This window comes from Passer domesticus, chromosome 4 (genome assembly GCF_036417665.1).
Source record: "Passer domesticus isolate bPasDom1 chromosome 4, bPasDom1.hap1, whole genome shotgun sequence".
In the NCBI taxonomy this organism is placed as follows: domain Eukaryota; kingdom Metazoa; phylum Chordata; class Aves; order Passeriformes; family Passeridae; genus Passer; species Passer domesticus.
The window spans coordinates 1,602,457-1,663,404 of record NC_087477.1 but is presented as its reverse complement, the minus strand read 5'-3'; the positions used below and the strand labels follow the sequence as shown (position 1 = coordinate 1,663,404).

The 60,948-nt window shown below is 50.4% G+C and overlaps 2 protein-coding genes and 1 long non-coding RNA gene across 6 annotated transcripts; 2 read left to right on the top strand and 1 right to left on the bottom strand.

Annotated features, from left to right (window-relative positions):
• Nucleotides 1–718: 718 nt before the first annotated feature.
• LOC135298409 (uncharacterized) lies at nt 719–1,640 on the bottom strand. The gene is made up of 2 exons (XR_010360391.1): nt 1,237–1,640; nt 719–974 (listed from the first exon to the last, which is right to left on the bottom strand). It is a non-coding gene; the product is annotated as an uncharacterized LOC135298409 (long non-coding RNA).
• Nucleotides 1,641–19,418: 17,778 nt separating this feature from the next.
• Nucleotides 19,419–33,975, top strand: LOC135298382 (hydrocephalus-inducing protein-like). Of its 4 annotated transcripts, none has more exons than XM_064415959.1 (6): nt 19,419–19,528; nt 26,418–26,534; nt 28,048–28,167; nt 30,172–30,291; nt 32,055–32,188; nt 33,781–33,975. In XM_064415959.1, the coding sequence occupies exons 2-6, from the start codon at nt 26,463–26,465 to the stop codon at nt 33,824–33,826; spliced, it is 492 nt and encodes a 163-aa protein (XP_064272029.1). In that variant the 5' UTR covers nt 19,419–19,528; nt 26,418–26,462; the 3' UTR covers nt 33,827–33,975. The 4 variants fall into 4 exon arrangements, with proteins under 4 accessions (XP_064272029.1, XP_064272030.1, XP_064272027.1 ...); XM_064415960.1 differs by lacking the exon at nt 19,419–19,528 and adding an exon at nt 19,598–19,691; XM_064415957.1 differs by lacking the exon at nt 19,419–19,528 and adding an exon at nt 24,546–24,748.
• A 7,605-nt stretch (nt 33,976–41,580) lies between these two features.
• LOC135298369 (neurofilament heavy polypeptide-like) lies at nt 41,581–55,142 on the top strand. Its single transcript, XM_064415929.1, has 9 exons — nt 41,581–41,648; nt 45,780–46,012; nt 46,810–46,910; nt 48,156–48,291; nt 48,738–48,902; nt 49,780–49,871; nt 50,385–50,547; nt 51,841–52,067; nt 53,930–55,142. Exons 2-9 carry the CDS (start codon nt 45,848–45,850, stop codon nt 54,954–54,956), a joined length of 2,076 nt encoding a protein of 691 aa, XP_064271999.1. The 5' UTR covers nt 41,581–41,648; nt 45,780–45,847; the 3' UTR covers nt 54,957–55,142.
• Nucleotides 55,143–60,948: the final 5,806 nt, after the last annotated feature.

Genomic DNA, 60,948 nt, shown 5'->3' with positions numbered 1-60,948 from the left:
CAAACGCTGCCTGTGCCTCTTGGGTTTTCTTTGGTTGAGGGGATTTCGAGGTACGTTAGAAGTCTCTTTTTCTCTAACTTAGCTGTCGAAGGAAGAGTTGAGAAGTATGTGCTTCACTCTCTTAAGGTTGATTTTTATATTTTGTCTAAAACATTTTTTTGCTGGCCTGCTGAGGTTTGTTCAGCAGGTCAGCTTAAGGTACTCTTTTTGCCTCTTGGGTTGGTGTTATCTTTTATATTAAAACCTGCCTATACTATGTTTACAAGAATGTTTTAATACCTATTACTTAAGTTAGATAGTGACTTTCTACTTGAAACCAATATGTGAATGGTAATATCGTCTTTCATATGGATGCTAGCGAGAAGAAAGAGGAAGGACTGGGTACACCCAAATTTTTCTATCTATGTAGATAATACCAAACTCTTTCGTACAAGGTTCAAAACCTCTGTGTACAGTGCTCTAAATGTTTTCCGTTCACTTTGTGATTACTATTACTAGACTATCTAAATTGTTGTGACTTTTAATTCTTGACATAAAGGTGGTAACATGCTTTATGGGTTAAATTCAAAGGCCCAGGGGTCTTTGGCTACATGCCAGGGTCTCTGAACCCCCTGCCAGGGATTTAAAGCCCCCTGGCTGGGGCTGGAATAATTTAGGATGGTCAGGGGGAGGTCCGGGCTTCTGACAGTGCCCAAAGGAATGAGAAAGAGAAGTGAAGTTTTATAAAGAATCATTATTTATTTGCTGAACATCGGCAAACACGAGGATTTACAGAACACATTTCATTACAACAATCCTCATAACAACAACAACAACAATCTACTGCACATATTTCCATGGGATCCTATGGAGTAACAATCTTCAAAACATATTTACAAAGAACTACTAACCTAAGAACATATTTACAAAAATATCCTAACTTTTCAAACATATATACACCGCCGTAATATCTACAGCCATCATCTGCATCAGTCCTGGAAGGAAGAAAGAAGCAAAGCTGGAGTCAGCTGCCAGCACTGGGCCCAGCTGGGCCCCAGGAGCTGGGACAGGGCTGGCAGGGCTGCTGTGGCCCCAGGCAAGTGCAGGGCAGGCCAGGGCTGGTGCTTGTGGCAGCACAATCCAGGCCCCCTGCGGGCAGCGTGTCCCTGAGCGGGGCCATCCAGCCCAGCCCCAGCCTGGCGCCAGGGCAGCCACTGTGTCTGTGGGCAGGGCATGGGGAGCATCTGCCTGTCTTACTTGTGGGGCTCCATCTTCATCCGAGGACCATGGGCTCCTCCTCATCCTTCTCATCCACTTCCATCGCCTCGATGTCATCCTCCTCATCAACTTCCATCTCCTCAACCTGGTCTTCCACGTCCACCTCCATCATCTCTTCCTCATTCAGCACCATGTCCACTTCCATCGCCACCACAGTGTCTCTGTTAGTCTGCAAGAGACAGCACAATGTCACAGTGGGGTTCCTGTCCCACACCATCCATTCCCACATGGCTGCAGCCTGCTCAAACAGGCTGCCTCCTCCCTGGAATGGCACAGTACCTCCACTGGCGCAGCAGTGCTCATCCTGCTGGGGTTGGTGCTCCAGAGCAGGCAGCAGGAAAAGGCCAGGCAGCAGCAGCAACAGCTGAGTGCTGACGGGCAGAGCGCAGAGCGAGCGCCAACTGAGCGCTGGCAGCAGGCAGAGTGTCTGCTGTGGTGGTTTCCAGGTGCTGGACGTTCCACCTGGAACGCTGTGGGAGCTGTGATGTCACAGAAGTTTCAGGGCCGCTCCACACTGGGAGATGGGCATGGTGGAATGATGAAATCCTTGAATTGTTTGGCCTGGAAGGGACCCTAAGGATCATCTGGTTCCAAGCTGAGCAGCCTCCCAGCACAGCAGGTTGCTGCGGCCCCTGTCCAAGCTGGCCTTGGATGTTGGTGGGCATGGGGTATGCACAGGCTCTCTGCGCTGGTCCCTGTGTCAGGGACAAGCACCCTGACAGGAAAGAACTTCTTGCCATCATGGAATGGATTCCAGCTCTTGCAGTTTCATCCCATTCCCCCTTGTTCTGTCACTTCAGTTGCTGACAAAGAGTCCTCTCCCACTTCCCGGTGGGTCAGGCTGTTCCTGCAGTGTCACACATGTGGCTGAAGCTGCAGCCAGGAGAGAGAGAAGCCAAGCTGGCAGAGAGAGGAAATGGGGAAAGTGACATGAGAGATGAGAGGAGAAGGAAAAAGTAGAGACATGCAAGGCATTGGGTTGGGTGATTTGTGGCATTCATGCCTTTTATTAGAGGCCAGGTTCTCTGGTGCACTCAATGACTGTGTGATTGCGGCGTGTCCACAGTGAGCCCGTGTGAGCGAGCTGCACTCCCAGAGGCCGGAGCACACTTGCTTCAAGTGCTGATGAATGAGGCCAGAGATGGGTCTTTGTGTGGAACTCCAAACGCTGTGCATTGCCATGAAGAGGGTCCAGGGCCAGAGAGAAAATGAGGCTGGGGTCTGAGGGTTTCATTCGGGGGGGAGAAGGGGTGAAGCCAGGACCAGCAGGGGAGAAGAGAGAGGAGAACATTCTCTGGAGAGTAGATATAAGGAAAAAATGGCAGTTGAAGTGGGTGATAGCAACAAAACCTGCGGATTGCAAGAGGCTGCAAGTGGCCATGGGTGAGAGCCTTGCATTCAGAGGGGTTTCTCTGTTTCACCTTGGTCCCCTTTGCCCTAAGGTATCACAGTTGCAATGAGAGGCCCCTGGGCCTCCACAAGTGCCCCCTTTTTGTTTTCAAGAATGAAGGCTTCTGCCATGGACTTTTGCAAGCGTTGAGCAAAACTGGATAGAATAACCAAGACAATGAATACAAGAAACAAAGCCCACAAAACAGTCTTGACTAAATCACAGAATCACAGAATCATGAGTTTGGAAGAGACCCCTAAGATCATCAAGTCCAACCTATGCCCTAACATCTCAACTAGACTATAGCACCAAGTGGCATGTCCAGTCTTTTTTTAAACACATCCAGTGATGGTGATTCCACCACCTCCCTGGGAAGACAGTTCCAGTGCTTTATTATTCTTTCAGTGAAAATTTTTTTCCTAATATCTAACCTATACCTTCCCTGACGTAGCTTGAGACTGTGTCCCCTTGTTCTGTCAGTTGCTGCCCGGTGGAAGAGACCGACCCCCACCTGTCTACAACCTCCCTTCAGGAAGTTGTAGAGAGCAATAAGGTCACCTCTAAGCCTCCTCTTCTCCAGGCTAAACAACCCCAGCTCCCTCAAATGTTCCTCGTAGGGCTTGTTTTCCAAGCCCCTCACCAGCCTCGTTGCTCTCCTCTGGACACGCTCAAGTATCTCAATATCCTTCCTAAATTGAGGGGCCCAGAACTGGACACAGTACTCAAGATGTGGCCTCACCAGTGCCGAGTACAGGGGGAGAATGACCTCCCTGCTCCTGCTGCTCACACAAGTCCTAATGCAGGCCAGGATGCCGTTGGCCTTCTTGGCCACCAAGGCACATTGCTGGCTCATATCCAATCGGCTGTCAACCAGCACCCCCAGGTCCCTTTCTGCCTGAACACTATCCAGCCACACCGTCCCCAGCCTGTAACGCTGTAGGGGATTTTTGTGGCCAAAATGCAGAACACGGCACTTAGACTTATTAGACTTCATATTGTTGGACGTAAAGATGAAAGCCAGCCTTTCATGCCCCAGTCTTTCAACAGTCCAGTGAGCCAGTCGTTGTTGCCTTTTGTCTGGATCTTATTGATTTGATCTGTGAGCAGCTGGCCGCTCTGGTATACTGAGTCCCTATGTGAGAAGAGGTTGACATGCGTGGCCATGGGCAAGAAATTGTGGCTTGGCTGTGGAACCACCCATGCGAAGGCATGCGGCATAGTTAGGAGCATCCAGCTTCCTGCTGCAGTGGCAACAAAGGACAGCATCCTTTGACTTTAGCTAATTTAGTAGTGGGTGGAGGCTTGGGTGGCCTGAAAGTAAAGAGATAGGGAGATTGCAATGTGAACCTTAAATTCTGGTCCCACTAAACTTTCTCTTCTGTAAGGCAAGTTTTTGAAGTCAGCTTATTAGAAGAATCAAATATCAAGGCTAGAATACAGTTTTTCCAATTGTTAAGCGGGATATCGCAGTTAGTGGTGTCTGAGCTCTCTTGGTGTTGGTGTGTGTGGTCCACACTGCTTAGGAGATCTTCTTCTGTCCTTCTTCTTCTTTTGCAGGCTGCTGCTGTCTCTCTTAGGCTTTTGTTCTGTTTTTCTGATGGTGGCTGTGGTGTTTGCCTGGCCATTGGCAGAAGAGTTTTATGTTTTTTGCTGGGATGCGTCTTGGGCCTGCTGCTGTAGAGACACAAGCATATCCTCCCTCCCAAGTAATGAATGGGAAAGGGCCCATAATTTCTTTGGATTCAGGGTCTTTGATCAACACAGGTGGCTTTTCTTTTTATTGGGCTGCCAATTAAATATAAAATGCCTGATGACTGGGGGAGTTGTTCAAAAAGTTGAGCACATCAAGGGCCTTGGCCAGGCTCTCAATGGGAGATACTATGTGGACTCCCTGTCTCTGTTGATCAAGGATCCTTTGGATGGAAGAGTGGGCCCTCTGGACGATGGACTGTCCTGTGGCAGAGTGTGGTATGGCTGTGACATGTTTTGTAGCCCACTGGTCAGAAAATGGTTGGAATCAGTGGGAGGTATTAGCAGGACCATGATCAGTTTTAATTTCCTGTGGAACAGGGAAGGTGGAAAAGGCTAAAAAGGAACGTTTTATAGCATCTTTTGATTTTTCAGCAGCATGGGCAGGGGCAGAAAGCGCAGCGTTGTCGGTGTGGATTGAGACGGGGATGTATTTTAGTCTCCCAAAAGGGGCTTGGTGTGTGATGTGTGATTGCCCGATCTGGAGAGTCTTTAGTCCTCTTGGATTGAGTACAGCTCTGACAGAAGCAAAGGCATGTTGCTGACAATTTGGGCAGGTGTTTGCCATGGATCTTGCCTGATCTTGGGTAATTTTAAAGATGCTGAGCGGTGCAGGAATGTTTTGATGGTAGAAGTGGTGGCGGATCCTAGCCTGGTCAGAAACATTCCGTGGGGAGGTTTGGTGAAGCATTGCTGAGGCATCTGCTCTAGCATTGCCTACTATAAATGCAGGAAGGGTGGTATAAGACCTTGTGTGCATGATATAGCGTGGGTGTTGTCTGTGGGACAAAAGAGAAATGAAAGGGGAAAGCAAATGCTCTAGTAGGGGTTAGAAATGTCTTTGAAAATGGAATTTTCGGCCCGCTGCACTAGGTCATAGACATCTGCCGAATCAGTGATCAAATGAAGAGGTTCTTTGAAAGTGGAGAAGGTCCTAAGGACTGCAGTCAATTCAGCAATTTGGGCAGGGTGAGGATGCCCTGGCTTGGCTTTTGTCTCTTGAGTAATGCGGAGCCAGGGCAGTGCAGAGCAGGGTGGGAAGCAGAGCCCGGAGCCTTTGGAGGCTGCAAGCCTTAAACATCAGCCCCTGCAGCAGCCCAGATGCAGGTGCCACAGTTGCCAAGGCTGTCAAGGCCTTGAGAGCGGGCAGGTGGATTTTGCATCCCTGTGGGCTGATGGCGGCTCTGGAGCCAGGAGTGGCTGTGGCTGCAGCAGGAAGGGTGGCTGAAAGTTTCCTGCCTTGCTTTGGTGGCATGGCTGCAGGGGCCAGTGCAGCGAGAGCCCCCTCTGTGCTGGTGACAGCTCAGCTCTTGGGGACGCGGCTGTGCCCCAGCCCAGGAGCAGCAGCAGTGGCCAGCGGCAGCAGTGGTGTCAGTGGGACCCCCTGTGCACAGGGAGCCCCAGCCGCGGGGTGGCCGTGGCAGCAGCCCCAGGGAGCTCCAGCCCCGGGATCCCGGAACAAGTGGAAATCCCAACTGTGCAAACGCTGCCTGTGCCTCTTGGGTTTTCTTTGGTTGAGGGGATTTCGAGGTACGTTAGAAGTCTCTTTTTCTCTAACTTAGCTGTCGAAGGAAGAGTTGAGAAGTATGTGCTTCACTCTCTTAAGGTTGATTTTTATATTTTGTCTAAAACATTTTTTTGCTGGCCTGCTGAGGTTTGTTCAGCAGGTCAGCTTAAGGTACTCTTTTTGCCTCTTGGGTTGGTGTTATCTTTTATATTAAAACCTGCCTATACTATGTTTACAAGAATGTTTTAATACCTATTACTTAAGTTAGATAGTGACTTTCTACTTGAAACCAATATGTGAATGGTAATATCGTCTTTCATATGGATGCTAGCGAGAAGAAAGAGGAAGGACTGGGTACACCCAAATTTTTCTATCTATGTAGATAATACCAAACTCTTTCGTACAAGGTTCAAAACCTCTGTGTACAGTGCTCTAAATGTTTTCCGTTCACTTTGTGATTACTATTACTAGACTATCTAAATTGTTGTGACATTTAATTCTTGACATAAAGGTGGTAACATGCTTTATGGGTTAAATTCAAAGGCCCAGGGGTCTTTGGCTACATGCCAGGGTCTCTGAACCCCCTGCCAGGGATTTAAAGCCCCCTGGCTGGGGCTGGAATCATTTAGGATGGTCAGGGGGAGGTCCGGGGTTCTGACAGTGCCCAAAGGAATGAGAAAGAGAAGTGAAGTTTTATAAAGAATCATTATTTATTTGCTGAACATCGGCAAACACGAGGATTTACAGAACACATTTCATTACAACAATCCTCATAACAACAACAACAACAATCTACTGCACATATTTCCATGGGATCCTATGGAGTAACAATCTTCAAAACATATTTACAAAGAACTACTAACCTAAGAACATATTTACAAAAATATCCTAACTTTTCAAACATATCTACACCACCGTAATATCTACAGCCATCATCTGCATCAGTCCTGGAAGGAAGAAAGAAGCAAAGCTGGAGTCAGCTGCCAGCACTGGGCCCAGCTGGGCCCCAAGAGCTGGGACAGGGCTGGCAGGGCTGGTGTGGCCCCAGGCAAGTGCAGGGCAGGCCAGGGCTGGTGCTTGTGGCAGCACAATCCAGGCCCCCTGCGGGCAGCGTGTCCCTGAGCGGGGCCATCCAGCCCAGCCCCAGCCTGGCGCCAGGGCAGCCACTGTGTCTGTGGGCAGGGCATGGGGAGCATCTGCCTGTCTTACTTGTGGGGCTCCATCTTCATCCTAGGACCATGGGCTCCTCCTCATCCTTCTCATCCACTTCCATCGCCTCGATGTCATCCTCCTCATCAACTTCCATCTCCTCAACCTGGTCTTCCACGTCCACCTCCATCATCTCTTCCTCATTCAGCACCATGTCCACTTCCATCGCCACCACAGTGTCTCTGTTAGTCTGCAAGAGACAGCACAATGTCACAGTGGGGTTCCTGTCCCACACCATCCATTCCCACATGGCTGCAGCCTGCTCAAACAGGCTGCCTCCTCCCTGGAATGGCACAGTACCTCCACTGGCGCAGCAGTGCTCATCCTGCTGGGGTTGGTGCTCCAGAGCAGGCAGCAGGAAAAGGCCAGGCAGCAGCAGCAACAGCTGAGTGCTGACGGGCAGAGCGCAGAGCGAGCGCCAACTGAGCGCTGGCAGCAGGCAGAGTGTCTGCTGTGGTGGTTTCCAGGTGCTGGACGTTCCACCTGGAACGCTGTGGGAGCTGTGATGTCACAGAAGTTTCAGGGCCGCTCCACACTGGGAGATGGGCATGGTGGAATGATGAAATCCTTGAATGGTTTGGCCTGGAAGGGACCCTAAGGATCATCTGGTTCCAAGCTGAGCAGCCTCGCAGCACAGCAGGTTGCTGCGGCCCCTGTCCAAGCTGGCCTTGGATGTTGGTGGGCATGGGGTATGCACAGGCTCTCTGCGCTGGTCCCTGTGTCAGGGACAAGCACCCTGACAGGAAAGAACTTCTTGCCATCATGGAATGGATTCCAGCTCTTGCAGTTTCATCCCATTCCCCCTTGTTCTGTCACTTCAGTTGCTGACAAAGAGTCCTCTCCCACTTCCCGGTGGGTCAGGCTGTTCCTGCAGTGTCACACATGTGGCTGAAGCTGCAGCCAGGAGAGAGAGAAGCCAAGCTGGCAGAGAGAGGAAATGGGGAAAGTGACATGAGAGATGAGAGGAGAAGGAAAAAGTAGAGACATGCAAGGCATTGGGTTGGGTGATTTGTGGCATTCATGCCTTTTATTAGAGGCCAGGTTCTCTGGTGCACTCAATGACTGTGTGATTGCGGCGTGTCCACAGTGAGCCCGTGTGAGCGAGCTGCACTCCCAGAGGCCGGAGCACACTTGCTTCAAGTGCTGATGAATGAGGCCAGAGATGGGTCTTTGTGTGGAACTCCAAACGCTGTGCATTGCCATGAAGAGGGTCCAGGGCCAGAGAGAAAATGAGGCTGGGGTCTGAGGGTTTCATTCGGGGGGGAGAAGGGGTGAAGCCAGGACCAGCAGGGGAGAAGAGAGAGGAGAACATTCTCTGGAGAGTAGATCTAAGGAAAAAATGGCAGTTGAAGTGGGTGATAGCAACAAAACCTGCGGATTGCAAGAGGCTGCAAGTGGCCATGGGTGAGAGCCTTGCATTCAGAGGGGTTTCTCTGTTTCACCTTGGTCCCCTTTGCCCTAAGGTATCACAGTTGCAATGAGAGGCCCCTGGGCCTCCACAAGTGCCCCCTTTTTGTTTTCAAGAATGAAGGCTTCTGCCATGGACTTTTGCAAGCGTTGAGCAAAACTGGATAGAATAACCAAGACAATGAATACAAGAAACAAAGCCCACAAAACAGTCTTGACTAAATCACAGAATCACAGAATCATGAGTTTGGAAGAGACCCCTAAGATCATCAAGTCCAACCTATGCCCTAACATCTCAACTAGACTATAGCACCAAGTGGCATGTCCAGTCTTTTTTTAAACACATCCAGTGATGGTGATTCCACCACCTCCCTGGGAAGACAGTTCCAGTGCTTTATTATTCTTTCAGTGAAAATTTTTTTCCTAATATCTAACCTATACCTTCCCTGACGTAGCTTGAGACTGTGTCCCCTTGTTCTGTCAGTTGCTGCCCGGTGGAAGAGACCGACCCCCACCTGTCTACAACCTCCCTTCAGGAAGTTGTAGAGAGCAATAAGGTCACCTCTAAGCCTCCTCTTCTCCAGGCTAAACAACCCCAGCTCCCTCAAATGTTCCTCGTAGGGCTTGTTTTCCAAGCCCCTCACCAGCCTCGTTGCTCTCCTCTGGACACGCTCAAGTATCTCAATATCCTTCCTAAATTGAGGGGCCCAGAACTGGACACAGTACTCAAGATGTGGCCTCACCAGTGCCGAGTACAGGGGGAGAACGACCTCCCTGCTCCTGCTGCTCACACAGGTCCTAATGCAGGCCAGGATGCCGTTGGCCTTCTTGGCCACCAAGGCACATTGCTGGCTCATATCCAATCGGCTGTCAACCAGCACCCCCAGGTCCCTTTCTGCCTGAACACTATCCAGCCACACCGTCCCCAGCCTGTAACGCTGTAGGGGATTTTTGTGGCCAAAATGCAGAACACGGCACTTAGACTTATTAGACTTCATATTGTTGGACGTAAAGATGAAAGCCAGCCTTTCATGCCCCAGTCTTTCAACAGTCCAGTGAGCCAGTCGTTGTTGCCTTTTGTCTGGATCTTATTGATTTGATCTGTGAGCAGCTGGCCGCTCTGGTATACTGAGTCCCTATGTGAGAAGAGGTTGACATGCATGGCCATGGGCAAGAAATTGTGGCTTGGCTGTGGAACCACCCATGCGAAGGCATGCGGCATAGTGAGGAGCATCCAGCTTCCTGCTGCAGTGGCAACAAAGGACAGCATCCTTTGACTTTAGCTAATTTAGTAGTGGGTGGAGGCTTGGGTGGCCTGAAAGTAAAGAGATAGGGAGATTGCAATGTGAACCTTAAATTCTGGTCCCACTAAACTTTCTCTTCTGTAAGGCAAGTTTTTGAAGTCAGCTTATTAGAAGAATCAAATATCAAGGCTAGAATACAGTTTTTCCAATTGTTAAGCGGGATATCGCAGTTAGTGGTGTCTGAGCTCTCTTGGTGTTGGTGTGTGTGGTCCACACTGCTTAGGAGATCTTCTTCTGTCCTTCTTCTTCTTTTGCAGGCTGCTGCTGTCTCTCTTAGGCTTTTGTTCTGTTTTTCTGATGGTGGCTGTGGTGTTTGCCTGGCCATTGGCAGAAGAGTTTTATGTTTTTTGCTGGGATGCGTCTTGGGCCTGCTGCTGTAGAGACACAAGCATATCCTCCCTCCCAAGTAATGAATGGGAAAGGGCCCATAATTTGTTTGGATTCAGGGTCTTTGATCAACACAGGTGGCTTTTCTTTTTATTGGGCTGCCAATTAAATATAAAATGCCTGATGACTGGGGGAGTTGTTCAAAAAGTTGAGCACATCAAGGGCCTTGGCCAGGCTCTCAATGGGAGATACTATGTGGACTCCCTGTCTCTGTTGATCAAGGATCCTTTGGATGGAAGAGTGGGCCCTCTGGACGATGGACTGTCCTGTGGCAGAGTGTGGTATGGCTGTGACATGTTTTGTAGCCCACTGGTCAGAAAATGGTTGGAATCAGTGGGAGGTATAAGCAGGACCATGATCAGTTTTAATTTCCTGTGGAACAGGGGAGGTGGAAAAGGCTAAAAAGGAACGTTTTATAGCATCTTTTGATTTTTCACCAGCATGGGCAGGGGCAGAAAGCGCAGCGTTGTCAGTGTGGATTGAGACGGGGATGTATTTTAGTCTCCCGAAAGGGGCTTGGTGTGTGATGTGTGATTGCCCGATCTGGAGAGTCTTTAGTCCTCTTGGATTGAGTACAGCTCTGACAGAAGCAAAGGCATGTTGCTGACAATTTGGGCAGGTGTTTGCCATGAATCTTGCCTGATCTTGGGTAATTTTAAAGATGCTGAGCGGTGCAGGAATGTTTTGATGGTAGAAGTGGTGGCGGATCCTAGCCTGGTCAGAAACATTCCGTGGGGAGGTTTGGAGAAGCATTGCTGAGGCATCTGCTCTAGCATTGCCTACTATAAATGCAGGAAGGGTGGTATAAGACCTTGTGTGCATGATATAGCGTGGGTGTTGTCTGTGGGACAAAAGAGAAATGAAAGGGGAAAGCAAATGCTCTAGTAGGGGTTAGAAATGTCTTTGAAAATGGAATTTTCGGCCCGCTGCACTAGGTCATAGACATCTGCCGAATCAGTGATCAAATGAAGAGGTTCTTTGAAAGTGGAGAAGGTCCTAAGGACTGCAGTCAATTCAGCAATTTGGGCAGGGTGAGGATGCCCTGGCTTGGCTTTTGTCTCTTGAGCAATGCGGAGCCAGGGCAGTGCAGAGCAGGGTGGGAAGCAGAGCCCGGAGCCTTTGGAGGCTGCAAGCCTTAAACATCAGCCCCTGCAGCAGCCCAGATGCAGGTGCCACAGTTGCCAAGGCTGTCAAGGCCTTGAGAGCGGGCAGGTGGATTTTGCATCCCTGTGGGCTGATGGCGGCTCTGGAGCCAGGAGTGGCTGTGGCTGCAGCAGGAAGGGTGGCTGAAAGTTTCCTGCCTTGCTTTGGTGGCATGGCTGCAGGGGCCAGTGCAGTGAGAGCCCCCTCTGTGCTGGTGAGAGCTCAGCTCTTGGGGACGCGGCTGTGCCCCAGCCCAGGAGCAGCAGCAGTGGCCAGCGGCAGCAGTGCACAGGGAGCCCCAGCCGCGGGGTGGCCGTGGCAGCAGCCCCAGGGAGCTCCAGCCCCGGGATCCCGGAACAAGTGGAAATCCCAACTGTGCAAACGCTGCCTGTGCCTCTTGGGTTTTCTTTGGTTGAGGGGATTTCGAGGTACGTTAGAAGTCTCTTTTTCTCTAACTTAGCTGTCGAAGGAAGAGTTGAGAAGTATGTGCTTCACTCTCTTAAGGTTGATTTTTATATTTTGTCTAAAACATTTTTTTGCTGGCCTGCTGAGGTTTGTTCAGCAGGTCAGCTTAAGGTACTCTTTTTGCCTCTTGGGTTGGTGTTATCTTTTATATTAAAACCTGCCTATACTATGTTTACAAGAATGTTTTAATACCTATTACTTAAGTTAGATAGTGACTTTCTACTTGAAACCAATATGTGAATGGTAATATCGTCTTTCATATGGATGCTAGCGAGAAGAAAGAGGAAGGACTGGGTACACCCAAATTTTTCTATCTATGTAGATAATACCAAACTCTTTCGTACAAGGTTCAAAACCTCTGTGTACAGTGCTCTAAATGTTTTCCGTTCACTTTGTGATTACTATTACTAGACTATCTAAATTGTTGTGACTTTTAATTCTTGACATAAAGGTGGTAACATGCTTTATGGGTTAAATTCAAAGGCCCAGGGGTCTTTGGCTACATGCCAGGGTCTCTGAACCCCCTGCCAGGGATTTAAAGCCCCCTGGCTGGGGCTGGAATCATTTAGGATGGTCAGGGGGAGGTCCGGGGTTCTGACAGTGCCCAAAGGAATGAGAAAGAGAAGTGAAGTTTTATAAAGAATCATTATTTATTTGCTGAACATCGGCAAACACGAGGATTTACAGAACACATTTCATTACAACAGTCCTCATAAGAACAACAACAACAATCTACTGCACATATTTCCATGGGATCCTATGGAGTAACAATCTTCAAAACATATTTACAAAGAACTACTAACCTAAGAACATATTTACAAAAATATCCTAACTTTTCAAACATATATACACCGCCGAAATATCTACAGCCATCATCTGCATCAGTCCTGGAAGGAAGAAAGAAGCAAAGCTGGAGTCAGCTGCCAGCACTGGGCCCAGCTGGGCCCCAAGAGCTGGGACAGGGCTGGCAGGGCTGGTGTGGCCCCAGGCAAGTGCAGGGCAGGCCAGGGCTGGTGCTTGTGGCAGCACAATCCAGGCCCCCTGCGGGCAGCGTGTCCCTGAGCGGGGCCATCCAGCCCAGCCCCAGCCTGGCGTCAGGGCAGCCACTGTGTCTGTGGGCAGGGCATGGGGAGCATCTGCCTGTCTTACTTGTGGGGCTCCATCTTCATCCTAGGACCATGGGCTCCTCCTCATCCTTCTCATCCACTTCCATCGCCTCGATGTCATCCTCCTCATCAACTTCCATCTCCTCAACCTGGTCTTCCACGTCCACCTCCATCATCTCTTCCTCATTCAGCACCATGTCCACTTCCATCGCCACCACAGTGTCTCTGTTAGTCTGCAAGAGACAGCACAATGTCACAGTGGGGTTCCTGTCCCACACCATCCATTCCCACATGGCTGCAGCCTGCTCAAACAGGCTGCCTCCTCCCTGGAATGGCACAGTACCTCCACTGGCGCAGCAGTGCTCATCCTGCTGGGGTTGGTGCTCCAGAGCAGGCAGCAGGAAAAGGCCAGGCAGCAGCAGCAACAGCTGAGTGCTGACGGGCAGAGCGCAGAGCGAGCGCCAACTGAGCGCTGGCAGCAGGCAGAGTGTCTGCTGTGGTGGTTTCCAGGTGCTGGACGTTCCACCTGGAACGCTGTGGGAGCTGTGATGTCACAGAAGTTTCAGGGCCGCTCCACACTGGGAGATGGGCATGGTGGAATGATGAAATCCTTGAATGGTTTGGCCTGGAAGGGACCCTAAGGATCATCTGGTTCCAAGCTGAGCAGCCTCGCAGCACAGCAGGTTGCTGCGGCCCCTGTCCAAGCTGGCCTTGGATGTTGGTGGGCATGGGGTATGCACAGGCTCTCTGCGCTGGTCCCTGTGTCAGGGACAAGCACCCTGACAGGAAAGAACTTCTTGCCATCATGGAATGGATTCCAGCTCTTGCAGTTTCATCCCATTCCCCCTTGTTCTGTCACTTCAGTTGCTGACAAAGAGTCCTCTCCCACTTCCCGGTGGGTCAGGCTGTTCCTGCAGTGTCACACATGTGGCTGAAGCTGCAGCCAGGAGAGAGAGAAGCCAAGCTGGCAGAGAGAGGAAATGGGGAAAGTGACATGAGAGATGAGAGGAGAAGGAAAAAGTAGAGACATGCAAGGCATTGGGTTGGGTGATTTGTGGCATTCATGCCTTTTATTAGAGGCCAGGTTCTCTGGTGCACTCAATGACTGTGTGATTGCGGCGTGTCCACAGTGAGCCCGTGTGAGCGAGCTGCACTCCCAGAGGCCGGAGCACACTTGCTTCAAGTGCTGATGAATGAGGCCAGAGATGGGTCTTTGTGTGGAACTCCAAACGCTGTGCATTGCCATGAAGAGGGTCCAGGGCCAGAGAGAAAATGAGGCTGGGGTCTGAGGGTTTCATTCGGGGGGGAGAAGGGGTGAAGCCAGGACCAGCAGGGGAGAAGAGAGAGGAGAACATTCTCTGGAGAGTAGATACAAGGAAAAAATGGCAGTTGAAGTGGGTGATAGCAACAAAATCTGCAGATTGCAAGAGGCTGCAAGTGGCCATGGGTGAGAGCCTTGCATTCAGAGGGGTTTCTCTGTTTCACCTTGGTCCCCTTTGCCCTAAGGTATCACAGTTGCAATGAGAGGCCCCTGGGCCTCCACAAGTGCCCCCTTTTTGTTTTCAAGAATGAAGGCTTCTGCCATGGACTTTTGCAAGCGTTGAGCAAAACTGGATAGAATAACCAAGACAATGAATACAAGAAACAAAGCCCACAAAACAGTCTTGACTAAATCACAGAATCACAGAATCATGAGTTTGGAAGAGACCCCTAAGATCATCAAGTCCAACCTATGCCCTAACATCTCAACTAGACTATAGCACCAAGTGGCATGTCCAGTCTTTTTTTAAACACATCCAGTGATGGTGATTCCACCACCTCCCTGGGAAGACAGTTCCAGTGCTTTATTATTCTTTCAGTGAAAATTTTTTTCCTAATATCTAACCTATACCTTCCCTGACGTAGCTTGAGACTGTGTCCCCTTGTTCTGTCAGTTGCTGCCCGGTGGAAGAGACCGACCCCCACCTGTCTACAACCTCCCTTCAGGAAGTTGTAGAGAGCAATAAGGTCACCTCTAAGCCTCCTCTTCTCCAGGCTAAACAACCCCAGCTCCCTCAAATGTTCCTCGTAGGGCTTGTTTTCCAAGCCCCTCACCAGCCTCGTTGCTCTCCTCTGGACACGCTCAAGTATCTCAATATCCTTCCTAAATTGAGGGGCCCAGAACTGGACACAGTACTCAAGATGTGGCCTCACCAGTGCCGAGTACAGGGCATGACCTCCCTGCTCCTGCTGCTCACACAAGTCCTAATGCAGGCCAGGATGCCGTTGGCCTTCTTGGCCACCAAGGCACATTGCTGGCTCATATCCAATCGGCTGTCAACCAGCACCCCCAGGTCCCTTTCTGCCTGAACACTATCCAGCCACACTGTCCCCAGCCTGTAACGCTGTAGGGGATTTTTGTGGCCAAAATGCAGAACACGGCACTTAGACTTATTAGACTTCATATTGTTGGACGTAAAGATGAAAGCCAGCCTTTCATGCCCCAGTCTTTCAACAGTCCAGTGAGCCAGTCGTTGTTGCCTTTTGTCTGGATCTTATTGATTTGATCTGTGAGCAGCTGGCCGCTCTGGTATACTGAGTCCCTATGTGAGAAGAGGTTGACATGCGTGGCCATGGGCAAGAAATTGTGGCTTGGCTGTGGAACCACCCATGCGAAGGCATGCGGCATAGTGAGGAGCATCCAGGTTCCTGCTGCAGTGGCAAGAAAGGACAGCATCCTTTGACTTCAGCTAATTTCGTAGTGGGAGGAGGCTTGGGTGGCCTGAAAGTATAGAGATAGGGAGATTGCAATGTGAACCTTAAATTCTGGTCCCACTAAACTTTCTCTTCTGTAAGGCAAGGGTTTGAAGTCTTCTTATTAGAAGAATCAAATATCAAGGCTAGAATACAGTTTTTCCAATTGTTAAGCGGGATATCGCAGTTAGTGGTGTCTGAGCTCTCTTGGTGTTGGTGTGTGTGGTCCACACTGCTTAGGAGATCTTCTTCTGTCCTTCTTCTTCTTTTGCAGGCTGCTGCTGTCTCTCTTAGGCTTTTGTTCTGTTTTTCTGATGGTGGCTGTGGTGTTTGCCTGGCCATTGGCAGAAGAGTTTTATGTTTTTTGCTGGGATGCGTCTTGGGCCTGCTGCTGTAGAGACACAAGCATATCCTCCCTCCCAAGTAATGAATGGGAAAGGGCCCATAATTTCTTTGGATTCAGGGTCTTTGATCAACACAGGTGGCTTTTCTTTTTATTGGGCTGCCAATTAAATATAAAATGCCTGATGACTGGGGGAGTTGTTCAAAAAGTTGAGCACATCAAGGGCCTTGGCCAGGCTCTCAATGGGAGATACTATGTGGACTCCCTGTCTCTGTTGATCAAGGATCCTTTGGATGGAAGAGTGGGCCCTCTGGACGATGGACTGTCCTGTGGCAGAGTGTGGTATGGCTGTGACATGTTTTGTAGCCCACTGGTCAGAAAATGGTTGGAATCAGTGGGAGGTATAAGCAGGACCATGATCAGTTTTAATTTCCTGTGGAACAGGGGAGGTGGAAAAGGCTAAAAAGGAACGTTTTATAGCATCTTTTGATTTTTCAGCAGCATGGGCAGGGGCAGAAACCGCAGCGTTGTCGGTGTGGATTGAGACGGGGATGTATTTTAGTCTCCCGAAAGGGGCTTGGTGTGTGATGTGTGATTGCCCGATCTGGAGAGTCTTTAGTCCTCTTGGATTGAGTACAGCTCTGACAGAAGCAAAGGCATGTTGCTGACAATTTGGGCAGGTGTTTGCCATGAATCTTGCCTGATCTTGGGTAATTTTAAAGATGCTGAGCGGTGCAGGAATGTTTTGATGGTAGAAGTGGTGGCGGATCCTAGCCTGGTCAGAAACATTCCGTGGGGAGGTTTGGAGAAGCATTGCTGAGGCATCTGCTCTAGCATTGCCTACTATAAATGCAGGAAGGGTGGTATAAGACCTTGTGTGCATGATATAGCGTGGGTGTTGTCTGTGGGACAAAAGAGAAATGAAAGGGGAAAGCAAATGCTCTAGTAGGGGTTAGAAATGTCTTTGAAAATGGAATTTTCGGCCCGCTGCACTAGGTCATAGACATCTGCCGAATCAGTGATCAAATGAAGAGGTTCTTTGAAAGTGGAGAAGGTCCTAAGGACTGCAGTCAATTCAGCAATTTGGGCAGGGTGAGGATGCCCTGGCTTGGCTTTTGTCTCTTGAGCAATGCGGAGCCAGGGCAGTGCAGAGCAGGCTGGGAAGCAGAGCCCGGAGCCTTTGGAGGCTGCAAGCCTTAAACATCAGCCCCTGCAGCAGCCCAGATGCAGGTGCCACAGTTGCCAAGGCTGTCAAGGCCTTGAGAGCGGGCAGGTGGATTTTGCATCCCTGTGGGCTGATGGCGGCTCTGGAGCCAGGAGTGGCTGTGGCTGCAGCAGGAAGGGTGGCTGAAAGTTTCCTGCCTTGCTTTGGTGGCATGGCTGCAGGGGCCAGTGCAGTGAGAGCCCCCTCTGTGCTGGTGAGAGCTCAGCTCTTGGGGACGCGGCTGTGCCCCAGCCCAGGAGCAGCAGCAGTGGCCAGCGGCAGCAGTGGTGTCAGTGGGACCCCCTGTGCACAGGGAGCCCCAGCCGCGGGGTGGCCGTGGCAGCAGCCCCAGGGAGCTCCAGCCCCGGGATCCCGGAACAAGTGGAAATCCCAACTGTGCAAACGCTGCCTGTGCCTCTTGGGTTTTCTTTGGTTGAGGGGATTTCGAGGTACGTTAGAAGTCTCTTTTTCTCTAACTTAGCTGTCGAAGGAAGAGTTGAGAAGTATGTGCTTCACTCTCTTAAGGTTGATTTTTATATTTTGTCTAAAACATTTTTTTGCTGGCCTGCTGAGGTTTGTTCAGCAGGTCAGCTTAAGGTACTCTTTTTGCCTCTTGGGTTGGTGTTATCTTTTATATTAAAACCTGCCTATACTATGTTTACAAGAATGTTTTAATACCTATTACTTAAGTTAGATAGTGACTTTCTACTTGAAACCAATATGTGAATGGTAATATCGTCTTTCATATGGATGCTAGCGAGAAGAAAGAGGAAGGACTGGGTACACCCAAATTTTTCTATCTATGTAGATAATACCAAACTCTTTCGTACAAGGTTCAAAACCTCTGTGTACAGTGCTCTAAATGTTTTCCGTTCACTTTGTGATTACTATTACTAGACTATCTAAATTGTTGTGACTTTTAATTCTTGACATAAAGGTGGTAACATGCTTTATGGGTTAAATTCAAAGGCCCAGGGGTCTTTGGCTACATGCCAGGGTCTCTGAACCCCCTGCCAGGGATTTAAAGCCCCCTGGCTGGGGCTGGAATCATTTAGGATGGTCAGGGGGAGGTCCGGGGTTCTGACAGTGCCCAAAGGAATGAGAAAGAGAAGTGAAGTTTTATAAAGAATCATTATTTATTTGCTGAACATCGGCAAACACGAGGATTTACAGAACACATTTCATTACAACAGTCCTCATAAGAACAACAACAACAATCTACTGCACATATTTCCATGGGATCCTATGGAGTAACAATCTTCAAAACATATTTACAAAGAACTACTAACCTAAGAACATATTTACAAAAATATCCTAACTTTTCAAACATATATACACCGCCGAAATATCTACAGCCATCATCTGCATCAGTCCTGGAAGGAAGAAAGAAGCAAAGCTGGAGTCAGCTGCCAGCACTGGGCCCAGCTGGGCCCCAAGAGCTGGGACAGGGCTGGCAGGGCTGGTGTGGCCCCAGGCAAGTGCAGGGCAGGCCAGGGCTGGTGCTTGTGGCAGCACAATCCAGGCCCCCTGCGGGCAGCGTGTCCCTGAGCGGGGCCATCCAGCCCAGCCCCAGCCTGGCGTCAGGGCAGCCACTGTGTCTGTGGGCAGGGCATGGGGAGCATCTGCCTGTCTTACTTGTGGGGCTCCATCTTCATCCTAGGACCATGGGCTCCTCCTCATCCTTCTCATCCACTTCCATCGCCTCGATGTCATCCTCCTCATCAACTTCCATCTCCTCAACCTGGTCTTCCACGTCCACCTCCATCATCTCTTCCTCATTCAGCACCATGTCCACTTCCATCGCCACCACAGTGTCTCTGTTAGTCTGCAAGAGACAGCACAATGTCACAGTGGGGTTCCTGTCCCACACCATCCATTCCCACATGGCTGCAGCCTGCTCAAACAGGCTGCCTCCTCCCTGGAATGGCACAGTACCTCCACTGGCGCAGCAGTGCTCATCCTGCTGGGGTTGGTGCTCCAGAGCAGGCAGCAGGAAAAGGCCAGGCAGCAGCAGCAACAGCTGAGTGCTGACGGGCAGAGCGCAGAGCGAGCGCCAACTGAGCGCTGGCAGCAGGCAGAGTGTCTGCTGTGGTGGTTTCCAGGTGCTGGACGTTCCACCTGGAACGCTGTGGGAGCTGTGATGTCACAGAAGTTTCAGGGCCGCTCCACACTGGGAGATGGGCATGGTGGAATGATGAAATCCTTGAATGGTTTGGCCTGGAAGGGACCCTAAGGATCATCTGGTTCCAAGCTGAGCAGCCTCGCAGCACAGCAGGTTGCTGCGGCCCCTGTCCAAGCTGGCCTTGGATGTTGGTGGGCATGGGGTATGCACAGGCTCTCTGCGCTGGTCCCTGTGTCAGGGACAAGCACCCTGACAGGAAAGAACTTCTTGCCATCATGGAATGGATTCCAGCTCTTGCAGTTTCATCCCATTCCCCCTTGTTCTGTCACTTCAGTTGCTGACAAAGAGTCCTCTCCCACTTCCCGGTGGGTCAGGCTGTTCCTGCAGTGTCACACATGTGGCTGAAGCTGCAGCCAGGAGAGAGAGAAGCCAAGCTGGCAGAGAGAGGAAATGGGGAAAGTGACATGAGAGATGAGAGGAGAAGGAAAAAGTAGAGACATGCAAGGCATTGGGTTGGGTGATTTGTGGCATTCATGCCTTTTATTAGAGGCCAGGTTCTCTGGTGCACTCAATGACTGTGTGATTGCGGCGTGTCCACAGTGAGCCCGTGTGAGCGAGCTGCACTCCCAGAGGCCGGAGCACACTTGCTTCAAGTGCTGATGAATGAGGCCAGAGATGGGTCTTTGTGTGGAACTCCAAACGCTGTGCATTGCCATGAAGAGGGTCCAGGGCCAGAGAGAAAATGAGGCTGGGGTCTGAGGGTTTCATTCGGGGGGGAGAAGGGGTGAAGCCAGGACCAGCAGGGGAGAAGAGAGAGGAGAACATTCTCTGGAGAGTAGATACAAGGAAAAAATGGCAGTTGAAGTGGGTGATAGCAACAAAATCTGCAGATTGCAAGAGGCTGCAAGTGGCCATGGGTGAGAGCCTTGCATTCAGAGGGGTTTCTCTGTTTCACCTTGGTCCCCTTTGCCCTAAGGTATCACAGTTGCAATGAGAGGCCCCTGGGCCTCCACAAGTGCCCCCTTTTTGTTTTCAAGAATGAAGGCTTCTGCCATGGACTTTTGCAAGCGTTGAGCAAAACTGGATAGAATAACCAAGACAATGAATACAAGAAACAAAGCCCACAAAACAGTCTTGACTAAATCACAGAATCACAGAATCATGAGTTTGGAAGAGACCCCTAAGATCATCAAGTCCAACCTATGCCCTAACATCTCAACTAGACTATAGCACCAAGTGGCATGTCCAGTCTTTTTTTAAACACATCCAGTGATGGTGATTCCACCACCTCCCTGGGAAGACAGTTCCAGTGCTTTATTATTCTTTCAGTGAAAATTTTTTTCCTAATATCTAACCTATACCTTCCCTGACGTAGCTTGAGACTGTGTCCCCTTGTTCTGTCAGTTGCTGCCCGGTGGAAGAGACCGACCCCCACCTGTCTACAACCTCCCTTCAGGAAGTTGTAGAGAGCAATAAGGTCACCTCTAAGCCTCCTCTTCTCCAGGCTAAACAACCCCAGCTCCCTCAAATGTTCCTCGTAGGGCTTGTTTTCCAAGCCCCTCACCAGCCTCGTTGCTCTCCTCTGGACACGCTCAAGTATCTCAATATCCTTCCTAAATTGAGGGGCCCAGAACTGGACACAGTACTCAAGATGTGGCCTCACCAGTGCCGAGTACAGGGGGAGAATGACCTCCCTGCTCCTGCTGCTCACACAAGTCCTAATGCAGGCCAGGATGCCGTTGGCCTTCTTGGCCACCAAGGCACATTGCTGGCTCATATCCAATCGGCTGTCAACCAGCACCCCCAGGTCCCTTTCTGCCTGAACACTATCCAGCCACACTGTCCCCAGCCTGTAACGCTGTAGGGGATTTTTGTGGCCAAAATGCAGAACACGGCACTTAGACTTATTAGACTTCATATTGTTGGACGTAAAGATGAAAGCCAGCCTTTCATGCCCCAGTCTTTCAACAGTCCAGTGAGCCAGTCGTTGTTGCCTTTTGTCTGGATCTTATTGATTTGATCTGTGAGCAGCTGGCCGCTCTGGTATACTGAGTCCCTATGTGAGAAGAGGTTGACATGCGTGGCCATGGGCAAGAAATTGTGGCTTGGCTGTGGAACCACCCATGCGAAGGCATGCGGCATAGTGAGGAGCATCCAGGTTCCTGCTGCAGTGGCAAGAAAGGACAGCATCCTTTGACTTCAGCTAATTTCGTAGTGGGTGGAGGCTTGGGTGGCCTGAAAGTATAGAGATAGGGAGATTGCAATGTGAACCTTAAATTCTGGTCCCACTAAACTTTCTCTTCTGTAAGGCAAGGGTTTGAAGTCTTCTTATTAGAAGAATCAAATATCAAGGCTAGAATACAGGTTTTCCAATTGTTAAGCGGTATATCGCAGTTAGTGGTGTCTGAGCTCTCTTGGTGTTGGTCTGTGTGGTCCACACTGCTTAGGAGATCTTCTTCTGTCCTTCTTCTTCTTTTCCAGGCTGCTGCTGTCTCTCTTAGGCTCTTTTGTTCTGTTTTTCTGATGGTGGCTCTGGTGTTTGCCTGGCCATTGGCAGAAGGGTTTTATGTTTTTTGCTGGGATCCGTCTTGGGCCTGCTGCTGTAGAGACACAAGCATATCCTCCCTCCCAAGTAATGAATGGGGAAGGGTCCATAATTTGTTTGGATTCAGGGTCTTTGATCAGCACAGGTGGCTTTTCTTTTTATTGGGCTGCCAATTAAATATAAAATGCCTGATGACTGGGGGAGTTGTTCAAAAAGTTGAGCACATCAAGGGCCTTGGCCTCCAATGGGAGATACTATGTGGACTCCCTGTCTCTGTTGATCAAGGATCCTTTGGATGGAAGAGTGGGCCCTCTGGACTATGGACTGTCCTGTGGCAGAGTGTGGTATGGCTGTGACATGTTTTGTAGCCCACTGGTCAGAAAATGGTTGGAATCAGTGGGAGGTATTAGCAGGACCATGATCAGTTTTAATTTCCTGTGGAACAGGGAAGGTGGAAAAGGCTAAAAAGGAACGTTTTATAGCATCTTTTGATTTTTCAGCAGCATGGGCAGGGGCAGAAACCGCAGCGTTGTCGGTGTGGATTGAGACGGGGATGTATTTTAGTCTCCCAAAAGGGGCTTGGTGTGTGATGTGTGATTGCCCGATCTGGAGAGTCTTTAGTCCTCTTGGATTGAGTACAGCTCTGACAGAAGCAAAGGCATGTTGCTGACAATTTGGGCAGGTGTTTGCCATGGATCTTGCCTGATCTTGGGTAATTTTAAAGATGCTGAGCGGTGCAGGAATGTTTTGATGGTGGAAGTGGTGGCGGATCCTAGCCTGTTCAAAAACATTCTGTGGGGAGGTTTGGACAACCCTTGCTGGGGCATCTGCTCTAACATTGCCTACTATGAACCCAGGAAGGGTGGTATGAGGCCTTGTGTGCATGATATAGCGTGGGTGTTGTCTGTGGGACAAAAGAGAAATGAATGCTGAAAGCAAATGCTCTAGTTGGGGTTAGAAATGTCTTTGAAAATGGAATTTTCGGCCCGCTGCACTAGGCCATAGACATCTGCCGAATCAGTGATCAAAGGAATAGGTTCTTTGAAAGTGGAGAAGGTCCTAAGGACTGCAGTCAATTCAGGAATTTGGGCAGGGTGAGGATGCCCTGGCTTGGCTTTTGTCTCTTGAGCAATGCGGAGCCAGGGCAGTGCAGAGCAGGGTGGGAAGCAGAGCCCGGAGCCTTTGGAGGCTGCAAGCCTTAAACATCAGCCCCTGCAGCAGCCCAGATGCAGGTGCCACAGTTGCCAAGGCTGTCAAGGCCTTGAGAGCGGGCAGGTGGATTTTGCATCCCTGTGGGCTGATGGCGGCTCTGGAGCCAGGAGTGGCTGTGGCTGCAGCAGGAAGGGTGGCTGAAAGTTTCCTGCCTTGCTTTGGTGGCATGGCTGCAGGGGCCAGTGCAGTGAGAGCCCCCTCTGTGCTGGTAACAGCTCAGCTCTTGGGGACGCGGCTGTGCCCCAGCCCAGGAGCAGCAGCAGTGGCCAGCGGCAGCAGTGGTGTCAGTGGGACCCCCTGTGCACAGGGACCCCCAGGCGCGGGGTGGCCGTGGCAGCAGCCCCAGGGAGCTCCAGCCCCGGGATCCCGGAACAAGTGGAAATCCCAACTCTGCAAATGCTGCCTGTACCCAAAGGAATGACAAAGAGAAGTGAGGTTTTAAAAAGAAGCAGTATTTATTTGCCAAAGATCGGCAAACACGAGTATTTACAGAACATCTTTCATTACAACAATCCTTATAACAACAACAATAACAATCTACAGAACATATTTACATGGGATCCTATGGACTAACAATCTTTGAAACATAATTACAGAGAACTTCTAACCGCAGAACATATTTACAGAATTCTTCTACTGTTTCAAACATATTTACAGAGGCGTCACATCGGTGACCATCATCGGCATCAGTCCTGGAAGAAAGGAAGCAGCAAGCTGGACTCTGCTGCTGGCACTAAACCCAGCTGTGCTAACAGCAGGGCCTCAGGGGCTGGGACAGGGCTGGCAGGGCTGCTGTGGCCCCAGGCAAGTGCAGGGCAGGCCAGGGCTGGTGCTTGTGGCAGCACAATCCAGGCCCCCTGCGGGCAGCGTGTCCCTGAGCGGGGCCATCCAGCCCAGCCCCAGCCTGGCGTCAGGGCAGCCACTGTGTCTGTGGGCAGGGCATGGGGAGCATCCACGCTGAGCCTGCCCTGGCCCAGCCTGTGGCCGTTCCCTCTGCTCCTGTGCCTTTTCCTGGGAGCACAGCCCGAAACCCAGCTGTCCCTCCTGTCAGGGAGTTGTGCAGAGGCAGAAGGGCCCCCTGAGCCTCCTTTTCTCCAGGCTGAGCCCCTTTGCAGCTGCCTCAGCCCCTCCTGGGGCTCCAGCCAGGATAGAATCCTGGTGCTGTACAAAGATTAGTGTACAGACCTGCCATAGGTGCCTTTGTCAGCACATTTTAAACTTTCCTGGCTACAGAAAGGCTCTGCAGCAAACACACGAGTCAAGTCAGCAGGGACAGTGCCAATGTCCTTTGGCAATGCGTGCGGCCCGGCCCGGCCCCGCGCTCGGTGCCGCAGTTGCCTGGTAACCGCGCCCGGGCCCTCAGCGTCTGTGCCGGCGCCGCGGCCTCAGCGCCAGAGCTCGGCCCTGGCTGCTCGTTTGCAGCCTCGGCGCCTTTAGGCGGCTGCACTTGGCCATTGCCACGGCAGTTGTTGGCACAGCATTGGTTTCTGTCAGCCACTGCTGTCAATTGGCAGAGAATTGGTCTCTGTGAGCGACTCCTGAACTCGCAAAGCATTGGTCTTTTTGCGAGGGACTCCGGAACTCTCAGAACATTGGTTTGTGCCAGGGACTCCGGAACTCGCAAAGCATTGGTCTTTGCGAGGGAGTCCTGAATTTCCTTTGAAGGTAAAGATTGACTCAAATTGTACTTTCTGGTTTTGTCCCATCTGTGCTCTGAAAGAGAATGCCACAGGGAGATACAGGATGGTGGCATGTACAGCTGAGGGGATGAACAATAGATGGTCTACTGATGGTGCTTTTTGCTCACTGAACAAATGCAACATTTCCTAAGTACACTAGTTTATAGAGTTTTTCCTGTAGTATTTATTTAAACTACTTATAGGTGAGTGAGTTCTGTTCAAATTTCAGTGGGTTGTTATGATCTGGTTATTAAAATGTTTAAGGAGGTGCCCCTGAATTAAGGTGCAAAATGAGACCATCTGCCAAAGTGGATAGTCTGGATTTTATGTAACAGTAAATGTGAGGAAGAGAGAGGGAGAAAGAAATAGAAAAAGGAGGGGGGGACGGAGGTTGATGGGAAGGGGGCATGAAAGAGAGTGACAGAGACAGATTTAGTAGAAAAGATCACCATTCCATGGATCCCATCCCATCCCATTCAATCCTCTTCTGGTCTTCTCTGTGGTGAGGTTTCGCAAAATGTAAGACTCCAATGGATGAATGCGGATTTGGGCAAGGTGGGACAGCCCAGGTACCTCCCTGGGGAAGGGCAAGTTGGGCTCTGTCTTTTGCTACTTTCAAATAATATACATTGTTAGCACCAGTATATCCTTTGAGTCTGCCACGAATTGGGCAGTGGATTTTCGGATCTGTTGTGTTACTTTGCATGCCATGCAGTCATCTGGTGCAAGGCCTCAGAAATGGCTCTGGGGGCACTTTGGGGGTCTTTGATGGGCTATGACACCCCCTGAGCTGCCCCTGATGGGAATGTCCCCTGGATGTGGCCTTCTGGGGGTGGGGGTTGTAGAGCTGAGCCAGTTTGTGTGAGGGAGGATGGGTGTCCACTGCCCCTTACCAGAGGTTGTGCCACAGACCCAAAATTTCCTCCTGCCCCTCTGTTGATGGGAGGTGTGTGTGCAAACCTGGCCTCAGCAGAGGAGTCTGTGGCTGTGACTTGCCCAGCCTGAAGGCAGACAGAGCTGATTTTCAGGACAGCTGCTGGCTGTGGCTATGGTGTGGATCTATTTTTCTCCCTTGGCCTTGTTCACTTCTCCCGAGACCTGAGCTAATGGGGCAATAGTGTCACCTTTATCTTGCCTCAAGTTCCCATGTGGGCCTTAACTCCCAGTCCCAAGTTCCAGTCAGGAGGCATTTTCAGGGAAGGGTGGGCTTGGGTGCTCTCAGCTTCTTTGTACAGTTTTGTCACAATTGGAAAAAAGTCCTTTGTAGCAATATTTAAGCCATGAGCCATAACATTGCAGTCTCTCCCAAGTCCAGTGAGGAGCAGCTGAGAGAGCAGGGGTTGTTTAGCCTAAAGAAGAGGAGGTCCACTCAAGCTGGTTTTAAGTAATATTTAAGCTACAGCTTTGTCTGTTCTAAGTATTATTAATGTTCAGCTTTTTAGCTCCAGATTTCAGCAAGATCCATTTTTGAATTGCACAAGGGAGCCATCTAGTCCAAATAAAGTCCAACTAGAGGCCTAACAATACTAGCTACTTATGCCAAGCAAGCACTTAGCTACTTTCAAATGATATAAAATGTTTAGCAGCAGTGTATGCCTTGAGTCTGCCACGAATTGGGTTCTGGATTTTCAGAGTTCCATTGTTGCTCCTTCCAGTTTTGCTGAGGCCTTGTTGCTCCTCTGTGACACCCTCCCTTCAGAATGGCTTCTGGATTCCCGAAAAAGACACCGACACCTCGTCTTTTGCTGAGGGAAAGACTGCAGCCTAGCACTGTGAGTAGCCAGTGGGGCTGTGCTCAGGCTGGCAAGTGCCCTGTTGTCCAGCAGCGCTGGGAAGCTGCAGAGCCCCTGCCCAGCTCTTTGTGCCGTGCTGCTGTTGGTGGGGGCTGTCCTGGTGCAGTAGGGAACACTGTGTGATGTTTCAGGGACAGCCCAGCGCCTTGCCTGGCTGTGCCACGGGAGCCAAGTGAAACCAATGTGCAGCTGAAGCCCTCAGCATGTGCTTCTGTGCCTGCCCTTTGCCACTGGAATTCCTTCTGTCAGGCTGGGCACTGCCCTGTGCTGCTGTGACCAACCTGCCCTTGGGCACCTGGGCATGTGGGGGGAGAGCTCAAACTCTGCCCAAAGCCTTGAGAGCCACGGCTGCTCCCAGCCAGAAGAGCTCCCAAAGCAGCAGTTCTCTCTGAGCTCCTGGGTGGGTACAGCTCCAGCCCTGCAGGCAGCACTGCAGTCAGGGCCACAAAGGTCCCTTGATGTCTGGAGCTCACTGGGCTGAAGATGCCCCAGTGCTGAGGCTCTGGCAAGGAGATCCCTGTGTTTTCTTCTCTGGAGGGCTCTGTCAGCCCAGACAGAGAAAACAAATGCTCATTAACAGAGAGAGGAAAAACTTGGACACATTCCTGTGCACCTCCCTCTTGGTACAGCTTTTCTTTCTTGCTTCTCTTGGACTCAGCCAGCAGTGCTGTCTCCTGGCTGTGAGTTATGAGTGTTGTGCAGGGATGGACTTGGGGCAGTTCTGAGAGCTCCTTCCCACTCTCTGAAAAGGGCATTGCCTCAATGCAGAGAAACGTAAGAGGAAACAAATGGCCAAAGAGCAGAAATCCCCAAACATGTCACATCAGATCACAAAGAGTCTAATGGGACACAGCCATGTGGTTGGAGTGTGTGTATTGCACCCTGTATTATTAATTGATTGGTACTAAGTATTTCAGCAAGTAACTTCCAGGGCTTCCAGAACTGCCCAAGTGGCTGTGATCGCAAATTAATTCACCAGAACCACTTGCTCAAGATAAACCCCTCTGAACAAGCACATTTCTGAGCTTCTTTCTTGCTTAAACTGCAACCCCTTGGACGAGGACACGAGGCTTGACTCCATTTTCATCAGAAGGCTGATTTATTATGTTGTATATTATACTAAAATACTACATTACAACTATACTAAAAGAACAGAGAGAAGAAGATCAGAAGGCTACAAAGACAAGAATAGAATAGGAATGAATAACAAAAATCCTGTGACTCTCACAGCCCCGGCACAGGTGGCTGTGATCGGTCACTGATTGAAAACAATCTACATGAACCAATGGAAGATGCACCCGCGGCATTCCACAGCAGCAGATAGCCATTGTTTACATTTCTTTCCTGAGGCCCTCAGCTCCTCAGGACAGGAAAAATCCTAGCAGATGCTTTTTCACTAAAAATCCTGGCAACACTTCTTGCTGTTTTTTGTTTTTGTTATTGTTTTTGGTTTGGTTTTTTGTTTGGTTTTTTTTTGTTTGTTTCCTTTCAGCTGCTTCCCTCTAAGTTCCAGCAGGAGAAGTTTCTCAGCACAAAGAAGGAGGCCAGCACTGGGGGGAGTATTCTGCCCAGAATTGGCCCATGGATAGACCTGAGCAAGAATGGTCCAAAGGTAGCCTTTTCCTGCTCTTTTCCTTTCTGTTTGATAGCAAGTTTGAAGAGGGTGTGTGCTTGTGACAGGCTTGCCTCCAGCAAAACACCTCAGTGTCCAGGTGCTGTTGTCATTGCAAGCTGCTGGCAGTGGTGGACTGGGAGTCCTGATGTGCACTGAGCCAACACAGATAACCTCTGCTGCAGCTGCTGGGCTGTGCTGGAGTGTGGCTGCCATTGCTAAAACAATGGGGGAAGGCTGGGGACACAAAGGCACAACATTGGCATGTGCCATTCTCCTGCTGAAGGAGCCACCTCTTGCTTTGGTGTGGTCACCATCAAACGCTCGGGGTCACAGGATTCCCTGCACAGTGGCAGCGTTGGCCTTGGAAGGCCAAGCACCTGCAGGAATTCCTTCAGATTTAGCAGAACCAATTGCATTCCTGCTTTGGGTTGGAACAATGTGCTGGACCCTGACAGGGTGTTAGATTTTGCAGGCTGCCAGATGTGCAGGGGAGTAGCCCTGGGCAGAGGGGAGTGGATGTGCTTTCTGTGCTCAGTGCCTACTTAGAGGTGTGTTTCAAGCTGCTTTTGTGGCAGGACTGGCTCAGTAGAAAGCACAGTCCAAAGGGGCAGGTGAGCCAGGTGGGCTGTTGAGCAGGAAATTGGCAGCAAGAGACATGGAACACACTGGTTCAGGACTGGCCTGGAGAGGGGCCTTGGGAACACCCCAGGGAAGGGCACAAGTAAGGGACAGTGTGCTGCAGGCACTCCCTTCAGCAGGCTGTGTCTGCCCTGGAGTCACAGGAGAGCTGCTGGTGTCTCTGCAGTGACAGCAGTGTGGCTGCAGAAGGCAGACAAAGCAGGGCAGAGTCTTCTCCAAGCAGTGTCTCTGCTCCAGAAGCATTTGCTGCTGTTGTGTCATTCCAGACGTGCCTCTACAATGGCATTAAATAAGATAGCAAGAATGACAAGAAAGCACCCAGTTAAAGCTCATGGGAAAAGGAGATACCAACTCCACTTTTACCCAAGTTGCTGAGGAAATAACTGAACCTTATCCACATTCAGCATTCACCTAATTTGTCCTTTTCCTGACTTCTGTTGTACTTTGTTTTTGCCTTTACCTCTGTTAGAAAGGCAGTAACTTTTAAATGCACAGAAAGAGGAAAAAATCATCAAAGCAAAAGAAAACTGTTTATTAGTAACAATTCACTTGAGCCGTGTGTGTCTCCTTGCCCCTGGAGAGGAGCAAACACAGCCTCCAACAAAATGGCAATCTTTGTATCCCCTTTGTACCCGGCCGGGACAGTCCCTGTCCCCTTTCCCCTTGGAGAGGCACTCAGGAACTTCCCTTCTCTCTGACCACCAACTTTTGTGTCCCCTCCCCTCTCATCCTCCTTCCTTTTGGTCAGGTCTTCAACCCCGTCCCTCTGCCAGCTCACAGCAACACCCAACAAACCAACCTGAACAAATCCAACCCACAAACAACACACAGAACCAACAAATTCCATCCTTTCACTTCATAACCTTTTGGCTTCATCCAAATGTCACCTCATCTCTGACACCTCCTCTGGTACTGTTCTCGTCATCCTGAGGCCTAAGTTCTAGATCCAAACAGAAATTTTCAGTTGTGTGGGCCTCAGTTTCCCTGTCTCAGAGTAAAGGACATCCCAGAATTGTTTCTCCTAGAGTCTGATGTAAATTTGTGGGTTTTACTTACTGCATGAGTGCTCAGGCCGTGCCTCAGGGGGCACAGGGCTGTGCTTAAGGAAAGTGCTGCCTGGCATTGTGGAGAAGGAAAGCTGGAGAAATCAAAAGAGTAGCTTGGCTTGAACCTGCTGGAAGCTGACCAAGCAGTTCTTGATCAGCTCAGAGCAGAGGTGGGTGAGCCACTGTTTGCCCAGTGTGTCCTGGGCAGATGTGCTCCCCCAGAGTCTGCACTTCACTGGGGGTCAGTGTAAGATTGTCCTTCATGAGCCTTCCTCCCAGCAGCTGAAGCTGTCCCTGCTCTCTCTCGCCTCTCCAGCTGCCGTCAGCTGCCCCGAAACAGAGCTTGTTTCAGGTTTCCCCACCAGAGATGGTGTTTCAGAACTTCGTGGCTCGGGAGGTCTCTGAAATGGTGCTGTCTGTGACGAATAAGGACAAGGTAAGTGCTGGCACCTGGAGCTTGAATCCTGTGCTAGAAGAGGAGAGTGCTGTCATTGCCCGAGTGGGCAGCAAAGCAAGTTATCTGCTGTAGCACATGCAGGAGAAAATGTCTCAGCCCCTTGTTCTGCAAGATGATGGGAATCTTCGAGTGCTGGGAATTGTGCCCTGATTTTGTCCATGCATTGATGGTGTCTATCCCAAAGGAGTTTCCTTCTTTTGAAAGCTGTGGATTGATAGGAATGTTGAGGCCTGTACAGTTCTGACCTGCTCTCAAGCTTTGCCTTGAGTCTATAGCACCTCCTGTGTCTCCTTGGTTAATCTTGGCTCCTGGTAGGAATCTCTGCTGCTCTCAGCCTGTTGGGCTCCCTTTGTGCAGCTCACAGTCAGAGCTCAGGGGCTGAGTCTGCTCCACTTGATGCTGGAATCACTTCTCATTAAGGGCATTGGCACTGCAGGAAACGTGTTCTGGAACAGCCCTGGAATCAGAGTGATGTAGCAGAAGCAGTGGGAGCCCTTTAGGTGCCACTTGAGGCTCCTGCTAAGCTTCATCCCGCTCTGCTCAGCTTTTCCAAGAGCAACACGGTGCTCTGCTTTCCCTTTGGAGAGCCACAGCACATGCAAAGCCATGTGCTCCTGGAGGTTTCCACCTTCACTTGAAGAAATTGTGATGGTTTTGCAATTTCCCAAGAGAGTTGAGAGGGGAAAAGTTGAAAAATGTCAGCAGTTGTGTTCCAGTGTAACGAGGAAAACAGAGACCATTGGAATTTCAGTCAGGGCAACTTTTTCTTAGATAAGCCTTGTGCCAAGGGTAGGCTGGTGGGAACAGAAAGGAGGGAGTCCAAATCATCTGGTTTAGACTTGTTGAGATTATTTTGGTGCTCAGTGTGCTAGAAAATGCATGTTTGCTGTGTCTGTGAATGCCAGAGGGCAGACCCTGGCCTGTGGCTGCAGGCAGCAATGCCCAGCAGCCCAGCTTGCCTGCACAGGCAGCAAGAAGCCCTGGAGAGCCAAGATTGGCTTTTCATACTGGAAGCACAGTGTCAGTCAGTGCTGGTCATGTTTCTCCAGGCAGAAAATGCCTTTGAAGCCCACAGTCCATAGGCACAGCCTGTCTGTGTTTCTGTCACTTTTGACAAGATGATTGCTCTCATGGTTTTATGACTCTTCCTTGCTGCTTTACTGCCCATTTAAATTCTCTTTGCCATCTCCTTGTTTTAGGGATTGTCTTGTTGTTCCTTTGGCTTTTCAGGTTTGCTTTTATTCCCAGTAAGGCCACAGTGTTTGGTCTCCTCTCTTGCTGGTGTGCCTGCATGACTGTATCCCCAGAATGTGCCTACCCAAACGTGATCTGCTAGAAGGGAATTTCTTCCTTCCCCCAGGAGAATGTGCTGGTTTGCTTTCAGGGAGCACATTCCCCCTCTGGAACATGACTGCATGGCTGAGTGCAGGCAGGAGCCAGCAGGTTTTTTGGCCTTGTTGAATGTACAGATGACTTGGTTCAGGTGCTCTGTCTCCATCCTGCTGGTGCTGACCTGCTTGGCCCTTCCTTGCCACCAGGCCCTGCCCCGCTGGCCCTGGCCAAAATGCTGGAGCCAGAGAGAAGGGACTCCAGCTGACCCTTGTGAATGATGTGCCTGCACCTGCTCAGCTGCAAGGGCTTTGGAAAAGGGGTCAAGGAGGGATGTCAGCAGGGCAGGGACAGGTCTCCTGTCGTCCTGTTTGCACAAGTGTCAAAATCATCATTTGATGTCTTTGCTGCAGATTCCTCGGCTGGTGAAGGTGTGCATGGAGAGCTGCCCTTATTTCCAGCTGGCGTGCCCCAGGGGTGTGTACCACACGGTGCCAGCAGGCACCTCTGCCCCGTGCGCATCCACTTCAGCCCCTAGGAGAACAAGGTGAGCCTGGAGGAGCCCGAGCATAGAATTCTCTGCAAAGCCATTGTTTTCCCTGCACTCTGGGTGCAGCCCATTCCATGCTGGGAGCTTGGCTCCAGGCCGTGGGCAGGCAGCCTGCAGCCAGTCCCAGCTTGGCACGGGCTGCCAGGCACTGCAGCCAGGCCTGACAGGCTCTGCTTCCCCTCCCTGCACATCCCTGAGCATTGCCAAGGGAAGATGCACAGGGAACAGGATGAAAATGACAGAGGGCTGTTGATAGATGTTGGGCCATCTCTAGGTACAGCGGAAGGGGGTTCATGATGATGAGGAACAAAGAGGTCAGAGAGCTTTCCTCCTTCCCGGCTGGCAAGAGCTTCCCTGCCTCCCCCTGGGCTGGAGCAAGGACGGTGCTTTTTCCCAGCCTCTGCTCTGCAGCCTTGCAGCTGTGCTGTGCCAGAGCGCAAGTGAGCATGGTGCAGCTGCAGGGCCAGGGCAGAGGATGTGCTGTGCCCGTGAGCCCGGCCTGGCACAGGCACAGGCACACTGTTGCCAGGTTTTTAGAAGGTTTTTGGCAGGTTTGTAGAAGGTTTTTGGCGGGTTTTTAGAAGGTTTTTGGTTGGTTTTTAGAAGGTTTTTGGCAGGTTTTCTGAATATTTTGCCAAGTTTTTAGTAGGTTTTTGCCAGGTTTTTTTTTTGCTGGGTGCCCTTGGTCAGCAGGAGGTTGCTGAGCTGCAGGGGACTTGGACACCTGCCTGCAGGAGCTGGTGTAGGGCAGGTCCAAGCTGCAGGCAGAGCTGTGAGCCCAGAGCCCATGGCAGTGACGCTGCTGTGCCTCTGTCTTCATGCCTGTCCCTGTGCTTGCTCTGTCAGCTGGCACCCATTGCGTGCCAAAGGTGCTTTTGTGTGCAGGTTTGAACAGCAGTGCTGAGGCCCTGGCAAGTCTGATCTCAGTGCTGGGATCTGGGGGGGTCAGTGTTGTGATCTGGGGGCTTGTTCATACAGAAGGGTTGAGGACATGGCATGGAAGGGAGGAAGCCTTGCAGGGAAACAAAGAGAGGCTCTTTCCAACAGCATGCTAGAAAGCAATGTTAGCACTGTTACCACTGTTCTCCTCCTGACTTGGTTGGAGAGGCAAAGTTGGAGGGGAGTTCTGAGCCAACTATGTTTCTACACCAAGCCAGAGGTGCAGGAGCTCTTTGGGTGCAGCTGTTTTCTCATCTTTTTTTTTTTGCTGCTTTGAGTCAGTTTAACTTTGTCCTATTCTCAAACAGTGGGAATATAGAAAGCTAAAGAGGAATGTCCTGTGTTCCCTAGCTCCATGTTCCTTAGAAGGGACTTAGGAATTACTGAACATCATTAAAATTTAGAGTAAAAATGATGGTGGCCTAGGGCAGTTCTCTGGATGACCAAGTGACAGAAGAGCTTAATGCCACTGAGACAGGTTTTGCAAAGTGCGCTAGTGCCTCTAAAATGTGACATATTAGTAGAGCTTAATGTTCATTTAGGGTGGGATAGGTAAATTGATGCCCTTGAAGAGTTATAGGAAATGGTTTTTCTTCTGCCATGGGGACGGCACTAAATGCCCTGTGCTGAGGCAGTTTCTTTTCCTGCAGGATTATTCCCACGAGCTCACCTGCATCACTACAAGGGGAAGGATAGTGGTGCCAATTCGGGCCATTGCTGCCCGAGCTGTCCTGGACTTCCCTGAGCAGCTGGACTTCTCCAGGTGTCCAGTCAAGAGCAGCAGCCAGAAGACTCTGCTGCTCCACAACTCTGGGAACCTGGAAGCTCGTTTCCAGCTGAGCACCCAGAGGTGAGGATCTGTCCTTGTGCAAAACACCTTTGAGTGATAACAGGGCTGGGAAAGAGCAACAAAAGGAGCCTGAGCATCCCTGCAGCCCTGGCTGGAAGGGAGCAGGATGGATGGCAGCTGCTCTTGCCTTCAGTGTTCTTAGCAGGATGCAGCCTTTGAGCTTTCTCTGTCCCAGCTTTCCTGGAGGCTGCTGCAACATGTTGGCAGCTGGCTTGCACCCTGCTGAGCACAAGCAGCTCCTGAAATGCTTTCTCAGCACTGTCAGCCAAACAGAGCCATTCTCTGGGAGGCCACAGGCACGTGGCCTTGCAGGGGTCCCTGCATCAGATGCCCAACATGAGCTGTGCTGCAGGCAGCCCGTGCAGTTCCTGTTCCTGAAGCTGATCTGATTTCCCTTGTCAGCGGAGGGCATCAGTCACCTCTTGTGTTCCATGATGAACCTTTGAAAGCCAGTTTAAAATTTCAAACAGAGATTTAAATCTCTGAATAAGGTTGTGCCCCCTTTTCCTTGAGATTTCTTTTTGAATACTCTGAAGTTCCTGTGTTTCTGCTGGTTTTTTCATTTTGGTTTAAGTGTTTGCCAAAAGATCATGAATTCTTCCTTGGGAACTTTCATGAAGGTCGAGCTCCTCTAATGCCTATCAATATACCACATGCCCATGGGTACTTGCACATGGTGTGTAGGAAATATGAGACATTTAGTGAATATTTGAAAAGCAATTGGGCTGATTTAGAAGATAAAAGTATAGAATAACTTTTGGAGGGGACCTCTGGCAATCATCTGAGCAGACACACTGCTCAAAGCAAGAGCAGTGTCTGGGGATTGCCAGGTGCCATTGGGAGATCTGGACCTGCCTTTAGATGCCGTGCAAGGAAACAAACATACAAAGGGCCCTAGTTAAACAGCAGAAGAAAACAACCTATTAAACCCCTCTCCATACCTTATCTTTTTTGCCTGTCAGTAGTGCGGTAGTGCCTGTCAGGGTGCAGTAGTGATTCATTGAAAGGGTAGATGTAACAGGATGAGAACTATCTTAAGGAACAGCTCACAATTCACAGATAAAAGGCCAAAAATTTAGCTTGCCAGCCCCATCTATTGGCACTGGTATTTTCATTTGGTTATTACAATGTCAGGGATGTCTCCTTCACGGCTCTTCTATCTGTGGGCTCAGGCAACAGCTTAGTGATGTTGGCTGAAATTCAGAGGAGTTAAGTTCAGCTGTAGAGCTTGTGTCCTTGGGTCTTGGGGAGCCAGGTCTGTGTGAGAGATGACTGCTACAGCAGGAACAGAGGAGTCTGGTGGGTACAGCCCGGGGTGAGATGTAGGAGATGCAGGGGCTGATTTGCACTTGGTTTTTCAGTCCTGAAAACTGAGTCCTGAACTGGGCTGGATCCTCTTCTCATGATAATTTGAAAAGAAGAAGATCCCTTCTTTCTCAGGCAACCCCTGAAGTCTCCCCCAGGAGTGTTATTGCCATCCTGACATCTGAGGGCAGGAGCATGTTACATGGGGCAGCAGTGGGAATGGAATGGAATGGAATGGAATGGAATGGAATGGAATGGAATGGAATGGAATGGAATGGAATGGAATGGAATGGAATGGAATGGGATGGAATGTAGTGCTGAAGTGTGGCCAGGGATTCCCTTAACTGGCAGCTTCTCTGTTCCAGTGAAATTTTTGGCAGAAGAATAAGAACAGAATGCTGTGCCTTGCCCAGAGCAGGCACTGATCCCCGAGCCCCAGCAGAGAGCTGCAGCAGCCCTGGCATCACCCCTGGAGCACATGCAGGAGCTCTGGGGCTGCTGGGGCCTTGTCTTTCCACCCCTCTCTCCAAAGCCTCACATCCAGCACATAAGCACTGCTGTCCTAAGGCTTCTCCCTCAGCCAGCAGGGATGTTCTCACCAGTGGTAATGGGAACTGGTCAGGCCCATCATTGCAGCAATAGGTCCTTCATGAGCTGAACCTGAAGCAAGTTCATCACTGCTGACGTGAACAAAGTTCAGCTTGGCAGATGTTCTCTTTATTTTTGTGTGTGATGCATTCATCACCAAAGTCCCCAGAAGACACTTGGAAGTGACAGATTGAGCAGCAGCAAAGCACCAAGGCCAGGAACTTTTGTTTCCTCAGTGGGGCTGTACAAAAGCACAAAGGCCAGCAGCTGCTGGGCAGAAGCACATTTCCCCTGAGCTCTCCCTGAGCATCAAAGCAGAGAGTCTTGTGTTTGTCAGGCAAGAGCTCTTCACCTGGTGACCAATCCTGATTGCTGCTGTTAAATCCAAAGTGCACCAACACATCTGCATAATTATTTCCAACACATTGCACAGAGTTTCTCTGCTGGGCCAAGCAAACAGTTACCAGTGTGGGTGACAACCCATAGTCCAGACTGCATTGCTGGTAAATACATAGAAACCTCCTGTTCTGCTTCCTTGATGTGCTCCTGTTCATGGTGCTTCATTGAGCTGGGATTGGATCCTTCAGACTGGAAATGGCATCCTCCTTTTGGGTTTCCATGTCACTGTATTGCTCTAATGTGCATTTGCACTCTTTCAGAGTTTTGACTGCTCCCTTTCTTAGCATAGCTTTCATTGAAGTACTGCTAAAATGTGCCCTTTTTAGGCTCAATCAGGATGTTTTCAAGGTAAAACACACCAAAGAACCACACTGCAAATTCAACAGTTATTATTCCTTGGTCTGTAAAAAAGGACTAATACAACATCACTTTCCAACATTACACATATAGTATTAATTTTACTATTTGCAAAAAGCCAATAATATAATAGGCATTTTTCACAGTGCTGGTAACACGGAGCTGCAACCCAGCTCTGTCTCCCCTTCCCAGGGAAGTCCTGCTCCATAATCTTTATCTGCCTCCCCCAGCAGCTCAGTGGGAGGAAAAGCCACTTGAAGTGGCTGGTGGATTCTCTTCAGTTTTAGCAGAGGCTTTGAGCCAGGAGGTTCCCTTGAGGGATTCTGGCTTTGGAAACCTCTCCTGAGCCTGCAGGTGTGGAGTAAAACTACCTGCTGTGCCAGTGAACAGCAAGTTATCCTGTGATCCCTCTGAGACCCGCAGGGCTTGGGGTCAGCCCTTGCTGGGGAGCGGCTGCTTGTGAGAAATAGCCACTCACTTTTCCTCAGTTTAGAAAGGTTGATTAAACCTTATCAAAAATACAACAGAAGACTGGATGGAGAAGATGTTATGGAAGGATTTTCCCCAGGTGTGCTCACCCACACAATGGAGGTTTTGCCTTTTAACCCTTTAGCCTCTCCCAAAATTCTGTCCATTGACCCCTTCTTCGCTGTCCTGTGGTGGAGTTCACTTCCTCCAATCTTGATTGGAGGTCAGATGTCACCATGGTGACAAGCCGACCCTCCCAAATATCCCAACCCCAGCTGTCCCTTGATAACAACTCAGGGGGTAAAAAACCTTTTCTTAACCTATAGACATGATATTTGTCTGTTAGTGGTGAGAGTCAGTCGTGGCATTGCTCATCTGTCACACTGCTGCTCCTCCCCAGGTGCTTTGCTCTCCTGCACTCACACTTCTCTCTGCAAATCTGTGGCTTATTAAATGACCTGCTGGCTTTGTCTCTCCTCTGGCTGCAGGCAGAGTCTTTTTGGGCAGTCACAGAGAGAGCTGTGCCTGGAAAAATTAATGGAGGAGAAAGAAACAGGGAAGGAGAAGGGCTCTTGTGAAGATCGTGCTGCCCTCCTGAGAGCCCCAGGGGAGATGGCAAAGGTGCACCAGGACCCCATGTTCTCTGATGACGTTTCTTTCATTAAGCCAATGGTAAGTGATAGCTGAGAACCTCATTTTCCTCCTCTTCCTCCTCTCCCTCTTTCTCCTCCCACCCACTCCAACCCTGGCTGTGGTCACTTGGCAGATCCTCAGCTGGCCCCACATGCTGGGAGGGAGGGCATCAAGTTTCTGGTGCAGCTGCAGAGCTCACCTAAAAATGCTAAAATGCTCAAAGCATTTCTGGCCTGCAGGCTCAAGGCAGGGCTGGGAGCCTGACAAAGCCGAGCTCTGCTGCCAGGGCTGGAGCTCAGGGCACTCCGTGCGTGTCCTTGCAGTGTCACAGGGAGCAGTTCTTGTAGGGAGGGGCTGCCCCCACACGTGGGGCTCAGCAGAGGCTGTTGCAGCACTGCCAGCTCACACACTGACCTGAAGCTGGCAATGGCTGGCTGGGAAAAGGAGGCCAAACTCAGCCCAAGGTTAATCCCAGAAATGCCAATGGCCTCCTGTAACCAGCCTTGCACTATTTCTGAGTCTGCCTTCCAGTGCCATCTGTGAGCCTGGACACAAGGCTGGAAGGTTTCACTGGGCCTTTTGAGTTCTCCTGAACACAGGGACAGAAAACCTTTTCCTTTTCTGTTTGTGCAAGCAAACTGCCACGTGCTGCCAGCAGCCAGAGCCCTGATTCTGAGCACTGGCATTGTGAGAGATGATGAATGCCTGGTGTCTGCACAGTGCAAAATCCCTTCTCCCCTTGGAGTAAAGCCCAGAATAATCCCAACCTCTGCTTTCTTTCAAAACAGGTTAAACTAATATTTTTATTTCTGGGGGAGGGGATCATGATCTCTCCTTGTGAAGAGCCACCAGTGCACATTGGCAGTTACATCCCACTGCAGCTGACAGCAGCATGATGTGAGCAAGAGCTTGTGTCAGAGCAGTAGGAAATTGTGGAGAGTGGGACCTGACCAGCATTGAGAGCTTCCAGCACTGTGTTGAGCTGCCTTTGCAGGGTTTCCTTGGGCTCCTTGTGTTGTTCACTCATCACTGATGCTCTAAACAAAGGCTGACAGGACTATGATTGAAAACAAGAAATGTGAAGTTTGAAGAGAAATGTTTTGCTGTTTCTGTTGTAGGAGGGAGAAATCGAGCCGGATGGTTTGGCCAAAATTAAGATGACTTTCAAACCCCTGGAAGCAGTGGAGTATCAAAGTGTGGCTTGTTGCAGCATCTCAGGTGCAGCTCCTTTGCCCTGCTTCTCTCCCCCTCAGTGCAGCCATGGTGCAAGCCTGAGCCCACTGGGCTGCCCTGGCAGTGCTGGGAAGAGTCCCTGGCCAGCAGGGCAGTGCTGGCACATCCCCAGTGGCCCTGCAGCTCCCAGGGAGTGTTCCGTGCAAGGCCAGGGCTCAGAGTGCTGTGTCTGGGTTCCTGATCCCAGCACAGCCCAGGCAGTGCAGGGAGAGGTTTTCATGCCATGCCTTTGCTGGCATTTCCTCAAAGGCCAGAGAGCTGCAGAGCAGAGCAGCTTTAGTGAACAAGCACTAAGCCCCTGCAGGCCCCTGGCCTCCAGGATGGCTCCACTGGACATGGATCCATCATCAGGTGGCAGGAGCTGGGTTAGAAATGTGCTCCCTGAGCCTGGATCAGCTCCACTGGCCAGACAGCACCAGAGCAGAGGTGGCTGAGCCCCACTGAGCCCAGGCTGTTGGTAGAAGGAGCAGCCTTGGCCAGCAGCTGCTTCTCTCCCTGTGTGGGAGCTGTCACCTTGCAGCTCTCAGTCTGTGGAAACAGAGCCCAGTGCTGAGGGTCAGAAGGTGAGGACTTGGGCAACAAAGTCCTGTGCTGCTGGGCCAGGTAGTTTGGTAATTGCCCAGCTCTGGATGAGCTTTGTGCCTTCACTGAATGGATTTCCAAGCTCCTCTAGGTGCATGGGAAGGAAAGCACAGAATCCTAGGATGTTAAGGATGGAGTGGACCTTAAAGATCATCTAGTGCCAAGGCCCCTGCCATGGGCAGGGACACCTCCCCCTAGAGCAGGTAGCTGCAAGCCCCATCCAGCCTGGCTTTGAACACTTGCAGGGCTGGGACTTGCACAACTTCCCTGGGGAACCTGCTCCAGTGTCTCACCACCCTCACAGGAAAAAATATCATCCCAAATATCTAACCTAAATTTCCTTTCCTTCAATTTCTACCCATTACTGCTTGGTCTGCCCCTCCAGGACCCCTGAGATGTTTGAAACTCAGCAAACTGGTGGCTCCAATTGGAAACCAGCCCGAGGAATGGGTTAGGAATTAGAAGTCAGCCCCAAGGGATATCTGTTGAGGGAAGAGAAGGGTCCATATCTTGTCCTGCAGCATCAGGAGCTGGTGGCATCCAGCTCAGAGTCAGGGACTAGCACTGAGGCAGCCTGGAAAAGACAGTGTGACAGAGGGAATGCTTGTACTGAAATGGACATCTCTCCCCAGGCCGTGAGAGCAGGCTGCCCCTGCAGCTCAGAGGGGAAGGCCAAGGACCCTTGGTTGAGCTCAGCTGTGACACTCTGGACCTTGGGGACATTTTTGTCAATACCCCCCATGTCTGTGAGGTGAGCAGCAGGGCTTAGGATGGATGCTGATGGCTCCTGAGGCAGCAGCAAGCCTGGTGGAGCTGTGGAATTCCTGCCAAGCTGGGCAGTTGTGAGCAGGGAATATTTGATGTGCTAGTCCAGTCTGGGGGGTCAGAAAGGTGTGTCTGTTGTTCATGAAGGCCCAGCCCCTGCTTTTGGGCAGCCTTCCTTAGGGATCAGCTGGGAGGCTTCCTGCAAAACAAGCCCTTGGCAGGTGCAACCAGCACTGGGTGCAAAAGCTGCATGTTCAGAGGCTTTTGTGGCAGTGCCAGACACAAGGCACCTTTGGACTGGGCTCTGCAGAAGCAGCTGGAACCAACTGGCTGCCTTTGAGCTTCAGTCCACTGCCAACAGCTTCCAGTCAAGGGTCTCCTGCTCATTCCTGGAAGTCCCAGGAAAGCCTTGGGAGTTCTGTCCCTTGCTGACCAGTCCCACACTTCAGCCTTGGTGCATCTCTGGCTCTGGAAAGAGAAAAGTGTTCCTGGGAAAAAAGCAAAGGATTTTTCTACCTATTTGCGTCCACCCCCCAGTAGTGTCAAGCTTGTAAAAAACTCATGAAAGAGCAACTGAAAAGAGGCAGGAAATGAGGCACTGCATCAGGGCAAACACTTTCAAAAGCTTGACTGTAGAAGAGAAAGACACCACGAGTTTTCTATACCAAAAGATGGTGCTGTGTGTACATTTTGCTGCTGATGCCTCATTATAAATGTCTTGTTTCCATGGTGTGGGAAAAGGTGAATGAGGTGATGGTGCTGTTGGAGCTGTGCAGGCTGGGGCAGCAGCAGCTCAGTGCTGATTCACTAGGCAGCTGCAATCACCCCACGTTGCTCTCAGGGCCAGGTCTCCATGAGCTGGGTGATGCTGCCCAGAGGTGCACTGCTCTGTGTCCATGGGATAACCCCAGGGTGACTGCAGGTCTGTGCAGCTGCCACTGCTTTGCATGAAAACCCAAAGGCAGAACTTGTCCTCTTGTATCTTCTGACTTCTGCCATTCAGCAGCACAAAGCATCTTCTGCCTTTTGTGGCTGTTCATTGCATCCTTAGACAATAACTCCCAAGAAGGGAAGATTCCACACGAATTTCCACTTTGCTTTCTTGCTGCTGCAGGTGAACCTGATCAACCAAGGAGCTCTTGATGCTCCCTTCAGCTACATCCCTTCGGCCACAAAGGTGGGCTTGGGCTTCAAGTTGGCACCCCAGGAGGGCATCATTGCAGCAGGTGGGAGCCAGACTCTCCAGATCTCCTTCAGTGCCACCGTGCTGGGGAGGTTTGAGGAAGAATTCCGGTTCAGTCTGGCTGGATCTCCTACGCCTGCCATCCTGACCATCAAGTAAGGACCCTGGGAGCTTGGTGGGCACATCTGCAGCTGTCTCTGGGACATGCCCCACCTACCCCCTGTTGGGGTGCAGCAGAGAGAAAAGGTGTTTGCTGAGGTCTTCATCTCAGCTCTGATGCTGGCATTGCTTTAGTGGGAGGATGCCTCCTGCCCTGTGTGGTACCTGGAGCTGGAATGACTCCTCCCTGCAGGGATCTCCCTCTGCCCTGGGCCATGGCAGGCAGTGGGATGGATCAGCTTTGGGCAGCAGCTGCTCTGGGATGTCCCAGCTGAACAGCCAGCAAGGCCCCCAGGGCTTTGGAGATGGGCCAGCCTGGGGCATTCTGCAGCAGCAGCAGTGCTTTTAAAAACTTCTGTTAATAATCCATCCCAGATGGGCAGCAGCAGCCTCACCTCCCCTCTCATGGCCATGCTGTGGGGGACAAGCTGTGCTCCCTGCTGCTGTGCCCAGAGGGCTCTGGTGCCTCCTGTGCACAGCCAGGCAAGGGCTGATGTGGGAGTCAGGGAACTGTGCAGCAGGAACTGTGCCAAGGACTTGGGCATCATCCCCTGGGCTGGTGCCATGGCAAGAGATCATCCTGGCCCAGCACAAGGGACAAGGGGTGATGATAGGGGAGGCAGAGCTCAGTGCTCAGCACCACAGCAGCGCGAGGCCCTGTCCCTGCCAGCCTGAGCCATGTGCTGCTAGGATAATGCAGTGGGAGCAGGAGAGCTGATGCTGGCTGCTCTGCAGCTTTGGAGCTGGGCTGCTGCTCTTGGGAGGCACTGGGGCAAGGCAGTGAAGAAATGAAAGCAATCTGCACTGGATTATGACAATAAGATAAGGGAGATGGATGAACAAGAACAAGGAAGTTATTACTTAGCAAGAGCAAAGTGGTGAGTAGGTCTGCCCCCAGTGGAGAAAGAATGATGATGGCTTTGTTCTTGGAGGAAAAGTGCTGCTTTTTTATTTTGGAGATCAAGAGGGAACCTTCCACCATCCAATAATTGATTCTCCTCTGTCCCTCCCCTAACTGGTGATGGGATGTTTGTGCATCAGCAGCTTTCTCCTTGAGCAAGGGCAGGTGTCTCTTGTTGAGATGTGTGGAGCAGAGCCAGGGGCAGTGCTGTGAATCCAACAGAAGGCACAGGTCACTGGGCCTGGATTTTTAACCACAAGGCAGAGTGGGCATGAATTGGCATCAGCCATGAAATCAACTGGGGAGTGTTGTGCAGCTTCAAGTGCTGCTTTCAGTGGGTGTTGGTGACTTTTGCAGTGTGTCTGCTGATTTCAAGGACAGGTGAGGTGCTGTGCTAGATTCAGGACCCCCTTGTTTGGTTGTTGAAGCTGTTGCTCTTGGCTGTGCCAGCTGGTGCACTGCTGGCAAGCTGGTCCTTTCCTCTAGGATTCATCTGTCCCCTGTGTAGAAGTGTTGCTGCTCTTTTCAGAGGATGTTTGGGGCTGCCCTGGGTTCATGGCTCAGAACTGTGTCTGTAATGATGGTGTGGGTCAAACTCTGCTGAGAAAGCTCCTCCATGGGAACAGCAGTTCCAGCTAAGAAGTAGCAAAGCAGGAACCTGTGGCTGGCAGGGCTGGTTACAGAAGTTTGTGGGGACACCTTGATGTCCATGCCATTGCAGATGGGGAAACTGAGGCCCGGAGCCATGTCTGGCTGTGTGTTCAGGGTCCTTCATGGGACCAGCAGCATCCCGGGGGCTTTTCCTGCCTGCCCTGTGCCCAGAGCCCATCAGTGGCTGCTGGCTGCTGGCCACTTGGCTTTAGCTGCCTCCTGTGCCCAGGGGCACTGTGCTGAGCACATGGTGTGTGCTGGTTTGAAAGGCACGGTGCCCTGACACCAGGTTTGTGCCCCCGAGCCACGACAGCCGGAGCTTTGCAATTCCTTGAACCAAGGCATTTCCTGCTCTGTCCTCGCCATGCAGGGGCAGCGTCACTGGACCCAGTTTGCACTTCGACCTCCCTGAGCTCGACTTTGGGGACATCTCCTTTGGTGAGTGCTGCCTGGGCTGGGACACAGCGGGAGGGATCTGTGCCTTCCAAGGGAAAAGCATCCCTCCCTCCTGCTCTGCCCCAGCAGCCTCTTCAGGGTGGGAACTGCAGGGCTGCTGGTGCTGCAGGGAGCATTTGGCCATTGTCAGATCAAACAGAAGCAAGGCATAGAAAGTCAGGATTTTCTGGTGTCTGTCCTGCTTGAAAAGACAGATGTCTGCCAAGGAAGGTGGGAATCTTCCTGGAATGGAAAGATGAGCCCCTCCCTCCAAATGATGATACCTTTGAAATTACAGAGCTCAAACGATGGGGAAAGGAATAACAGTTCTTTCCTAGACTATATCAGGAGAGCCCAGAGAACAAGAGCAGATGTTTGCCAGCTGCCAAGTCCCGTTTTTTCCCTTTGGTGCAGTGAGGATCCCAGCAGGAGGAGCTGTGGGCTCTGGCAGGGCAGTGATCCCCTGCCAGCCGGCAGCGGCAGGGAAGGAGGGAAGGAGGGAAATGCTCCTTTTGCAGAGGGACAGAGGGCAGGGGGATGTGGGCAGTGCCTGAGAGCAGCAGGCAGCAGCGGGGAAGGCAGGCAGGGTGGGTGCCAGGCTGAGTTGCAACCAGGGCAGTGCCGGGGCCAAGCACACAACCTCCCGCAGCAGCACGTGGCCGAGCTCCCATCCCCGAGCGGGAGGAAGGGAAGCTCCGCTCCCTGCCCAGCCTCAGCTCCCACTGCACAGCGCCCACGGCATCACGCCACAGCTGCCAAAAACCCCCAAGGGAAAAGCCCACCCCCAGGGCCAAAACCCCCAAAACCCCTATCCCCCTTCCCAGACCAAGGGGAGCATTCACTACCAAGCCTGAACCCAGAACAAGGAAGGTCATGGACTTTTTAAGGAAACTACTTGCCTTTCCTGAGCTGCTTCTGTCCCCCCCTGCATCACCATGGAGGCACTTGTCAAGTTGCCTTCTTGAAGAAACGAAACAAGAAAGGCAACCAATGGAACTATGGTTCTGAACCAGGAGATTGATCCTGCTGGATCTGCTTTCATTCCTAAGGTCTCTTCAGCTGAAGGCAGCTGTTGTATCTTTGCTTCTTTGGAACTGTTGACTGTTGTCTGCATGCCGTGAGCTCAGTCTCATTGGAGGTTTTGCCATCTGCGTTTGTCCTTGTTGTGCCTCTCTTGCCTCCCTGCTGGAGTCACTGCTGGAGCTGGCAGTGCTCATGGGATGGGCACAGAGCAGCTCTGGGCTGCACCTGCAGTTGTTTTTTCTCCCCATCTGTGTTCCAGTGCCTCTTGGTGAGCAGGCCTGGGGAGAAATCTCCTCCCCACAGAGCTGCCAGCCCAGCCAGATGTCCACTGCAGAGCAGCTTGTGGCTGCTCTCCGGGCTCTGCAGGACATCCCCACCATGAGTGGCTGCATCTCTGGCTTTCCAGCATGGAAAGCAAATCCCAGAGCTCCAGTGGGGTAAAGCCTTGCAGGCAGCAATCCCAGTGAGCAGCATGGGTGTGATGTTCCCGTTTGTTGGGTGAGGTGGGACCTGGTTCCTCATTGCCAATCTCCAAGCAAGGCTTGGCGTGCCCCCTGTTGAGTGGGCTCTGAGCTGTCTCGTGCTCAGTCTGTTTGGCCCAAACCAAGAGATGCCTTAAAGATCCTGCAGAGAGAAGCTGCATTGGGCTGCTTTGCCTCACGTTCTAGTTCCTGATTCCATCCTCACTTTCTTTTGCTGTAGCTTCTTCTCAATGCTGACTCACTGTTTATCTATCTTGAAAAGGGTGGGAGTGTTGGCAGGCTGAACAGGGAATTTGACAGCTTGAATTCTCAGAGGAAATGCTCGGTCTGGGTGCACACTCATCACTGGGAGATCACTGGTGCTGGTTTGGGGCAGGTGAGGCAGCTCCTCCCCATCGCCAAGAGAGAAGCTTGCAGTGTTCAGCAGGGCTAGGAGTGGGCATTTTCAAGGCTGCAGTCTGCAATCTGTGTCAGAGGGAACTGAGTGACGATTCATTCCTCATGCAGCTTCTGGCTGAGCTGTAGTTCAGATAATCCAGAGCTAAACTCCAGTCCCACTTTCATCGTGCCAGGCCATTCCCAGCAGGAGTCATGCCACAGTGGGAGCCTCAATGGATGTTGGTGTCCTTTCCTAGGCTTTCCCTACACCCAGCGCTGCCGGCTCACTAACAGCTCCCCGGTGCCCGTGACGTTCCAGCTCCGCATGTCGTTCGATGGCACGCAGCCGGCCGTGGACAGCGTCGATCAGATCCGCTGCCACAGTGACCCAGCCTGGAGGAAGGGCATTCACTTCTATGTGGAGCCCCGGGAGTTTACAATCACTCCCAGCCGAGGGACCATCCTGCCCCAGGGACACCAGGACATCCAGGTACGGGCAGAGTCCAGCCAGAGACGCTTCAGCACCAGGGCTGCAGCTGCACTGCAGTGTGGGAGGGCTTTAGCTCTGCTGCAGCTTTGAGCATGGTGTGAGTGAGAGATCTGCACTGCTCTGAGGCCTCTGCCAGCTGCCTTACTCGGGGTGTTCCTCAAGGAGCACTGTTTTCTTTCCAAAATCATATGCTGAGGTCACATACCATATGGTCAAGGCCAGAAGTCACTCTTGTGTTCTTGAGAGCCATTTATTTGATTGCAAGTGGGCAGAGCAAAGATGAGGGCAGAAGGTGGTTGTTAGAGGGATGTCATTGTAGAAAGCAGTTAGCTTTTCTTCTTGGTGTGATTTCCCCTCTCCTGGGGAGCAGAAGGATTTGTGTTCACTGCAGGAATCTCCAGTGGAGACAAAAAACTCTGCAGCCATGAACTGCCCAGCACCTGCTGGGCCACACTTTGCCCTCAGCTTCCTGCTGTAAAGCTGAACTTGTTGTGTTCAAGTCAGATTTCTTCTGCATTTATGTCATTGTAGTCAGATGAGAAATTGGGGCCTTAATTTGAATACAGTGGTGTGTAGAGCTTTAGTCTAATGTTTTAATGTAGCTGAGCTATGCCCTGATAGCAAGGTGTGTTTAACACATCTGCTATTGCCAGAAGGCTTTTGTTGCTTTGAGACTGTGCTCTACACATGGAGCAGCCGCAGAATCAAGACAAAATCTTCCCTCAAGGACTGGAGGATATCACACGTGGATAATGAGCTTTTGTAAGGAAGAATTTCCTGTTCTTCTCTTCCACCAGGTGACCCTGTGTTCCAACTCGGTGATGGAGTTCTACAGGAAGATGCTGGTGGATCTGGAGGGTTTTGGCAAGGGAGTGGCATCATTGGTCATCACAGCCAGGTACCAGCCCTTGCCTGGCCTCCCCCAGCCCCTGCCTTGCCCAGGCTTTGCTGGCTGCAGCTGCCAAGGAGAAGTGCTGGTTCATGAGCTCATGTTGTGCCAGCTGGGCATGAGAAGAGCCAAGCTTGGACAGCAGCCTGTGGTGAAAAGCAGCCCTGCTCCCAGCCCAGCAGGGTCCTGGGCCCTTTTCTGAAGGCACCAGGAATGAGATCATTTCTTGGCCTGGCTTTTGGTGCTTGAGGTGGAACAAATTTCCCCAGGGCCTCCTCTCCTTCTTGCTGCAAGAGGTGGAGTTGTGCTGGGTGCGAGCACCGTGCATTGGTTTGGGACACAGCAAGCAGCCTGCTGAGAGCCAGGCTCTGGTTCTGTTCATGAGGGCACGTGGCAGGGGGGAAGTGGCTGCCAGCAAGAGTGCTGAGGGCAAGGTCTCAGGAGGGGAAAGCAGCCCTTGATGTGGCAGCTCAGCTCTAGATTTTCTCCTTCCCTCTGCTTCCCACTCTGAGCTTGAATGTTCTCAGGGTTGAGAGCAAAAGTGGTTGTTGCTGCAGCAGAATTCCATCCTGCTGTGCTGCTGTGGGTGTCAGTGGAATGCCAGGAGGGATGCAGTTCCCTGGGACTGTTCCCTCTCCCAGGCAGAGCCATCCAGGCAGTGCCTGGGCTGCCATTTTGTCAAGCAGGTGGGCTGGGGACAGTCAGTGCCTGGAGCTGTGGAGGGAAGGAGCCAGGGAGCTGTAGGGCCTGGGAGGGGCTGATCAGCCACTCTGGAGGGCAGCTGGTGTCTCGTGCCCTCCAAGGCTGGGGCAAGCAGCTGAGTTCCCAGGCAGGGCAACAGCACCATGGCAGAGAAGGGAGTCATTTTTCCTGGGCACTGGAGTTGTGTGTTCCTTGAGCCTTAGTGAGCTCTGTTCCTTGTTGGGAAGGCTCCCCTAGAGCTCATGGATCACTGGGACTGTTACAGGAGTCCTTGCAAGCCTTCCTGGGGAAAGGAGGGGCTGAGGCAGCTGTGGGACAAAGTGCTCTGCCTGGGGCACTTGGCAGCCTCTGGGTGCTGCCTCTCAGGGTTTGCCCCTCCTTGACAAGACCTGTTGGAGTGGGAAGATGTAGAAGGCAATTTATCACTGCAGGGCTGTTCAATGTCCATTTGACAGTGACCAGTGTGTTATGCTCCATCTCACAATCTTTGAGGGTAAATGTTCTCCATTCTCTCAGTATCTCTAATTCCCCTGGGCTCATCTCTTTGTCCAGATGTCTCGTTCCCAAGCTGCAAGTGTCCCCCCACGTGCTGCAGTATGATGAGTGCCTCCTGAAGGTGCCATATGAGAAGAAGTTCCTGATTAGGAATCCCAGCCACCTGCCTGGCTGCTACGGGCTCATTGAACAGGTTTGGCATCCCATCCACCTCCCCCTGTCAAATATTATTGAGGAGCTTATTAGGGGAAAAAAGGATTTGGACATGACCTTGCTGGTTTCTATTCAGTCTTAAAGATTTGCTGAGAACAGGATCCTAGCTGAATGTAAACTTGAGGATGCAGTTTAACCTGCTGAGGGAACAGCTTATGTTCTAGTCTTCAGGGTGTTTTCTTGTGGGAGATCTTAGAGGGTTGTGAAAGCTGCTGCATCCACAGACACCAGTGCCTGTGCTGGCAGCCTCCTTGCAGGATCCCCTGGGAATGCTAAGCCTACAATTCTTGCATCTTGTTTGTGCCTTTTACCTTTGTCCTGGGCATTTTTAAACACGTGTGTCAGTTGCTGTTGCGGTGGATGTTAGGGAGTGTAAAGTTTCTTCAGAGGTGCCTCTGAAGCTGCATTTCATTGTGTCTCTTGCAGAAACGCAAGGAGGACGCTGCTGTGCTCTACTCCAGCCCCAGGCCCTGTGGGATTGTCCAGCCTCACAGCACTGCAGAGATCCCAGTGCTGGTGGAAGTGCAGGCGCTGGGCACGCATCGCACCAATGTTCTCATCGGCGTGTTCGGGGATGAGAGAAACCCACTGGTGAGTGCAGGGGAGATGTGTGCCTCTGTGCAGCTGCTCCTGGCAGGCTGCAAAGGGCACAGGGATTCTGCCGGGGAAAACAGGCACAGGCTGCTGTGGAGAAGGCCAGGAGGGATGGGTGGCACAAACAGCTCGTGCCTCACGGGTGGTAATCTCAGTGTCTGGCACAGAATGTCGTTGGTCTGAGCTGGAATCCAGGGTCACTTTAGTGCATTACTCTTGAAAATGCTGTTAACTTTGGAAACATCTGTTTGGAAATGGCATCTCTCTGAGCACAAAAGGGGATGTCAGAATACTTCTGGGAACCTTGAGCTTTCTGTCAACGAAAGGAAAGCTGGCATTTGAAGAGTGGTTGCAAGGATTGAAACTTACATTAAAACATAAGGAAATGACAATGCCAAATTGCCTGAATGGCACCAAACATCTGAACCTGGGCCATTGTGGCACTGCATGTAAATCAGTGAAGAGGAAGGACAGGCAAGGCAGGCTGTGCCAGGGAGCCTGAGGTTTGACAGAACAGTTGCTTTCAACTCTCAGACTGCTTACCATAAAGAGGAGGGCTTCTCCCCACCAGAGGAACCAGTTGTTTAACTGTCAGCCTGGTCTGAATTCGAGATTTCTTGCAAAGCTTTTACCTTTGGGCCAATAATTTGTAGTTTGAAAGGTTCTCCTACCTTGATCCTTTTAAATTTGGAGGTGAACATGTAATTTGCTTTTTCTTTTTTCTCCAAAAGCCCAGCATTTCAGCTGGAGAGTGGTAGCTGTCCCTAAAGAAATAACTAGAGCAGGGTTGAGCTGTTTAAGGATTTTTAGGTTTCCCTGTAGTGGTTTGCTTTGGGTTTTTTTAAAAATGTTTCTTGCCTGCTTCCTGGGACAGAGAAAACAGTTATGGAGCTCTGGACAGCTGGCAGAAACCTCCCCAAGCCCAAGGCTGATGGAGTCTGGCAGGATCCCAGCACTACAGCCCATGTATGTATGTCTGGATGCATGGAGAATGCCACCTGAGTCCCCTGGGAGTGTTGGAAAATGTCAGCCAAGCCCCCAGCAGTGTCAGGGAAACATTCCTGATAAATACCTGGTGGAGCTGCAGAGTTTCTGCTGTTGGGCCCTGGGGGGGCTGTGCTGGCTGTCACTGCCTGGGTCTGCCCCTGGATGTCTCAAATCTGCCCTTTTTGCTTGCCTTCTCTGTCTTTTCCTCTCCCACTGTGCTTTTTGCATGCCCACAGGGTGTTCATCCCTGCCCTCAGCAGTTCCTCAGTGCAAGCAGTTGCAGCTGCTGCAGCAGCTCAGTGTCATCCCTGGGCTGCCTTTAGAGCAGACCTGCTCCAGCCTGGATTGGGAAGGGCTGGATCCAAGCATTTTTTCAGTTCAAGGTGCCAGCAGCCAGCCAGGGGCTGCATCCTGACCAGGAGCTGCTGGTGCAGGTGTCCCTCCCTCCCACTACAGGTCCCACTACAGGTTCACAGTTATCTTCTTTTCCAGAGATGAGCTTCACCCACCTCAATTCACTCCCCATCCACCAAAGGAGATGAGAACATGTTTGAATTGCCCAGCGTCTCGATGGAGGCACTTCAAGGCTGGAAAGCAGGAGGCAGCCACAGCCCTGACTGAAGAGCAGGATTTGACCCAGTCTTCAGGAGTAGAGGTAGATTTTCTTGTACACCTACTGCTTGTGCTGCCTCCCCAGCCTGCCACCAGCAAGTCATGCTCCTGCTGAGCTCCCTTTTTGCTGCCCTGCTGTCCTGTGCCCTGACAGTGGCTGGGCAGCAGGGCCAGTGGCTGGACATGGGGGAGTGGCAGGGAGAAATAGGAGAGTTTTCCTTGGAGAAGCTCACTCAGATCCTACAGGCCTGTGTTGAGTGTGGCATTTTTTGCCTTGTTGCCTTCCCAATGCAAGATGAGGCTTTCATCTGCATCATGATGGGAAGAGCTGCAGCTTCCTTGGCAGAGCAAGCTGGGATGAGTCCTGATCTCCATGTGCCCTCTTCCCAGCCCAGCCAGACTCCCTGTTTGCAGCTCTCTGCTGTCACCTGAGAGCTGCTCTTGCACTGCTGGCCCTGAAGCTGTCATACAAACTGGGACTTGGCAAAGTGGCTGTCTCTTCCTGCAGGCATAGGGCATGGCTTGTTTTTCAGGTGCCATCACAAGCTCCTGCAAACCCTCACCTCCCAGCAGGCCTGGAGGGATTCAGGTGCTGCGTGGACGCACCGCACACTGCCCTGGAAGCGGAGAAGGGAAGAGGGAATCTGTCTCCCTTGCACACTGTCAGTGTGGCAAGCAGGGCTGGAGCTGCCAGTGCCACTGGTGGCCCTGAGCATTGGCCACAGAGGGGCCTCCCATCCCTGCAGGCCCAGCACAAAGTGCTGCTGGAGCAGCTGGGTGTTGGAGAGGCCGTGCAGGACACGTTGTGGGGCTGCCCAAGGACGCTGTGCAGCCCCTATGGAGGGCACTGCTCCCCCTGCAACTCCTCAGGTGGTCCAGAGGAAGGTTTTGCAGGAGCTTTTGCTGTAGCACCTTGAGGGAGCAGCATTTAAATCAGAGAGAGAGGGGAAGAGCCTCAGGAGTCAGATGAGCTGGGCTGGGAGTCCTTTGCTCAGCTCCAAGTGCTCTCACTCTGAGTCTCCTCCTTTTCTAAAAGCAGTAAGTTTTGAAACTTTTTCAAGGCAAGTTGTGCATCAGAGAGAATTTCTAGTGCCAGGAGACATCCCAGTTCACTTTCATGTCATGTACTAATGAATGCATTGAGCCGTGAGGATGGGAGAAGATTTTCCCCATGGTCACTGCACTGGTCAGTGACATGGATGCAGGATGAGATCAGGGTGATTCTGGCAGTGTTTGGGGAATAGGCCCCTCTGGCTGCAGCTACACTTTGCTCCAAGCTGCTCTTCTGCATCCATTTCCATGCTCAACACCTCCATCTCTCCTGTCTTCCATGCAGGCTTCCAGTATCCTGCCAGTGTCAGGTGTGCTGCAGCCAGGAGAGAGCCAGCAGGTCTCCTTGCCCTTCTCTGGCCACCTCAACAGCATCTCCAGTGCCACGGCGCTGTGCCACGTGGAGGGAGGCCCCAGCTCCGAGGTGCTGGTGCCCGGGGAGGCCTCACGTGCCAGCTGCTCCCCGAGCCCCCAGGAGATCAGCTGTGGCTCTGGGGCACCTCTCAGGGAGAGGTGAGTAAGCCTTCCATGGGTTCCTGCTCTCCATGGCTTACTGTCCCTGCAGGGCTTCCCTGCTCCAAGGACTCTGAGCTCAGAGGTGCTGCATAGCAAAGGCCAGAAGCAGCACAGGGATGGCCACTCTTGGCTCCCTGGCTCCCAAGAGAGGAAGCACCTTCTTCTGTTGGGACAGAGCATCTTCTTCTCTAGTTTAGTGGTGAGCCCTCCTGCCTCAGATGCTGCCTTCAGGGAGCCGGGCTCTGGCCCTGCCTTGGCACTGGTGTCTTTAGCTCCATGGTGTTGAGCTGCTTCTTCTTCATCATCTCCCTTCTTCACCAAAACAGTGGGATTGTGGTATGGGCAGGCGTGGGGCACAGACCAAACCTTGGTTTGGGTGCTGGTGCTGCCACAGATGAAGTCCTTGCAGTGCTGATCTGCCAGGGTTCTCCTGATGGTGGAGCAGCAGCCATAAAAGCTCCTGTCCTTGAGGCTCCCCTTCAGCTGCAGCAGTGGGCAAGCACAGGAGAAGCTCTGCTCCAGCAGGGCAGCCCAGCTCAGGACACACAGGCAAAGTGTGAGCTGGGAGTGGAGGCTGCTTAAAGCAAGCCTGTGCATCAGGACTTCCTTCAGGCCAGGCTGAAGTTGGTTTCATGGGGAGGAGAGGGACGAGGCTGCTTCAGATGGTTTCCACGGCAGACAGCAGCAGCTGGCTTGGTCACAGCTGGCTTCCAGCAGGAAATCTGACTGACAAGAGCCTGTCTTGCAGGAGAGCAGTTCCTGCAGCCTTTGCTTTCTGACTGATGGGATTATTCTCATTTAGGATCAGGCTATGAGTTGTTAAAACCGAGGCTCACGAACAGTGACTCTCTAACTCGTTAAAGTTAGAAAGTGGTATGTTTATTAACCCTGGCGGGCGGCACCAGAGTCGTCCCTACAAGGCGTGACCGCGCTGTACAAGGTTCTTTGCCCTCTCTTTATTTCCCAGGATCTTACACACAATACATGTGCACAACCCCAGCACCTCCCCTCCCCACTCTGTATTAAAATGAGGTCATTAGTCCTTCACACCTGTGCAATTCTTCTCTGGAATTGGGTCGGTGGTCTCCAATTGGGCCAGTGGTCTCAAGGGATGAAGTCAGGAATGTCTTCATCAGGTCTCTGTGACCCTCTGGCACCATCCAAGGTCCCCTGCTTAGTGACTGATTGACATCAAGCCCAGGTGCTAACCATTGTTCTGCTGGTTTCAAGATGTTCTTCTAACAGTTCACTTACTCCACTTCCTTCTATCAAGAAGCTCATCATGGTAAGCAATACAACAATCAGCTCTGGCTGAAGCATCTCATCATCATTAACCTATGGTCTACCTGTCTAACTGACATCCTGATCAATGTGAATTGCTTCTAAGCCTCAGGTGAAATCCAAACTCATTGAAATCCTGCTTCAGCTCTGCCCAGGGAGAAGGGAGCTGAATGAGCTGAGTAAGAATTGCAGGAGAGATCAGCAGACGTTGGCACTCTGTGCTCTGCTTGAAACTGGGAAGTCCAGAGACAAAGGGCGTTTTCAGGCACAGCGCAGAGAGCTGGTGGATCAGCCTTTGGCAGTGGGCTGGAGGTGTCTGGCTGTGCCTGGAGAGGGAGCTTGCACAGTCAAGCCCTTCTGATGGCAAGGCTCAGGCTTGGCTGGTCCTGGAGGTGCCCTTCCACCACTGCCCTCCCTTGGGATGTTCCCAACCTCTGTGGGTTGAGGAGAATTCACGGAAATGGTCTAGCGCTGCTGCCTGGCCTCAGGGTCAAGGAATGAAGTGCAGGGCCAGCCAGGACGAGTGAGCCCAAGGTTCTGGTGGTGACTCTCAGCCATGTTTTCTGTTTTGTCTGCAGAAGGGAGCTGAAGCGGCCGGCTCCAAAGCTTGAGGAGGAGACAAAAGCCTTGGAGGAGGAAGAGAGGCAGAAGGAGAAAGAGAAGCAGAAGAAAGAAAAGAAGGGTGTCTCTGTGGGGAAGGAACCTCCAAAAGCAGAGAAGGGGAAAACCAAACCCCCAGAGAAGAAGGAAAGCAAGGCCCCAGAGAAGAAGGATACCAAAATCCCAGAGCGGATGGAAACCAAAGCCCCAGACAAGATAGAAACCAAACTCCCAGAAAAGAAAAACAAACATCCAGAAAAGAAGGAAACTAAATTCCCAGAGAGGAAGGAAAGCAAGGCCCCAGAGAAGAAGGACACCAAAGCATTATTAGAGAAGAAGGAAAATAAATTCCTAGAGAAGAAGGAAACCAAAGCTCCAGAGAAGATTGAAAACAAACTCCCAGAAAAGAAATACAAACCTCCAGAAAAGAGGGAATCCAAATTCCCAGAGAAGAAGGAAACCAAAGCTCCAGAGAAGATTGAAAACAAACTCCCAGAAAAGAAATACAAACCTCCAGAAAAGAGGGAATCCAAATTCCCAGAGAAGAAGGAAACCAAAGCTCCAGAGAAGATTGAAAACAAACTCCCAGAAAAGAAATACAAACCTCCAGAAAAGAGGGAATCCAAATTCCCAGAGAAGAAGGAAACCAAAGCTCCAGAGAAGATTGAAAACAAACTACCAGAAAAGAAATACAAACCTCCAGAAAAGAGGGAAATCAAAATCCCAGAGAGGAAGGAAAGCAAAGCACCAGAGAGGAAGGAAGTGAAAATCCTAAAGAAGGAAAGCAAATCTCCAGAGAAGAGAAGCAAACCTCCAGAAAAGAAGGAAACCAAATGCCCAGAGAGGAAGGAAATCAAAATCCCAGAGAAGGAAAGCAAGGCACCAAAAAAGAAGGAACCCAAAGCCCCAAAGAAGGGGGAAGCCAAAGTGCCAGAGAAGAGAGAGACCAAAGCCCCAAAGAAGAAGGAACCCAAAGCCCCAAAGAAGGGGGAAGCCAAAGCCTGAAAGAAGGGAGGAACCAAAATCCCAGAGAACCCAGCTGAGCTGGAGAAGAACTCTTTTTTTTATTCACACAACTTATTTTATACAGTTTGACAAACCTAATGTGCCACTTTAGTTAGTAGATTTCTTATTATTAGTTATGCCAGTTATTCTGTTGGATAATAAAATATATTCTACTTGTGCATCAAATCTCTCTGTTGTATTGTTTGTATTGTTACCTATTCTCTTCACTGATTCTCATGGGACAAATCCCTTGTTCTTGCAGGTGCATTTGTTTTTCACCCTCAGAACAGATTGTTCACCAAATCTCATTCTCAAAATAACTTCACATGGGAACTTGTGACTGCTTAGCTGCCCTTAGAAGAGATGACAGGCCAGTTGTTAATATAGCAGAACAAGGCCTGGTTTCATCAGGCCTTTCTTTTATCATTATTCTACCTGTCTCTGACATCTCCCCCTTTTTGTTCATTTAAAAAAGGCTCCTATGTTCTGATGTTGAAACAGCTCACTCTTGGGAGGGTATGATCTCATGAAGGTTATCACTGGTTATCTGTTAGATGTGAGATAAGATACATGAAAGAGCAATTACAATCAACAAAACTTACCCAATTCTGTCAAGTCATTGACACAGGGTTTTGCAGCATGAGCAAACAAAAGAATAATGTCCAATATCTCTTAGGGAACTGGAAAGAAATGGCCATTGTTTCCAATTAGCTGAGAAGTAGGAGAAGGTCCATTAGCTGGAAATGTTGATCTTGGACATCACTGAATGTCCTCCTGGAGCTGGAACAGGGAAGGACTGAAGAAGGTTGGGAGGAGCACTGTCCCATGATGATGCCATGAGGCTTTTGTTGGCCAATTGCCTCTCTCAGTTTCCAGGCACAGCTGTGTCTTGGCAGTCCTACTCCTCTTCCTGTTCTGGCCACAAAGGCTGCAAGGGGATGAGGTTATTTCTCTTTCCACTGGGCCTCATTGCTTCAGAGCTGATCAGTATCTGATGGAATGAACAGGTGACTGCTTTGAGCTGTTGCTGATAAAACACAGGCATCTCTTCTCCTGAAGTTAATGAATCAATTAGGCTTCCCTGTGGGACACTCCATTGGGATTTAGATGGGATGATCTTTTTTCCAAGTTTCTAATGTAAATATTGCATGATTCAAAATGATTAGTCATCCAAATTTCTCATGTACATATTGCATTATTTGAATGTTCTTAAGGCATTCATTCCTCTTTTTTTTTTTTAATGAGATGTATGTCTTTTGTTATGAGTATGAGGAAACATCGTAGCAAAATAATACATGTAGTGGACAAGAAACTTACAGCAATTAGGAATAATTTGGATACAACGATCAGGAATATTTCTAATAGCAGACAAAACTAACAACATAGGTGGAATGAAATAAATAGAAATCTCTGAAATAATGTACCATCATCCCAGAGTCTGCAAACAGCTGACAAACCTCGATTCAGTGGGGACTTGGATAATTATTTCCAGATCATAATTCCCAAGCTCCCTTTAAAAATAGTTCTACTGTCATGTATAGAGGGTCAAATTGCAACGTCAAAGCAACTCAAATCTAGTTTTGATGCAGAAAACATCTGGGTCTGTTGGCAAATTCCCGTCTAGGCAGAGCTAAGGCCTGGCCACCACCCAAGCTCTAAGTGGGAGAGAATTCCCTAAATGTAATTTTAAACAAGGCTCCTAAGAATAGCACTTAGGAGTAAAGGTCTAGGGGTGAAAGACTAATGAACCATCCAATAGCTGTCTCCTCCAGAATTTCCTCAGCATGGAGATGCTTTAAACACAGCAAACTGTTGGAGTGGTTCTGTAATAATAATTGGGACTGCATCTGATTGCTTAGAGTAGATGTCACAATACCATCAGTTTAGAGAAGACTTCTGACAAAGCTGAGATATCATTTCCTGGAACTCTGAAAAATACTTGAAAATCATGAGGCAGCACTGGGTCAAACCATGGAGCCCCAGTGCAGAGCCCAGCTAGAGGGGTAGTCTGGTCTAAGAGATACATGAGCAGCTGGAGAACAAAAGAAGGATCCTGAAATGACACCTGTCTTGTAGATAATTACACCAAAAGATGGTAAAACATATGAAAAGCTGGCTATAAAAACAGGAATACAAACATGAATGTATTTATGACACAAAAAATGCAACAAAGGAAACACTGAACAGCTCACTCATAAAATTTATGATATTTCAGATTAAATAACACTCAAACCTGATATAAATTCCTTTCAACATCAATAGAACTTAACAAGATGCACTCAATAAAACCCAGCCCTAAAAGGATTTCAAATTAATAAACATAATTTCATTATCACCTTAGTAGAACAAAAAGCACTCTCAAGAGAACTCAATCACTATTAATACTGAACATAACTGGATCCATAAAAAGCTGGAATAGATCATTGTTCAAACTAAGTAAAACTGAAACTTAACATTTATAAAATCTACCAAAATTTACTTAATAAAACTTAGCCTTATTCAAGAAGGTAACTGAGCATTACAATATTTGGGCCTTAATTTAACAGAATTCAAATGAACATTCTTAAAAGTTATAGATATGACATGATTTAACTCAGTCTAAGGTTATTAACACAAAAAGACAACTTAAAGGTGAAGAAGTTGTAAGTGAAATAACAGCATGATGGTCTGCTGGAGAAAGTAGCTTCAATGGTCTCCAGACAGTCATGGATCACTGGCTCTCCCATACTCCCACTGAGGAAGGAAGCTGAATTCACAATGTGAGTTACCACAATTTCAACATCATCTTGTTCTACTAGTATAGCTTGGTACATCAGAAACCTCTGTGGGGAGAGCCAATGTCCCCCTTTTGCCTCAAGGACTGCAGACACCGTGTGGGATACCAGCACAGTCATTTTCTGGCCCAGGGTGAATTTGTGTGCTTCCTGGATGTTCACTGCCACTGCTGCAACAGCTCTGAGACACCCTGGCCATCCTTTAGCTGCCGTGTCCAGCTGTTTGGAGAGATAGGCCACTGCTCTCTGATACGGGCCTAAGTTCTGTGCTAATATTCCCAGAGCAATCCCTTGTTTTTCGTGGGAAAACAGGAAAAATGGTTCACTCACGTCTGGAAGTCCTAGAGCTGGAGATGACATGAGGGCCTTCTTTAGTTGGTCGGAGGCTTGGGTTGCTTCTTTTGTCCACTGAAGATCTCTGCTCCCTTCCCTGATCAGGGCATATAGAGGTTTAACAAGTAACCCATAGTTAGAAATCCATAGGCTGCACCACCCTGTCATGCCTGAAAAGGTTCTCAGTTCCTTCACTGTCTGAGGTCTCGGGGTCTGGCATATTGCTTCTTTGCCACCCTGCCCCAAGGTCCTTTGACCAGCACTCACCTCATAACCCAGGTAAATGACTGTTTGCCTCACCATCTGGCCTTTCTTCTGGGATACTCCATAGCCCTGCAGGCCCAAACAGTTTAGGAGGCTTACCGTCCAGTGCACGCGTGTCTCCTGGGTCTGGGTGGCTGTTAGGAGGTCATCCACGTGCTGGAGCAACTGCCCTTCTCCTGGTGGAGGTTCCCAACACTTTAAATCCTTGGCAAGTTGCTCCCCAGATACAGTGGGGGAGTTCTTGTACCCCTGTGGTAATACACACCATGTGAGCTGCTTCCTCCATCCAGTTTGGGGTTCTCCCATTTGAATGCAAAAATTTTCTTTCTGGCTTCATGGAGAGGGAGGCAAAAGAAGGCATCCTTCAAATCTAAAATGGTAAACCAGGTTAGTTCAGGTGAAAAATGAGTTAAAAAGGTATAAGGGTTAGCAACTACTGGATACAATTCTTCAGTTACTTTGTGAACAGCCTTAGGTCTTGTACTAACCTCTATGACCCATCAGGCTTCTTTACTGGCAAAATGGGGGTATTGAAATCAGACTGACACTCTCTTAACAGTCCTATTTGCAAAAAGTTTTCTATGTTTTTGCTAGTCCCTTCTCTGTCTTCCTTCTTTAGGAGGTATCTTTTAACCCTTACTGGTCGTTCCCCTTCCTTGAGCTTAATTTGTATGGGCAATGCATTCTTTGCTCTCCCTGGTATATTAGAAGCCCATACCCCAGGGAATACTTGATCCATTATCTTCTTGAAGTTTTTCTCTTCTTCACTTACAGTTTCAATTTCTTTGGTTATTAACATTAGGCTCAACAGCTCCACATGTTGTTGGTCCTTTACCTCCAAACTAATTTCTCCATTTTTCAATATTGTTTTTGCATCCAGCTGCTCTAGCAGATCCCTGCCCAAAAGTGCAGATGGAGCATTCGGCATATATAAAATCGATGAATCTCCCATTGCTTTCCCAATTAATACTTTAATGGTTTGCAGAAATATGCTCTTTCAGATTGACCAGTAGCCCCCTTTACCATAACATAATCATTTGTTAGAGGTATTAGGGCTTTATTCAACACTAACAATGTTGCCCCTGTCTCCACTACAAATTCCACTTCCTTTTCCTTGTTCCCCAGTTTAACTACAACCAGAGGGTCCCCTAGGGTAGGGCCCTCCTGTCCTCCTCAGTCCTCCTTCACATGAGCAACCACCCTTTCCCTCCACCCCCAACTGCTTTTTCTCTGTTCATCACCTCTTCTTCATTCTGGGCACTGGTTTTTCCAGTGTCCAAATTTCTTGCAAATTGCACATTGATCTTTTCCCAGTCGGGGTGGTCCTTGTCTTGGCAGGTCTTGCTCACGTTTCTCCTTTTCTCCCTCCCTTACTACTGCTACTAATTTCTTCATCTCTGGTTTATATCCTCCCTCCCGATTACTAAACACTCTCCATGCTTCATCCAATAGAGTCTCCAAGTCTCAGCTATTTGGGCTCTGGATCTTCTGAAGTTTCCACCTGATATCTCCTGTGGATTGTCTGAAAAATAAATTTATTAGTTGTTGTATTCCTTCATCCCATCCAGAGTCCAGGGTGGTATATCCCTGCACCGCGTCCCGCAGGTGATCCAAAAATTCAGAAGGTGTTTGAGAGGGACCTTCTTCAACAGCATATAAGGCTGACCAATTTATGGTTGTAGGAATTGCTCGTTCTAGTCCTTTCACTAAAAAGTCTTGGTATCTCTTAAGCTGTGCCCATTCATCGGGTTCATTGGGATCCCACATCGGATCCTGAAGGGGAAATACATCTCTGATATCCTATTGTGCTGGTGCACAAGCATCTTCAGCTAAATCCTTGGCTACCTTCAAAGCCAACTGCTTCTCTGTTTCTGTTAAGGCATCAAGTAGTAACTTCATGTCTGCCCAATCAGGTAAATGCTGCTTAGCCATAAACTTTACCCTTTTAGCAACCCCTGTTGGGTCACTCTGATAACCCTTAGCAGTCTTTTCCCAAGCCTCAAAATCCATTGAGAAAAAGGGGACCTTAATCACCCTTGGTTCCCCGTTAGAGGTTATAGCCTGCCTTAAGGGTGCTTGTATGAGTCCTTTAGTTTGCTTTCTAGTTGTTTGTGGGGGTGGGTTAAGTCTGGTTTACCTTCTGGCCCTTGATGCTATTGGACCTTGCAGGGAAGGCTCAGGACTTGGTTCAGATTCATCCCATTCCCTATCACTACTAGGCAACGGTGGGTAAAGCCTCCATGGTTCCCTTAATTCAGGAGTTGGTGGGGAAACCCCTCCCTCAATTACTGTTTTTCCCAGGGCAGATGAACCAGAAGTTAGGGGAGGAGGGTTCCAATTTTACTCGTTCCTCTACCCTGCCTCCTTCCTGCTTTCTAGGGGGTGCTAAAAGTGCCTCTACTGTCCCTTGTTCTAAGATCTCTGTTGCATGGAGCACGTGCTACAACACCGTTTCAGCTTTTCCCTGTTAGCTTTATTATCCTTCTCAAGAGCCAATACCAGTGGATCAAATGGAGGCCTAATCCCACAATCCCTTTGCCACCCAGGGTGATTTCAAAGGCTGAAAAACATATCAGCATAAGTCACCTCTTGCCACTTCTGTTCCCGCCTAAGGAAAAGCA

What these genes read in the sequence shown, in the direction of transcription:
- LOC135298382 (XM_064415959.1), top strand. Translation starts at nt 26,463, where the DNA reads ATGGCTTCTGGATTCCCGAAAAAGACACCGACACCTCGTCTTTTGCTG. An exon ending in TGAGCAAGAATGGTCCAAAG is followed by an intron (nt 28,168 to 30,171) that starts GTAGCCTTTTCC and finishes TCGCCTCTCCAG; the next exon opens with CTGCCGTCAGCTGCCCCGAA. An exon ending in CTGTGACGAATAAGGACAAG is followed by an intron (nt 30,292 to 32,054) that starts GTAAGTGCTGGC and finishes TCTTTGCTGCAG; the next exon opens with ATTCCTCGGCTGGTGAAGGT.
- LOC135298369 (XM_064415929.1), top strand. Translation starts at nt 45,848, where the DNA reads ATGTCGTTCGATGGCACGCAGCCGGCCGTGGACAGCGTCGATCAGATC. An exon ending in GGGATGAGAGAAACCCACTG is followed by an intron (nt 48,903 to 49,779) that starts GTGAGTGCAGGG and finishes TTCCTGGGACAG; the next exon opens with AGAAAACAGTTATGGAGCTC. An exon ending in GGGGCACCTCTCAGGGAGAG is followed by an intron (nt 52,068 to 53,929) that starts GTGAGTAAGCCT and finishes TTTTGTCTGCAG; the next exon opens with AAGGGAGCTGAAGCGGCCGG.